At 32.9% G+C, this 64,025-nt stretch overlaps 1 protein-coding gene across 1 annotated transcript; it reads left to right on the plus strand.

Annotated features, from left to right (window-relative positions):
* Positions 1-26,255: 26,255 nt before the first annotated feature.
* Positions 26,256-50,361, plus strand: LOC111085221. The gene is made up of 6 exons (XM_022382818.1): positions 26,256-26,278; positions 27,284-27,322; positions 45,987-46,016; positions 47,334-47,372; positions 49,112-49,242; positions 49,756-50,361. Exons 2-6 carry the CDS (start codon positions 27,293-27,295, stop codon positions 50,090-50,092), a joined length of 567 nt encoding a protein of 188 aa, XP_022238526.1. The 5' UTR covers positions 26,256-26,278; positions 27,284-27,292; the 3' UTR covers positions 50,093-50,361.
* Positions 50,362-64,025: the final 13,664 nt, after the last annotated feature.

The following is a 64,025-nucleotide window of genomic DNA, read 5'->3' on the forward strand; positions in this document are numbered from 1 at the left end:
GATCAAATTATTATCTCGTTTACCACAATGAACATATTTTATTGAATATATTTTATTTTATTATTGTGTTTGTTAACAAAAATACAAACAAACTGAAGAAAAGGGAAGAACATTGATGTCAAAGAATATGCACCCTCATTCATCCTGATTTTGTTGTGTGTGAAATCTACGTCTTTTAGTCTCCAAACTACGTGTTGTAATCTTTCTTTTATGTATTGCTTTATGAAGTTTTGAGAAAAATCTGTACGTGATAGAGAAAAGGGGATATCATTTTCGGATTCAGCGTACAGGAATTACTATAGAACGTGTAAAACTTTCAAGACAATAAAACTATTGTAGGCCTATTTCACTCGCCCATTTCATAAGATGTGTGATTTTTTGCATTCAATTGTTTTTTACAGGACAACGTTATGGGATATTTTTAAATTCACATTTAACGACGTTAGTTATTTTTTGCGTTCCAGTTATTTGCAAATTGAAAGATTTTTAATTGACAAACGAAAAAAAAAAACGTTTCTTCAGATATACAGTTTATGAATGATCAGAGGTGAATCAAATATTTTGCCACAAGCAACGACTTCTGTACGAAACGTTTTGAAAAGTTACTTCGTTTCATAAATGATACAAATTATGGACGTAATATACTGTTAACTGATCATTTTGTCACCAAAATAAAAACTTCTTCGTAAATTTCTATGCTTTTATTGTAGTCTTAAGGAACTTAAATATATATACCAGTTTCATATTTAATCAATTCGGTCAATTTAACAAATCCAGAACTATTAGTCAGAAGAGATTTAGGAATAATAAGTGGATTTAGTATGATGTTTCTGTGCAAAAGCTGGATCCATTGGACGTCAACAAAATTCTGTAGTATTTCCCATGTCGTCACATGTGTTGTTGATGTGGTTGAAAATCTCAGGCGGTGGGCATTCCTTTAGCGCCCATTTCCCCTTATTACACACAAAATACAGGGAGCAATCCCCAGGGTGGGGGACTTTTTCACCTACAGAGCAAGTTCCTGGATATGACTCTTTAAAAGAAAAAGAAAAATATTCAACGTATTTACATAAAAGTACTCTGTCAGGTTCATTAGCAACAAAATTTTGAAATTACAAAGTTATCGCTATGTTTCGGTATTTGGATGCTTCAAAGAGAAAGCATTATAGTTAATTATACTTGCCATAAGACATTAATATTAGGTCTATTATATTCTTATTACTACATGTTTTATTCGATGCCTTAGGTTGTTTCACGAGAAGAAAATAAAAAGTGTATAATAGTATTTCAACCACACTATGTCCATTATATCCATTGCCAACGATGTGTTTTCATGAGTAAAGGGAGCTTGACTCTCTAGATGAGGCACAACAAACACATAAGCCATTATATTCATCTGGAATATTTCAATACACACCTACCTTTTAAAGCCTGGCATGAGACAGGATTCAATTCCATAAGAAATTAAATGAAGTTGAAGTCTGAGAATGATCTTTATAAGAGATATTTGAATTAATAGTAATCCTGAGTAAAAATAATAAATTTCTAAAAGATTTACCCATCATGGCTTCACTTATTACACAAGCTTCCCTCTCTCATAGGGCATGGTATGTATATTTATTAATAGGCATACTATCCTTATAAAAGTTTCTTAATTTATACTTTTGGCTGTTTAACGGTCTCTCACAATGCATGATCATAACAAAAATGTTCATTGTGATTGTTCTGTCATGTTAATTACCACAAAGATAAGATTTTGATATATTCTCTTCACATAAGATTATATTCACTAGTGGATACCTAAGTATTACTTATTATTAAATTAAACATATTAACCCAAAAATGTCTTAAGTCTCTTGCAGGCGACTTTTTAGAGGCTCGTTTATATATGAATTACAATGTAATGATATTTTTTACAGTTTGGTTTGGTTTGTTTGAAGTTAAGCACAAAGCTACACAATGGTCTGTCTGTGCTCTGCCCACCACGGGTATCGAAACCCGGTTCCTAGCGTTATAAGTCCGCAGACATAACACTGTGCTACCGTGGGGCAGTTATATAAGTCTAGACAAAATTTTAACTTTTACTCCTGAAGATGGTGGTGTAAGAACACCGAAACAAGTAGAATATTTTTAGGGCTGGTCCTTGTTTTTAATAAAGTATTTACTGTGTAATTATTTTAGTATTGTACTCCTTTTAATTGTGTATATATATATATATATTGCCCATGTGCCGTTTTAAATTTTTAACGTTTATTGTAAATGTGATTGTACTGTCGTGTTAATAAGAGAAGATTTCAATTTCTGGAGGTCATAATGCATTTTGTTCTACATGCTAAGACCGTAAGACGAAGAACATTGTTCCTTAATGGATGAGAACAGATACGCACTGTGTAATCCTTTAATACAGTATTTAAGTGATTTAATTATATTAAAAGAAGCCGATAAACTCAAGTATATATATTGATCCTAACACAATCGAACTAATCTTAAGAGCTCTGAAATATTAAAACATATTACGGCATCTTCTGGCAGCTTTGTATTTAAAAAAACACACATATATATATATGTACATATTTCAAACTTCGTTACGTAAGATGCGCAAAACAAATGTCAAAACAAAATAAAAAGCAGTAAAGTTTGGTTTCTCACCAGAAATAGTCAAAGCATAGAAAGCTAAGGTGCTAACCAGAAGAGTCAAGATCAGTCTACTCATGTTGACGCCCTGGTATTCAATTCAGACCTAGAATGCACAAACTAGGAAGGCGAGTGGGATGTACCACTCCAGCCACACACACATATATATTCCTGTACATGACGTATCCCTTAAGATAGATTAATACCTAAGTACAAATGTACAATGTCACAAGCCTCTTTTCTACGTGTCTTTATTGAGTTCCAAGTCAGGCTGGTGCTAACTTATGACGTATTTTAAGTTCTACATCCTGGAATTAACGATACAATATATTGAAATTTAATTCATTATCGATCATGAACGTGATATAACTGTTGCTATGTGCTATGTTATCAGAGAAATTCGTTAAAAATGATATACTGATAATCATGAGAATTACCAAATGTACATACAACTCTGCAGTAGTCAACTTACACTTGCTTATCTACAGCCAGTAAACAGTCTCAAAGAAACAAGGTTAGATTTCCAGGTGTGTATCTAAAAAATAATTTAATAGGAGATCGCAGATTATCGTAATGTCACTCAAATGTACACGTTTTTTAACAGGATTAATGGAGACTTATTACAAAGATTGTACGTACAGTTTCTAACATTTTAAAATACTGTTTTAGTTACTTTAGTTATTTTACTTCAAAGAAAACGATTAATACAAAACTCCACCTGCTGGATCTATTTCAAGTTATTTCAAACACTCAATTTTTACTTTATAAGCCACACAAGGATATAGGGCAAACGAGTAGGGACAGTCTGTCGTCCGACCTCATGTGAGCATAAATATCCATTAAAGACTAGATAAACACAAAAGCTATAAAGCGTGACACGAGGCTGCCTTCTTGGAGCGGTCAGAGTTTCAGCTACGACGCGTCTCTCTGTATATAGTATAGAGTGTATGTGACGTGTATGTCTATAAAAATAATTTTATGTCGCTCCTCAGATTTAAGGCCTTGATTGACCATATAACATCAACCTTTTCTTCTGTTTTGAGTCAGCCTGGCATGGCCTGGTTGTTAAGGCGGTCGACTCCCAATCTGCGGATCGCGGTTTCGAATTCCCGTCACCGAAGATGCTCGTCCTTTCAGCCGTGGAAGCGTTATAATGAGAGGGCCAATCCCACTATTCGTTGCTAAAAGAGTAGCCCAAGGGTTGGCGGGAGGTGATAGTGACTAGCTGCTTTCCTTGTCTATCACTATCACTATTAAATTAGGGACAGCTATTGCAAACAAATCTCGAATAGCGTTTCGCGAAAATAAAAAAAAACAAACTATTTTGAGTCATCTGAATTATTTTTTTTACTGTAAAATTTGATTTTATACTGAGAAGTAAGTGTTATTCACAAGCGAAAAAGCAAATAAGGCGGAGTAATCCTTCAGTTACAACATTTATTAATGAATTGGTGCTTTACATAAATTATTTGAAAATAATGAACAGAAGAAAAGCTAAAAAAACTTAGATATTAATGACTTCTCATATCCCCTCAGTAGCTTAGTGCTAGATTTCAAGGCTTATAACGTTAAAAACTGGGTTTCGATCCCGCGGTGGGAACATTACGAATAGCTCTTTGCCTAGCTTTGTTCTTAACAACAAACAAATAAACACCTATCTATTGTTTTATAATTCATATCTTTTAAGCTTTCCTACACTTCAGAGTTTTGTATGTTTAACACGTTTTTTGTTGTTGTTGTTGTTGTTTTGAATAATTACGAAATTGCACATGTAAAAATTAGCTCCCAATCAATTTCGAAGTGTTTAACTGAAGCAATTTACATTAACAATACGTAAGTTGTAAAGTTGGGCGCTGGTAAGTACGTTTTAGTTGAAAGTCTTAGTGCTTTTAACTATTTTAGATATATTAAAAATTTGTATGCATGATATAATTATTTTTTCGACACAACGGTGAAATATTTGATATAATGTAGATAAATAGCTCCATCTATTGGAAAGATTGGAAATTTTAGGAAAGATATTTGGAGAATATTTATTTTACTGAAGTTCCCATTTTTAAATTAAACCAGCCACAAGTTGTAAAAATTGTATGCCTATAACATAAGAACGCATTTGAAATGACTTATATTTTTGTAAATAACATTTTTGCTGTGGGTAATGAAATGTTTAGCAATTTAGAAGCACCGGAAAATGTTTTCCAGTAGTTGCTGTATTCGTTTCTAAGTGTTTCGTAGAACGACCCAAGCATGAATCTTGAAACTAAACGAATAATTTATTGTTGACTATAAAAAAAATAATAATAATCTGATGACAGACTTTGGCATTGGGACATTAGGAGCATCAGAAGCAAAACACAGTGGAAAAAAAGAGGAAACAAACGAATAAATATGAAATCAAGAAAATAAATTCGAGGTTTTCAACTTACTCCCACAAGATGGTGCTCTACCCCGTTTTTATCGGCGAGGACTTGTACATTGTGGAAATCTAAAAAGCAGGTCTAAGCTGGTCACTATGGTCTCTCATTAGTCAGGATAATATTAGATAATATTATGCTTATGAGTTTTATGCAGCTCTAAATAGACGGTCTCAGATTGTCACTATGGTCTCTCATTAGTCGAGCTAGGTCAGTAGTAGTTAACGTTATGTTTATGAGTTTTATACAGCTCTAAATAGACGGTCTCAGTTTATCCCTATGATCTGTCACTAATTGAGCTAGATAACTATCAGATAATATTATACTAATGAACTTATATAGTTCGAAATTGAAGCTCTCAGTTTTTTACTATGGTCTGTCATTAGTCGAGCTAGGTCAGTACTAGTTAATGCTAATGCGTTCTATATAGCTTTAATAGCAGGTCTCAGTTTGTGGCTATGGCCTTCATTAATTGAGCTAAATACGTATCAGATAATGTTATGTTAATGAGTTTTATATAGCTCGAAATTGTGAGTCTGAGTTTATCAGTATGGTCTGTCATTAGTCGAGCTAGATCAGTACCAGAAAATGTTATACTAACGAGCGTTATTCAGTTCGAAATAGCAAGTCTCAATTTGTCACCATTGAGAATCAAAACATGTCTCAATTTAAAACACATTGTTTCAAAAGTAACCACTTCTCATAAGATATGGCTAAAACTAAGACACTGAAGATGACTCATGTGCTTATTAGCTACAAGATGTTTACTTTGAAACTCATTGATTTCAAATACTTTAATATGAGTGACAAACTTACAACTCTAAAATCTGAGGCTCAATTCCCCGGAGTGAACACAGCGGATAGACTAATACGGTTTTGCACTAAAACAAATAAACAAGCATCTTAAAACTGAGGACAAAATTGTTTTTAATTTGAGACATCAATATTCGCGTTTTTTGTAAATATCATATTGAACTATTACACTCTACTAATATATGTATATATTGATTTATTTGATGTTTAGAAATAAAACTACATGTGATAATTATGATGTAGTACATAACTTTCTCAATATTAAACTTTCATCCGTTTACTAGTAGTTTTAGCTTTCTGAATTCTGCAATAACTTCTACCAGAAGAGCTGCTAGTTTTCTACAATAATAATAATAACAATTACTAGCATTCTCATTGAAACACAACAAAGTATACACAATAAAGATAATACGTTTGTCTTCATTGGAACACTGAACATTAACTAAAGTATGGATTCTCACTGAAGTGTGACAGTCAAATATTAAATATAGTATTGATCCTGATGAAGGCACAATAAAGATAATACGTTTGTCTTCATTGGAACACAGTGAACATTAACTAAAGTATGGATTCTCACTGAAGTATGACAGTCAAATATTAAATAAAGTATTGATCCTGATGAAGGCACAATAAAGATAATACGTTTGTCTTCATTGGAACACAGTGAACATTAACTAAAGTATGGATTCTCACTGAAGTATGACAGTCAAATACTAAATAAAGTATTGATCCTGATGAAGGCACAATAAAGATAATACGTTTGTCTTCATTGGAACACAGTGAACATTAACTAAAGTATGGATTCTCACTGAAGTGCAAAAGTCAAATATTAAATAAAGTATTGATCCTGATGAAGGCACAATAAAGATAAGCTTATTAACAGGACATTTGATCTGAGAATAAATAGGGTCATTGCATAAAAAAACGTGTTTTTGCAGCGTTTTCATGAATTAAAATAATATTTAACTAGAATCTCTGCAAGAATCAGTTTATTTGTTATACAGGTATAAAATATTTGTTTGCAGGCTTGAGAAAGTAAGAAGATATGTCATGGTTTCGATGTAAAATAAAACCTTTCATTTTACAATGTATTATTTGAAGAAGAAAAATGTCTTTATTTTTTATTTCTCTATATAATACAAATAATTGTATTTCCTTATGTTTGTTATATCGAAGCAATTGATTTATATTCTATATTCATCATAATTCTATATGTTTAATAACTTTAATACCAGATGTCAGTTATTGTTACGACTGTTGCCTAGATACCTATTTTAAAGCAGTGTTCACAGTTTAATGAATTTGTATCACTCAGTACATTGTTGCCCGATGAAGGCTCCGGTAGGAGGGCCGAAAGCTCGCAAAATAAAAGCATTTTAACGTAGAGAAAAGTCCGTGTGTAATTATACGTATTAATTTATGAGTCTTAAACAACAAAGTAAGTAAGTTAAACAGTTTTTAGAAGACATAAAGCAGTGGCACCGTTGTATAAAATCTATCTGTGAAGAAAACATGATGTCAAGTTACCTTTTTTTGAGCGTTATTCCCACAAGCACAATAAACAATTCCGTTGTGCAGAAATGAGGAAATACAAAAATTAGTTAACATCACAAAGCTCCTTACTAAAGTTTGGACTTGTCTCATAGTCATTTTATTGCCTCATATTATAACGATAATTTTGTTTAGTTTATCGTACTTTGAACTTTTATCTAGTATTTGAAGCTCTTCACAAAAAAAACGAGGACGCTTGAAAGAAAGTTTAATAATGTCTATTCGGTTAGACTTATTTATGATACAATTCATTGTTACTTAATAAGCTAAATACTCACCGGTTCAAGTGCACACTGTGTTCAGTTGTTGATGGTTTTAATACTACCGAATATAAGAAAACAGCATTTTTAAGTCAGAAGAAAATTGAACGAGATGTTAAAAAAACAACTTCCTACAGATACATCTAAGAACACGAACAGTTTAAGATCTAAAATTGATTCAATAAACGTTTAAAAAACATGAAACCAAACTGAATTGTGTCCAAAAAATGTGGAACCACAGGCACTTCAACGAATCTTACATAACGTGTTCCACATGCTGTCCTTCTAATAGGAAACGAGTTTAGATTAACAGCAGTATTAACTCGACTTTCTCATGCTTTGACAGCGCCATAATCAGTCACGTATCTGAAATTAAGATAAGCTACAAATCACATTTGGTTCCAGACTTTTCAGGCACTCTATACATCGGAGAAAACAACAACAACAAAAAAGAAAAAGACCTGCGCCAGCAAAAGTAGAATTCGTGAACATAAAGACATACAAGTCTTCGTAATATCAATCTATTTGCAATAGTATATCTGAGGCCCAGTAGGTATCTGAACTTGGAACAATGCTATCTCAAATTAAAACACTGATCTCTACTTGAAACATTAGTTAGATTCCAGTGTAAATGAGTTGAATGTCAATGTTGTAAAAACAAAGTTGTGTTTTAATTGGTCTCTGAGAATTTCATTTTAAAGTGTAGTCTCTAGTCAGCAGAGACAGGTCGATAATGAAGAACATTTTGCTTATAAGCTTTATATAGCTGGATATAGCAGTTCCCACACACACTATAAACTGTGTTGTTGTTGTTGTCATAGACACAAAAGTTTTATACAAATATAAAAAAAATGGTTGTTATGTACAAAGTATGTCAGTTTTCGCAAGCGATGGGAAGCACTTATGATAGTCTATTGGGGATTTCCACATCAGTTACTCATGATAAATTACTAGCATATGTCAACATAATTCCTTCTGTAGACACAATAAAACGTTTTTTGAATGGAATCTTGCATGATGTATTTGAAGCACTTCACCGAAAAATAAATATATACATATAATTATTTATTTTCTTAATAATACCAAACTGCACCAACAACTCATTTGTCTCCTTAACGACGCTCATTCTTTCAAAATTAACAGGTTTATGTATTGATTTCCACCATGGTATTATTGTATTTTCGTCTTTCAGAAGTTACGCTATTGACAAACATTGAGAGAACGCAAATAAAGCATTAACATAAAAACAGTAATAGTAAACTTTGTAGAAACCGGGTATTTCTAGTTTATAACCATACAGTTACTTCATTGAACTATTTTACTGAGATTTATTGCTATCAGGCATGCAATTAGAACAATATTAAACAACAGAAACAACTGATTCCATGCTTGGTAGCTCTACATCTGTAAATAAACAGTGTCAAACAATTGACTGAAATATAATGCTATCAAGAATGCTGTTATAACGGTATTAAACAATGGAAACAATTGATTCCATGCTTGGTAGCTCTACATCTCATTTACAACAGTGTCAAACAATTGACTGAAATATAATGCTATCAAGAATGCTGTTATAACGGTATTAAACAATAGAAACAACTGATTCAGATGTAGAGCTACCAAGCATGTATTTACAACAGTGTCAAACAATTGACTGAAATATAATGCTATCAAGAATGCTGTTACAACGGTATTAAACAATAGAAACAATTGTTTGTTTTCTTTCAAAGTTTGTAGTGCACACTGGAAGGATTTGCACATTGTGATAAAAATTCAGATAAACGACCTTTACACTCCAGATGCATATATATATATTTGTTTTATAAATCAATTTACACAATCATTTTTATAAATTAACCTACACTTCAATATCAAACAGTCTATATGTATTAACCCTGAAGAAGCCGCAAAAATGAAACGTTGGTAGTAATAAATATATATATACATCTGGAGTATAAAGGTCGTTTATCTAAACTTTTATCACAATAGAAACAATTGACAGAGAGTTCCATCAAACATGCAGTTACAGCAGAATTAAACAGTGTAGACAACTAACAAGATACATTTCTATTAGTCATGTAGTTGTTTATAGCAGTACTGAATTATAAATAATTGACTGAGAGTTCCATCAAACATGCAGTTACAGCAGAATTAAACAGTGTAGACAACTAACAAGATACATTTCTATTAGTCATGTAGTTGTTTATAGCAGTACTGAATTATAAACAATTGACTGAGATTCATCACTATTAATCATGCAGTTACATCAGTATTCCATAATACAAATGACTGACTGAGATACATTACTATTAATCATGCAGTTACATCAGTATTCCATAATACAAATGACTGACTGAGATACATTACTATTAATCATGCAGTTACAACAAAATTTAACAGTAAAGATAACTGATGAATTAATTGCATTGCTGCTAATCATGCAGTTATAACAATCACCCTTGTCAAATCAGAACGAGTACAACAATTGGAACAACAACGGTAACGTTTTACAAACAGTGTTTGTATTTTGTTTTTCATGGCAATATCCACTGTGGTTACCTGCCACCATCCTCAATTTTGAACTACTGACCAGAAGAAAAACAGACAATCAGCATCACCCTGTCACCCACCATCAATGCTAAGGGATTGTCTGTCACTCCTATAATGCACCCACAGTTGAAAATAAGTTAGGAAGAATGTGCTATGTAATCTTAGAAAAATCTATTTACAGTAGTACATAACATTCAGCCAGTTAAGTTGTTCAATTAAAAATATACATTAAAGTAGATACATTCAACTTTATGATAAAACAACAAATGATTACGTAACATGCACAAAATGAAACATAGCATGCGAAAACCAATGTCATACTTGATAGGATTCAAGTCTGTAGAATGAAATAACCAATTCATAACCGTAATATTTTTCTTTTCATTTTATCAGCAAGTCATTTGTCGATTTCGCAGAGTGCTTAGGATCGTTATTCTGCTGGAATACAAAAATTCCGTTCAAAAAGTCTTCTAACACTGGATGGCGAATTAGATGGATAATTTTCTGGATATTTTGCAGCATTCATTACTCCTTCTATAATACAAAGATCCTCAGTGCCTGATGAAGAAAAATAAGCCCAAACCTTCACAAAATCATCCTTAAAAACTGGACATTATGAACTTTTCTCTAAAATATTCCACTCTCTTCCTCCAAACATATTGTTGCTTTCCTTGGTGAGGTTCTATTTTGATTTCGTCTGACCATAAAATTCGGTTGAAAAAAGTCATCAGGCTTCTTCGTGTATTCAATGACAATCTCCGATCACTTTCTTTTATGTATTGTTTTTAATGAAGGTTGGCATCTTTATTTTCGCTCGTGAATTTCTTGGCCATCTTCTTTCATCTCTCGTGTCAATTTTTTTATTTTTTTTGCAGCAATCCAATGATTTTTCTGAGCTTCTCGAATAATTCTGTTTCCAAATTTTGGAGAAACCTTGCTTAGTTTCCCAAATGTTGCAGTATTTTCAGTTATTTTTACCGGTAACCCACACAGTCTTTTCGGTAAACCATCGTTTCCTGCTATGTTTATAGTAGTTTGTTTAGTTATATCTGCCATTTTGATAGTTTATTCAACAGTTACTGCCAGTTGTTTGTTTTCAATCATAATAATTGCCATCAATTAGCAACGAATGGGTTTCATATGTTGATTCTCCAAGTACTTTTTTCAAAGTATGAAATTAGTTGTCCACATTATTTTTCATTTTATATATACGTTATTAGTAGGTTATTGTTTTATTATAAAGCTGAATTTCTGCTCTATCACCTCCCAGTGGCTTAGCGGTAAGTCTGTAGCTTCACGACGCTAAAAGTTAGTTTTAGTTACCCGTGGTGGGCAGAATATGGATAACCCCTCATTGTAGCTTTGCATTTAACAACAATCAACCAATTGTAATGTAATTTATAATTTTCAAGAGAATAATTAGAAATGATAAAACTCACAATATTTGTGGATTTTCTCTTTGTTCTGCTCAAATACTTTTCTTTGCGACTGTATGCCAGTAAAAGTTGTTATATTCTTAATGCAAAGTCTGCTATCTGCGCTTTGTCTCCGTGGGAAATGAATCCCTGATTTTAGCTTTCAAAGTTTGTGAACTTTACGCTGATCCACTGGGGAACGTCACCAATTGAATAACTCCATTTTTAAGGCTTTCTTTTTTTCATATATTTAATTAAATAATTTATTGAAGATATAACTATTTTTATCAGAAACGATCTCTATTATATTAGTATTTAGAAGCAGATGAACTAGTGGATATGATTATTGTTATATGTCATCGAAAGATTTGTTTGTTTGTGATAGAGGAAAGCCACATTGGGCAGGCTGGTATATCTACCGCGAGGAATCGAACCCAGGATTATAGCGTTGTAAGTTAGTAGACTTACTGCTGTCCCATCGGCGGATATAATCGAAACTATCGGGCGCTTCTATAAAATACAGTAATACTTGTATGGATGAAATGATTATCTATCATTCAAAGAATCGGACGCTTCTGTAAAATACAATGATAATTACATAAGTCACGTGATTCAGATATTCAGAGTTAAAGTAGTAAACACATATTTTTGAAATAAATTTAATTTTGTACGCATCTCTCTTCACATTCGAATGATTTAAAATAAATGCTAAAATGACAGAAGGTTGCTTTCCTATTTACCTTCTTCTCTATGACGGTATATTTCTACTGGCTTCTTTGTCGTTTACTAGTAAGACTGCCACACACGAAAATAAACATTAATCGTACATGCAAAGATGACTTCGGCTTTCAGAAGTTAAGTTTCTTTGACCATACGTCTTACAAAAACAGCCGTTTCTTACCAGGTGTGGCGAGAAACTTGTGAGGCTTTGCCAGCTTCAAGTATATCTTCAGTATATCTGTGACTGTGCCAAAAGGAATTACCAGCTTTATAGATTACAAGGTTCACTTTTATAGTATATAGCCTTTACTTTGTGGATAAGAGCATTACTCCGGATTGATTTAAAATATAGCTTTGGAGCTTATTGTTATTCTAAATGCTCTGCAGTTCAAGTTTGTTTCGCTATGATCGCTTACTTTTCCACGCTCAGTTCTTCGAAATGTCGTGTCTTTAGTTTCTATATCATTTTAACATTCTCTTCATATGCGTATCTTAGCTCGGAATGGACTATGATATATTCGTCTAGCCATGAGACTATCCATGGCGGGATCGTACTTAGAATCATCGTAATCCAAGTATAAAGATGTTAAATATGTCACTGTGGCGTCAAGACTCGAATATACGAAATATTTTTGTTTAGTTTTCTTTTATATTAGCGCAAACCAATATAATGGCATTTTTGCACTTTGTCCACTGCGAGGAATCAAACCATTAATATTAACGTTGTAATTCCTTAAAGTAATCGCTAACCCACCAAAGGACGTAGCCAAAGGCACTGAACTAATAAATAAGTCCTGTTAAGAACGTACGATTAATATTCTGTTGCACATTATTTTGAGATGAATATATAAATATCAAAATTATACATCCTTCTAAACATTCTTTATGATTAGAAATCCTTCAATGTTGATTGTGATTTCTTGGCCTATGTTCGCAAAATTTCGGATATTATTAGAATCATGCTTCCTTTTTCAGAGCCCAATTTTTGGGAAGAAAATTATAATTTTCTAAATGCTACTAATAAAAGTAGGTTAATGATATTTTAAATATACATGTAGTAAATTATAATGAATTAAAGTCTTTATCAGGGATGCTAGAAACAATACTACACACTTTACTCAGCTTTTCGGATCTACTTAATCTCTCTAGATTAACACTGAAACCAATTACATTAAACTTTATCGGCTTTAAATAATACTGTTATATGTGTATATTTGTCATAATTTGATAAAATACATGAAGAGCAAAACACTGCAATTCTGAAAAACGCATTGTCGACTTTTCATATATAGGTGCATAGAATGAACAATCTACAGAAAATGAAAAACTATTTTGGAAACATTATTTGTTACAAACTAAGTTTTTTCACAAATCTCCTCCCTAACAAGTACATTTCATGGGATAAAGCCGAAAATCAAACATACCTAACAAATACAACATTTATATCGTCCAGCCAAAGTATAGACTTATGGTATTGAAAAAAAAGATCTCTTGGGCAATGACTTGCAGGAGTTAAGATATAGATCTAAAATATTATTTTTACACTCCTCTGATTTTGAATCATAAATGGAAAAATTCAGAGCAATGCGCAAAATAAACATCTACAATTGATAATTTTATCACACATTTTAGACATTTGTAGATCTCTTCAATACGTTATTTGATAAAGTGTATACAAAGGAAACTCAGCTCTAAATGAAGCAGAGTAACACAATATTTTTGAAAAGATACAATCAAAGAACAATACAAATATAGAGAAAATACACATCCTAAAAATATATTCTCCAAGATTTACATAACTCTTAACATGAGACATAAATGAGGAATGATTCAGATGAGATATAATAATACCGAATGAATGCACTCACAATTGTCTCCAAGATTTACATAACTCTTAACATGAGACATAGTTGAGAAATGATTCAGATGAGATATAATAATACCGAATAAATGCACTCATAATTGTCTCCCAGATTTACATAACTCTTAACATGAGACATAGTTGAGAAATGATTCAGATGAGATATAATAATACCGAATAAATGCACTCACAATTGTCTCCAAGATTTACATAACTTATAACATGAGACATAGTTGAGGAATTATTCAGATGAGATATAATAATACCGAATAAATGCACTCAGAATTGTCTCCAAGATTTACATAACTCTTAACATGAGACATAGTTGAGGAATGATTCAGATGAGATATAATAATACCGAATAAATGCACTCACAATTGTCTCCAAGATTTACATAACTCTTAACATGAGACATAGTTGAGTAATGGTCCAGGTGAGATATAATAATACCCAATAAATGCACTCACTAAGCTATTTTACACATGTCAACACACTTTTTTATGTACCTGAAAGCTAGGTATATTTTACTAGAGCTTTAATGTATTAACTAATAATTTTCTCGTCGACAAGACCACAAGCTGCTAAAAATTACAAACACGGCTAAAACCCACACTAAGATAGGAAATCCAAAGAAAGCATGTTTAATTTAGTACACATCTTGTCAATTCCCTTTTTCCTAATAGCAACACTACTGCCATCCCAAGCACTAATTGTCTTACCTTCTTTCAGACCAACTCGGATTGGTAAGTCTGTATCGAGTTCCACTCCAACTGAAGACCTACAGGTCACTTCACTCAAGACCTGTACAAACGAGTGCCTTAAAGTAAATTGTAAAGCGTTTGGCTTTCAGGCAAAGGCTCCATCTTCAAATACCAACCGAATTTGTCAGATCGTCAAAGAATTCCATTCCTGGAACACCACTGACGACTTTTTAGAAGATAATGAAACTTTCGTGTTCTATGAAGTAAGTGCCAGTTAATGTTTTGATAATAATTTTATCGTAAGTGAAAATAAAGGATTGTTTGTTTGTTTTTTTTTGTTGTTGTTGTTTCATGAAATATTTCTTATAGTTGACACTTTAACAGTAATAGTATATAATATAGTATATTGTATATATAATACTCATTCAAATGAGTAAAGTAGCCGAGAAAAATTAAACTGGTTTTCTTTTTTTTTTTCGTATATAGTCAGTTGATAAAACAAAGCTAACGTCATATCATGTAATTTATTCAGAATTCAAAGTATCATAATTCTTTGCCTGAGCTTCATGACCCCATTTTAACGATTATGAGGCGCTGTTCACAGTATTTGACAACCATTATGAATGTATTTTAGTAAAACCCTCTTTTTTTTCTGTATTGTAAGCCTAATTTTTCATATGCTTCACTGTGGATGAAAGGAAGCTGTGTTGTACAGCTTTTCAAGTTCTAAATAGTGTTTTAACAGCTTTCCAAGTTTCTTCCCGGTGCTACATACTGACTTAACAGCTTTCCAGGATTATTCCCAGTGTCTACATGATGATTCTAGAGTTCTCAATACTAGAGTGTTTTACATACGTCAGTACTTTGATGTCGTGTATTAGCTCATCAGTATCATTCCACTACATAACGGTATCACGAAGATTAGTCTGAAAACAACGACACGTCGAACTTAGCTTTTTGTTTTAATTCCCAACACTATCACATAATACCGTCTATCAAATATTGATCTTTATAAAATAACACATGTGAAACTGTGCTGAAGATAAAAGTTACTTATAATATAACTTTAAATTTATACTCGTTATTTCTTTTATTACCAAACAGCTTTTATAGTTTAATTTATTAATGACAACGAGAACAAAACACACTATCAACATGTGGCTATTTTTAACTTCTTCTTTAGAGCAAGAGCTATACATATGATATATTACACTTTCTTGTGATGTTCTTGAGCCTTAAGCAGTGCTTTATTAAGTGCATAATTTGTCTTTCATAAAAATTATACAAGCTTTAATAATTATCTCTACCGTGAAAAAATTATATACATTTTTCTTTTTGTAGTATAAAGAGTAATCACCAAGTATGAGCAAATATCTTTTTCCGTTCAATCTGAAACTTTCTTCAGATTGTTTTTTTTTTTTTAAGAAACCATACATAGAAAAGAAACCAGATGCAGCTGAAATAGTAAGTAAATCAACTATTATTCCATAATATAGATATAAAATTCTGATAGTTTGAAGTATTTGATCCAAGATGAGATATTTTATTCAGGCACCTTCTTTGAATTGTTTTTAATCCGAAAGTATTACTCGTTATTCAGTTTACTTATCTGATTAATCTTTCATGATCTATACCAGCTGTGAAATTATATCTTTCCACATACCAGAAGGTTTATGTTAAACATATTTCCTGTGTTTAAGAATTATTAATCATTATCAGAATACCAACAGTTTTATGTATTTTTAGATACGCAGACCAACAGGCAAGTGGTCCTACACGTTCCAACGATCTTACGAGATTCCGATAATGCTCAAAGACAATGACATTGTGGTGACAGATTTCTGTCTGTACAATGAACTATTTATTGATATAAATTCGTAAGTTCCTTTCAAAAAAATAGTTTCATTATTTTTAATCTTTCAATTTAAACTAATTAATTTCTTAAATGTGAATATCATGAAGGATGTATCTCTATTTTACTAGTCCTCGTGATAATTAACAAACAATAATCAATCTCGGGTATATATATCCGGAAATGTTCCTTTTTTTTTAGTATTTCAAGCAACATTTGTACTATATAAGATTCTTCAATTTCATTATATCATACTCGCTATTTAACCGATTTTACATTTCTAAAAACTGTAAATAAGCTTCTGATACCAAATAGATTAAATTAATAAGTTCTTTTACGATTACAGCTTCATCTAGGTACTTTAAATATTTATTTTATCTTATGAATTTCAAATCTGCTCTTAAGTTAATAATACATTAAACAGTAGATATACGACATCTAGTATAAAGTGATTTTGTTTACTGTGAAATTAGCTCTTTATTTACAGTATAAACACTGTTGTTGTTGTTGTTTTTTCTGTATATTTAGGGCCTATTTCATTGGAATGCTCCAAGATAAAGTCTTGTTTAGATTGAAAGTGTATCCAGCTTCCCATAGCATTGAGTTGGTTGCTAGACCAAGACTGAAGTCTGATTCTATCAAAGTACACTACAACTCGTCCACTTCTCAAGGAAATATGATTCAACCTGGATTTTGCTTCCATGCTACAATACTTCTGGCACCTAAAGAAACTACTGTTACACTGAATGGCGTAATGTTAGCGCAGTTTCCAAGATATTATCGTCTAAGCGAAATTATTTATTTCAAACTAGACAACAGAAAGTATATGCTTCCACCTTCCACAACATTTTATGTTATTTGATTGTTTTCCCTGATAAAGTTTGCTAACATTTGTGGTAGAAACAATTGGGAAATTACATATTTTCTTACATGCACATAAAAAGGCAGAGAGACGTCACTTTAAGAATTTAAACTAATCTAGTTATTGTATTTTGTCACACATCTCTTGATCACTCTATTTAGCCTTCTTCGCATACACAATTTTATAACACCGGAATCTACAAAAATAACTTACTGGATCCTTTAATGTAGGAAGATAGCAGGAAACGCACTCAAATAATTCAGGCTTAAAAACAATTAATAATATGTACCAATATTACATGCATGTAGATTTTACATTTTAAATGTTTAGTTTCTATAGCTGATTTATTGATTTGTGGCTAGAACTTTCTTATATAGAAAGGAGTATTTCACGATCTTTAGGAGATACGTCCTTATTCTTGTATTTCTCCAACGATTACAGATTTTTCCGTCATCACATTAATTTTGCTATATCGGTCAATAAAATCGTATTGCAATTGTTTGTATCTAAGTCAACGTTCTTGTATTCAAATATTATGGGTCTAAAATCCTTACTGACCAGGAGAGTAGCCAGACATTTAAAAACTATACACACGAGGTCGGTCAATGATATCAACAAAAAACAATGATTTGGATAAAAATATATTATTATAAGTACTATACACTTACCTATAAATATATTATAGATATACACTTACATATAAATATATTATAGATATACACTTACATATAAATATATTATAGATATACACTTACATATAAATATATCATAAATATACACTCACATATAAATATATCATAAATATACACTTACATATAAATATATTATAAATATACACTCACATATAAATATATCATAAATATACACTTACATATAAATATATCATAAATATACACTTACATACAAATATGTTATGAATATACACTTACATACAAATATGTTATGAATATACACTTAAGTATATAGACTCATATTATATTATTCAAAGACGAGGGCAAGACACGGAGTTTTGTGGCGTCAAAGTCCTTGATGACCGCGTTGACGTCTACATCAATATCTTGGCTGCAAGAACTTCAGAAGAATGCTGCTAATGTAAAGGCAGATGATGAAGTCAAATGCGAGGATAGAGTGGAAAAATGATGAAGCGTCGTGACTGGATTTTTGTCTCGCTGAGATGGTGAAGGGTGTCTATGATGACAGGAAAACATGAGATGATCTGGTCGACGCTCTCATTTCGATGGGTTCGTTTTGTTTCACAGAACTTCTGTAGCAATGGGAGATCTGTGGCAGCGGCAAGAATGGTGTAGATCTGGAGACGTTGTGATGAAGAAGTACAACAGCTGGTCGACTATCTTCTACATCTTCTGGATGAGGACAACCTTTCATCTATGGGGCATGGCCAGGTTCAGGTTGTGACTGCGGCACTGGAAGTAGCTGACTGAAGGATGTAGCTCCTGATGCTGGTTTGAACACCATGAATATGACCAGACACATAACCGGCGCCGTCGTATTCCTGGTCGACCATTTTGTTGAGATCAATGTCAAAGCTCTGCGGCTGATTAAGGATTCTGTGTGTCAGAGCTTCACAGGTTGTTTGTCGTGTACTGACAAAAGGTATAAAATATTCTATGCACTGAAAATTGGGTGGAGGTGCAAAGTGCAGACATATAACCACTTGCTCTGTGTTGCTGACGTCAGAACGTTCATCGGCAATCACTTATAAAAGCCAGTTTGACGACAGGATTCATTGATAACATTCTGAACTTGCTACACAAATCCAACAACTCATTCTGCACAAGGGGGCTGAGGTAGGACACACTCTTCTGTGATACTTTTAAGCATTGCTGAAGTGCAAAGTCTGTCTCAGCTCGATACGTGAGAAGAGCCATGAAGTTGCTTCGGTCATCGTCTGATGATGGCAGATATAATGCTGAGGTTTATTTCAACTTGTCTCTGCACGCTTTGGACAGTGATACCATGGCGTTCTTCTGCTTGCCACAACAGACATCCAGATAGGCGCTGGCACGCTGTACTGCTGTCTGATGGCCCCGGGACGCTACGTGACTGGCCGCAACCTTCTTAGAGTTGCTCCAGTCTGTCAGTGGATGTCAGATCAGGTACCAGTCACAATCAGCTTTTCTGAAAAGGGCACAAGGAGAGCAGAAAAAACAATCTACATGACAACCATATCGCAGTGTCGAGATTGTTTCAGAATTGAAGAAATATTGTGGAACCCGACGCTTGGCCTTGCCTTTCTCACGAAATGGGACGGTTCAGGACTTATCTGAAACAAATCTGTGCTCCGAAATCTGTTCTCGTTGTACATCAGATAATTGCTCCAAAGGTGATGAATCTAGTTTGCCAATATCGATTAAGTGAGGCCCTGCGATTGCAGGAAGGAGTAGAACCAGATTCAGTTCGTCTTTGCTTCGATGGTGGTTATTCACCATCTTCACGCATGAATGTTATTTAAGGACGTTCAGCCTCTAAGAAGTCCAAAACATTGCAGCCCTCCACACTAGGTCCTTTGGAAATAGACTTGAAACACGAGACTCATTGTGGACACTCTGTATGAAGCGCAGTATGCGTAATAAACAAACAATATGAGCACCAATTTGATTTAACTGTGTACGTTATATTTCACTTATCACATATGAAACTGTTAATAGCTGGTAAACGTGTAAGCGTATCCAATTCACATTAGCAGACTAAGATAATTGGTTAGAAGGTTCGTAGACGTGATGGCCAATGAATGCGCGCTACTAGGTATGAATAGAACTTATTGCTGTGATAAGGACAAGTGACACAGTCTTTGTCATGAGATAAGCCAAGCTCCAGGAGTTAGTATAATGGGCGAGATTTACGGGTGTATCGCTGGAATGATTGTTAATCTCATTACATAACACTTTAGAGAAAAGTCATCGGAATTACGATGAGCACAAAGGAAACTACGCACGTGGATATAATTCATATGCTAACTACACCGTTGGTGTAAGACAAATATTTGTTTAATTCCACAATAATGTTTATAATTCATCCAAGTGTGTAAAATATATCCATGAGTGTTGTTTACATATATAGTCTATAATAAACATTTGACATGTCTTTGTCTTGATTTCTTTATGAATATTTTAACACTTTCTGTTTAAAACATTTTAAAATACAGTTTGCACTCTTAAAGTTTTTGCATTATCATTGATTTATAACTGAAGATCCTTTTCAATCTAATCAATCTTGAGAAAGTGAATATCATGGCTGCACCTTTATCGTTTTGTATCCGTTTTAGGTCTGCGTAATTTTAAAGTTAAATGTGTTTCTTCGTCCTAGTGTTTTTTACTTCAATGTGAATGTTCTGCATAAAACCGTAGAAGTTGTGACAAAATGGTAAGAGTTGACATTTCATTTAATTAAGTCAGTAAATCATGAAGTACGCTATATATTTATTCTATTTCTAATAAAATATTGATTTTAAGTATTCAAACGCTTTCTTTGTTATTGAAGTAATAAATTGACAATTGTGTCTAACATTTTAGCAATCGCGGAATAAACTAGTACATGCATAGTCATGTATTTAAACAATAAAATCAATCTGTACCGTGTTTTTACTGGTTATACATATGTTTAGTTTGAACGTGTTACTTACAAGGCGACATTCATTTTCAGGACTACATAGATTATTAGTTTGCATATGAAGAGTGAATGTTTTTATCAAAAGCATGCCTCTCCACGGAGTTATGAAGTATAATATACAAATAATCCATATATAAAACATCGAAATGGAGGGGGGATCCCAGTGGAGGGTATAGTTTGAAATGTTAATGATCGTGGGATAAACTACTATATGTATAGTCATATGTGGAACCATAAAATTAAACTGTACTGCGTTACAATTAGTGATAAATGTATAGAGTTTGAACATTATACTTATAAAAAATCCACACGAAACTGATTGTAGGTTAAATTAGTGTATGAATACGACGCATAGGATACATATCCTGAGCTTAAATGTTTTGGTGTAAAATGGAAAATGGGTTTCTGCGTAGATTGTAAGTTAAAGAGTATATGAATATTCATGAAGTAAACTATACAAATTATCCAATCTATAATATATATAACATAATTACACATATTAAAAGCCTTTATTTATTATTGAAGTAAAACTATAAAGTTGACTTTAATATAGTGTTAAGAACTATAGCAACATAAAATGACACAACTTGACAATTAATAACACCCTCTGGTGATTCGCGAATGAGACACATAACAAACATTTGCCCGCGCAAAATAAATGATCTAATCGCCACCTAATGGCGTATTTTGGAACTTTCTGCTCTCTCCTAGCAACACACCCTAAAACACCGCCTTATGGTGTCACTCTGAAAAACAATGACGTCACGTGACCTCATAGTCTCAAACAATACTTCTCCCTATTTCCCCCATCAAGGCGCCGGCATCCTTAGCTAAAATACAATTTTTCAGTCACTGGGTAATATACAGAAACAACAAAAATACATAAACTTGTTTCTACACATATGTTCCTCCTGGAGAAGTTATAGAAGGATTTTCTCCATGGCGCTTTACACAACTATTAATAAAGTGGCTCTGACGTGTTGCAACAAGAAACTATGAAACACAACGTTAGTAACCATGACCACCAGTATTTGATACTTATAGCAGAGCATAAACTATTTTACGCATGTCAACACACATTCTTATATATTTAGAAACTTGGTATACTTAAACCGGTGCTTTAAAGCATTAGCTCATAATCTTCTCGTCAATAGCACAAGCTGCTGAAAATTACAAACACGGCACGAAGAAAACATGTTTAATTTAGTACACATCTTGTCTATTCCCTTTTTCCTAATAACAACACTACTGCCATCCCAAGCACTAATTGTCTTACCTTCTTTCAGATCAACTCGAATTGGTAAGTCTGTATCGAGTTCCACTCCAACTGAAGACCTGCAGGTCACTTCACTCAAGACCTGTACAAACGAGTGTCTTAAAGTAAATTGTAAAGCGTTTGGCTTTCAGGCAAAGGCTCCATCTTCAAACACCGACCGAATTTGTCAGATCGTCAAAGAATTCCATTCCTGGAACACCACTGACGACTTTTTAGAAGATAATGAAACTTTCGTGTTCTATGAAGTAAGTGCCAGTTAATGTTTTGATAATAATTTTATTGTAAGTGAAAATAAAAGATTGTTTCATGAAATATTTCTTATAGTTGACACTTTAAGAGTAACATGCCTTTATTTGATTTATAGTACCACAAATCTTACAGCTAATTGTTACATAAAGTTATTTTACTGCAACTATTTTTAACATTAGAAATATTGCAAAATTTCACATAAGCACTTCACCTGATATTTTCCCATTCGAACGAGCATATCAAAACAAGAAGAATTAACAGTTTTATTTGGTTGGTTGTTTGAATTTATGCACAAAGCTACACAATGGGCTATCTGTGTTCTGCCCACTACGGGTATGGAAACCAGGTTTCTAGCGTTGTAAGTCCGTGGAAATACCGCTGTGCCACTGGGGGGTTAACAGCTTTAACCACAACAGCTTGTAAAAATGTGTTATCAAACAGCATTTACTTTCCACATTAATCAAAGATTACAAACTGTCAGTTATAACCAGTACACCTTATAACTATGTAAAATGTAATTACTTACTTGGTCCTACCAAACGGAATTTGTATACAACGTGTCCATCATCAAGATACGAAAACGTTAATAGCAATGAAATATAAGCCATCTACTATCAAAATTCATACTTATAACTAAATCTTACAAATGTTTGTTGCTAGTTAAGTACAAAGTTACACAAAGAGTTATCCGTACTGAGCCCACCACGGGTATCGAAACCCGGTTTCTAACAATTTTACAAATAGTAATTAAAAGCTTGTGTGTTTAACCATCTTGTAATCTTCAAACTACATGATATGATTAGACCAAAAGAAACACAGGAAAATCGTTTGTTACGATAACTATAAAAGAGCCTGCTCCTTATAAAAACATGATCAGCATTGGTTTTTTTTTTGTAAACGTTCATTGCTTTAACATTATCAACATGTGATTTTCTAACAGAAAGATGGACATAACAGGCAGCATGGTTGAAATTAACTAGCAGAGACCCTCAAAAGATTCGCGGTCAGATTAGTATCTTTATTGTAATAAATACTTCTTTAACTGTTAAGTCCAGGATTTCTAAAATAATACAGAAGAATTCTAATCGCAGTCATCGAATTTTTTCTTAGGCCTAACATTAGTTAAACATTTATTAAGTACGACCTGTATTCGATCAAGAGATAAATTAACACTCTAACTTGTATTAGCACAATTCTTTCGGTTAATTATTACGATAGCTATAAAAGAGCCTGCTCCTTATAAAAACATGATCAGCATTAGTTTCTTTTCTAAATGCTTATTTCTTTAATATTATCAACATTATTTTATTATTTATATGTAATTTTCTAACGTTGAAATTAAATACCATCATGGCCATGATTGGAAAGTTTTATTTATAACTAGCAGAGACCCGCATCTTTATTGTAATAGTTCTAAACTTTTAAGTACATGAATTTTATAATAATACAGAAGAATTCTAATCGCAGGAACTAAAACTCATTTTTTCTTAGTCTTTATTAACTACGACCTATATTCGATAAAGAGATAAATTAACACTGTAACTTGTTTACGTTTTTTTTTTCTTTGTACTTTAGTTTAGTTCAGGCTAAACTTTACCTTACTTAATACCATCAATAAATAATCGTATTCTGTTATTCTATTATTATATTATTCTACGACCTAGCTTTGGACATTTTAATAAATTTGATAAGCTTTCATATGTTGTTGTTTAGTAAAGTATATTTACATTGTTTAAATCCGTTGAAATGAAGTGAACACACATTTTTCAGGACAGGCGAAAACTGAGTATTATTGTAAGAGATAAGCAATTAGTTTCATCATCCTTACAAACAGTTTAGTAAAAATTAGCGGAAATTATACGTAGTGCACTATTAAGTTACAATGTGGTTGTTATGTTTTGATCTCACAGCCAAAAATACGTTAAACTTTATACTCGGTTCGTAATGTACTTCAAGATCATTAAGTACATAAGTATGTAAGCGAAAGTAAATAAGAATGTAATGATATATCGTTCACACTATATCTGCTATATCCAGAGATGACGGGGCCTTTCGCACATTAAGAGTATTCGTCCATCCAAATATAGTTTTAGGTGTTATAGCGTCCGAAAGTGTCCACTAAAATATTTTAACATTTTTTGTAAACAGAAAAAAAGAAGTTTTTGCACGATATTAATATTTGAGTGTAATGTGTCATATAAATTGAGCTTTATATGAATTAAATAATAAATTCAAACCACTTGTACTGATTACCACAAATAATAAGGAGCCCTTTGCTACATAGTTAATTCAGCTCAATTGTTGACCAATATTTGTTTCCCGTAAACCGCGTTTATAACACCTAGAATCTCAGGTAAATGACTGTTCCGAACCGAAGGTTGACCCTATGATGGAGCTCTGGATTTTGTAACTGACAAGCCAAGTTCAAATTCCTGCGACACCACAAAATATTCTCCACATTTTAAGCTGTGGGTGTGTTATAAGAGTAAAAGTCAATCACTTAATGTCGATAGTGGGTGGTGTAGTTAGGGTGACAATTACCAAGTAGGCTTACTAACTTACAATATAACTCATCTGATCGGTACTATAGAATAACCCTAATATTTACTTTCTGATCGACACTATACCAATAAATCAAACAAACGTAAGCCTAATGTAGTATAAATTGAATAGTTTTAAATAAATTGGCCCAATTTAACTTCAGTTTGCTCAAAATAACTCGCAATTATTTAAAATATTTGTAAGAAACCAACAGTATCCTAGAGGTTGAATTTTCCAGAAAAGAAAAGTCACGCTCCACACTTTGGAGCCGTGAGTGCATTATAAGATTGACTGCCAAATCCCACTATTAGGTTAAAGTAGCCCACGAGTTGGCGGTGAGTAATGTTTACTTAGTTGCCTTTCTGTTAGTCTATCACTTCAAAATTAGGGAAGCTCGAGTAGCTTTGAGTGAAATTCAACAACAAACAATTTAACTTTCAGTCGTGTTTCGGTGCAAGTTAGCTCAGTGGTTGAGCTCTGAATTTTGGAGTTCGCGATACAGGCTAGTCCCATAAAATATTACCCTGCATTTTAAGCTGTGAGAACTATAAGGGTGACAGTCAGTTAATTAGCATAGATAGTGGGTTATCTGTTGACTGGTTGTCTTCCATCTGGTCAGGAGGTAGATAGCCTTAGTAGCTTTGCCATAAATACAAAGGGAATAACCATTTCGACTACATACACGTTTTCTAAGTTAATTTCTTACATTTTTATATCGTCTGAGAAAATTAATGATACATTATCTATCTTGTATCATAACTACACCAAGTGGATTTGTGTCCTTTCACGTTTAGTGACCTGCGCTCTAACATATGCTTGTATCATTAGCACAAACACGCCCATTGTTCATAACTTTAGTACATATATCTCATACAATGAAAGTAATCGTAAAAGCTTTTATTTATTTCTTTACATTCAGATTTCACCGAAGTGGAACATTTTCGAGACGGTCAGTATTTATTTCTTTGTGTGTTATAGGTACCTGGAATTATACAAGTAATGTAAATTATATTATGTGTAGATCTAACTAGCAAACACGTTTTAACTTTTATAATTGAAAACATTAGACTCAATGATTATTTTCTCAAGCCTGAAATAACTGTAAACTTTTATACTCGTATTCTAAATATCTTATACGTATTCAGTTGGTAATAATATAACGTTGTGTATTTTTCGTTAAAATACTGTAACGTAATACCGTTTAGCAAGTATTGACCTTTATGAAATAACACATATGAAGATGTGCTGAAGATAAAAGTTACTTATAATGTTACTTCAAATTTACACTCGTTATCGGTCTTATTACGAAAGAGAGTTTTGTAGATCAATTTGTTATTGGGCATAAAACAAAACATGTTATTAAAATGAGGCATTTTTAACTTCTTCTCAAGGAATTGTTTATGGTTTATATTACAATTTTCCTTATCCTTTAGCAGTGATATTAACATTTTCCTAGTGACATTCCTAGCCTTTAGCAGTGCTTTATTAAGTGCATGACTTGTGTTCCATAATAATTTTACAAGCTTTAATAATCGTCGCCATAAGTACCGTAAAAAAATATTAGAAATGTTTTCCTTCTTGTAGAAAATATCAATTTATTTAGCATTATTAGTTCCAATAAATTTAAAAGGCAACACTTGAAATAAATGTTTTGTAACTTCTCCTAATGAGCTTCAATGCGAAGGTATCACTATATATGACCAAGCCCCGAAAAGCTTCAAATATTTTATTACATCAACATAATGTAAAATAAAGGCAGGTGTAAAAAGTTATCACCAAACACAAGTAACGCATTATATTTTCTTCCAATGAACATCTAACAACAACTTTCTTCAGATTCTCGTTTTGTTTGAATGCACTTGTGGTACCTTTACTGTGATTTCACTAAAGAGTTTAAATTTTCTCTGTATGTAAGATCATCATTTCTGCTTGTTCTATTTGTATTGTTTTACAGACACCAGCTATGGTAAAGAAACCCGATGGAGCTCGAATAGTAAGTAACTGACACTTCCATTAAACTTTAACAAATTGTCATGCTTTCTAGTCCTTTACAGTACGAGTGTAAAGTTCAATTTGAAGTTTTTGATAAAGGATGTGATCTGTTTTCGAGTACTTTTTTATGGAATTATTTTTTTCAAATCTGTAATATATTAAATAAGTAGTTTAGTATTACTCGTTGTTTGAGTGTAGTCGCCTATTATACAGGTAATTGTATCTTTAAGATCACACATACATTTCTACACATGGTTGTTTTAAAGTTTATGTGGTGTGTTCGTTGAAGGTTGTTTTTGTTGTACTTCTCTCACCGTAAAAGTGATCCTAAAGGCTTTGAAAGATTGATACTGCTATATGTACACATGAGCCAAAAGGTCGGGACAGATATCACTAGCATTTAGGTGTTTTTTTTTTATTCCTGTAAACTCCCGGTGGAGCATAGGGCCGCAACAACACCTCGCCAACGGAAGTTGTTGTTGCAGTTATTTGTAGGAGGTTGTTTTTTACGGGGTGGAGTTGCTAGCCCCGCGCCCAACCCTCCTCCTTTCTCATCCTGGACTTGGGACCAGGCAATGGCGGAGGTGAGCATGTTTGGTGTGACGGGGATTCGAACCCGCGACCCTCAGATTACGAGTCGAGCGCCCTAACCACCTGGCCATGCCGGGCCAGCATTCAGGTGTAACCGGTCCAAATTTGGAACTATTGATGAAAGACAGCCAACTAGAAACAACTACTGCTGCAATGGCTTTGCCTGGCTTTGAGCCAAATAAATGGGATTAACTGCCACTCTTAATATTGGGCAACAGTTGCGAAACGTGTTCATCGTCTTCAATCTTGGACCTTTCAATCCGCAGTCTGGCACGTTAATCAATAAGCCACGCCTTGCGCTATTTGAAAAATAAACTAACTGCTTCAACACAATTTAGTTAAAGGAAGAAGTAGAGAAAGGGTTATTGATTTTTGCTCCGCAAGTACAAATGATTTATATGCCAGAACTTTTCCCTTTTATAATCGTACAAATGAAACATTACATTATTCTATGACTTATGTGTCAATGGAAGTTCCAATTCTGAAACAGCTTCAAAAAAGCCGTCTTCTTATTAAATTATCCTGACGCATTTAAAATTCCTGGTATAAGGAAATGAAGTATTATAAGTTTCTTTAATGCTCCATTATCTACTGGTTTATAATTTTACGGCCCAGCATGGCCAGGTGGTTAGAGCACTTGACTCGCAATCTGAGGGTCGCGGGTTCGAATCCCCGTCCCACCAAACATGCTCGCCCTTTCAGCCGTGGGGGCGTTATAATGTGACGGTTAATCCCACTATTCGTTAGTAAAAGAGTAGCCCAAGAATTGGCGGTGGGTGGTGATGACTAGTTGCCTTCCCTCTAGTCCTACACTGCTAAATTAGGGACGGCTAGCGCACATAGCCCTCATGTAGCTTTGCATGAAATTCAAAAAACAAACAAACATTATAATTTTAAAATATTGTCTTGGGCAGAAACCCGAAAGCTTATCAAATACTGGGCTTAACTATTATTAATAATTATCAGAATGCCAACAATTTTATATATTTCTAGATACTCAATCCAACAGGCTGGTGGTCTTACGCGTTCGAGCTGTTTTACGAAATACCTATAAGGCTAGAAGAGAATGACATTATGGTGGCAGACTTCTGTCTGTACGATGAACATTTTACTGATCGATATTCGTAAGTTCCTTTCAAAAAGAAAATCAGTTTATTTAAACAAAATATTTCAATTGTCTTTATTATTTCTTTTTAAACACATTTATTTCTTAAATGTGCTCATCTAAATGAAAGAAGCTGCTGTATTGTCAGGAAGTCCTCATAATAATGGAAAACGTAATATACCAAAACAATAATCAGTCCTAATTATGTTTAGCCGGATATGGATTTTTTAGTATTTTAAATGACATATGTACCAGACTGAATTCTTGAATTTCGTTAAATTATACACAATATTACATTCATAAAAAAACTGTAAATAACCTTTTAATACTAAATAAGTTACATTAGTCAGTTCTTTTGTAATTATAGCTTCTTCGACGTACTTCTAACGTTGATCTTATCTTATGAATTTTAAATCTATTTTTAACTTCTTATTACATTAAACAATAAATATGCGACATCTAGTATAAAATAATTTTGTATGTTATGAAAACAGCTTTATTTTTATAGTAGAGACACTGTTTTTTCTCTTTATATTTAGATCCTATTTCGTTGGAATATTCTATGGTAAAAAACTATTTCTTAGGCTAAAAGTTCATCCAACTCTCCGTAAAATTGATGTGGCTTATAGAACAAGCAGGAGCTCTGCAGTTAAAAAAGTGCAATACGGCTCCTCTACTTCTCAAGGAAATATGCTTCAACCTGGATTTTGCTACCACGCTACAATATTTCTGGCACCTTACGAGACTATTGTTACGCTGAATGGCGTAATGTTAGCGCGACCACCAAGATATTATCACCTAAGCGAAATTATTAACGTAAGAATAGACAACAGAGCGTTTCTAATTCCGCCTTCCGCAACGTGTTATATTCTGTGATTCTTTCGCACGATAAAATATCTTAGCTTCTGTGGTAGCAGCATTTTGGAACAGTATTTTTTGAATGCACGGAGAAAATGGCAGAGTGATAAAACATTAAGAAATTAACTAAACAAATTATTGCACATTCTAACACATCACTTGATCATTGATAACACTGTTTAGAATATGTTCTCACACATAGTTTTTTTAACTTTAATTAAATAATAACAGAATCTAGAGAAACAATTAACTTATTAAATATTTAATGGAAGAAGAAGGCAACAAATGTACTGTAATAATCATATTTAAAAATACATTTTTTTTACATTTATACTTACACATCATTACTAAGATACACCGATATCATATGCATGTGTATGTTACTTTCAGTATTTATAATCTTTCATTTTCTATGAATGATATAGCGATTTATGGAATGGAGTAAGTAATGCTGTTAAAACATACCATAATGCAATTACTTGTAGCTAAACCAACAATCTAATTTTAAAATGTTGCGGGAATAAATTCCTTGCTATCAAAAACCTTTCTTTAATTCCACAATAATATATCTAATATATATATATATATATATGTATGTATGTATGTGTGTATGTGTTTAAAATATATCTATTGTTTTACTCAACTTTGCCTTCAATTTATTTTATTATTATTGGTACACCTTAGATCGCAGTTTATAACCGTAAAAACATTTCTGTAATCGAAGGTTTGAAAAATACGTACATATTTAAAATCGACATTTTGTGTGAAACATTACCATTCGCTGTCTAATATATATGAATATATTCAAGGAAAATTGTGTTTGAAGACAGTTATAATTAATTTTATAAATTCATTATTATTAACACCAACGACGTAAAACCGAATATCAATCAAACTAATGAATACATTAGTAGAACTAAGATTCAAGAAAATTCCTACTTAAATTCAGTAGAAATTCATTGGGAACAAATTAACTGAGTTATTCCAGTACAGATCTTTATCCATTCCAAAAAAAAAGTCGAATTATTGTAATTTCATAATTAATAGAAATAATTATTTTGGTCTTTATTAATATAGTAATATACGTTTGTATATCAAAAATAAGAAACTCAAAAACTTGAGCATTTACGAACGTAGGAATTTCCTCATCAGGAACAAAATGCTACATCAATCATTTCTCATCACTCTTAAATACGGTTATAAATAAATAATTGGAAATAGAGTTTTAAAACTACATGTGGAAAGTTTTGGAACATTTGTCTGTTTGTGTTGACTTTTGAGGCAAAGCTACGCAAAAGTTATATTCAAATAGCCTTCCGTAAATTTGAACAGAAAGGGCTAGAGGGAAGAAAACTAGACTACATAACCTACACGAACTCTTAGACTACTCGTGTCTCAGAGAATAGTGGGTTTGACCATCAATTTTGTAAAGTCTCTGTTGCCCTAAAATGCATCAGATATGCATTGAAAACGAACTATTAGAAACAAATGAACTGAATTTTCGGTTTTAGATTTCATGAAGGGATATCGGTGACTGGTATATTGGAGAACATATTGTGTAAGTGTTTTCTGGCTAAAATGTCGTTGGTTTCTGTACAGTTCTTATTTCTTGTACTCATGTTTCAGTGTTTGATACCATACTGCTTAATTCTACTCTGAAACGATTGGTACCATAAATATTCTGTATTAAGTTTTGTAATCTCTCACCATAGTTGGACGAATATAATACTACGGTGACGTTGTCTTTGTCGGTCGGTACTGAAGATGGTGTTGTCGTTTTTCAAACTTCTTAAGTATCCCGTTTCTTTTGATGTTAAGTTCATTGTTGATTTTAATGAACAACGAAGGGTTCGAAATGCTTCAAGAAGAAGAATATTTACTTCAACGGCGAGACGTTTTTGTCTCGTTTTTTTCGATTTTTGTTAGATAATCAGAGATTGGAAGAGTATTTGAAGTTGTAGCGAACGTTAAGACAAAATTGATCCCAAAATGTCGTTTTATCGTAATATTCAACGAAAGATGTCAGATAACAAAAAAACTCTCTATTTATTTCAGTGATGTTTAAAATAAATTTGACTTTGTCGCTTACATGGTACGTGGCCAGGCATGGCCCGGCATGGTTAGGGCATTCGGCTTGCAATCTACGGGTCGCGGGTTCGAATCCCCGTCACACCAAACATGCTCGACCTTTCAGCCGTGGGGGCGTTATAATGTGACGGTCAATCCCACTATTCGTTGGTAAAAGAGTAGCCCAAGAGTTGGCGGTGGGTGGTGCTGACTAGCTGCCTTCCCTCTAGGCTTACACTGCTAAATTAGGGACGGCTAGCGCAGATAGCCCTCGTGTAGCTTTGCGCGAAATTCAAAATCAAACAAACAAACAATACATGGTACGTAATTCCTGAGTGTTTAAAGAAAGGTAGGAAAGATCAATGACCGAAAATCTCTATCAGAGTTCGATTTTTTTACTTATTTTTTTTCTCTAAACATTATATTCTAATACTCTGAAAAAGTAAAAATCAAAACAACAATGGAATTTCCCCATAATTTAAGTACCATAACAACAATGGAATTTCCTCATAATTTAAGTACCATAACAACAATGGAATTTCTCCATAATTTAAGTACCATAACAACAATGTAATTTCCCCATAATTTAAGTACCATAACAACAATGGAATTTCCCCATAATTTAAGTACCATAACAACAATGGAATTTCCCCATAATTTAAGTACCATATCCACATCTTTAAATGTTCGAACTTGTTTTAAATAAATAAAAATCTCCATACAGTACTTCATCACATATAAAACATACAAAGTGAGGAAGGGTTGAAATATGGGAATAAGGAACCGATTAAAGCATAATAAAGAGAAACGATTTAATACTGGGAATATAATATAGAAGATGAGTATGTTATTCATTATTAAGCACAATACTACACATAGGTTTATCTGTGCTTTTCACACCATGGATATCGAAACCCAATTTCCAGCAGTGCAAGTCCGCAGACATTCTGCTGTGCCATTGAGGGTCGAGTGACTATGGACTAAAAATGTTTTCACGTTTATATTTTTGTTTATTTGTTTTTAATATTTTTATTATTATAAATAATGTAAAAATATGTATATCTATTAACTAGTTTATGCCAGATATGTGAAAAAGAACTTATTATTATCCCTAAAAAAACACTAAATAATAGATTAACAAATGAATAAATTAAGAAAATGACCAATACAAGCGCAATAATACAGTGGTTGTTCAGTGTGATCTCTACGATCCAAGTGATATCTCCAGATGAAATAGAACTCATTTAATGCACCATAGAACATATATATATGTTTTGAAGTACAGTATGAATATCTTTTTATGTTACAAACTACTCCATCTGTTGTTTTTTTTTTAGCAATAGATTCCACTTTATGACTTTTTGTTCTTTTTTTTTCAGCCATAATTCTCTAAATAGCCACACCGTTCAAACGGAATTATTATCTACATGAGATTCTCTTATAGACAGAGTTGTGAAAATGCCATTTTTAATGTTTCTATTTTGTACACAACAACAGTACCCACTCCAGACAAAATGTAAATTTCTGCCATTTTCTTTCTGTTGAACCTCTTGATTTGAAACTCATAAAAAATAGACATTTTTCGTCTCTGTATTTCAAGAGTTAATATTTGAATATAAACTATAATACCACCTTTTGATCACTAATTTTACCATCCTTCCTTTCATGTTAACCTAACATTATGGTTATGAAGTCGATTACATCAAGTTTCTGTTATGGTTCAATAAAGTTAAATTATTTAGTTCCAGACGTTTACAAATTACTTAGAGTTGAAATACTTTACTTTTGTTCCTCCAACCCGTAATTTAAACCACAGATTTCATAGGTATCAGCGATATTATGTTAGTTTACTTCAGTAAATGATTGTATTTATATATTAATTCATATATGCAAATGTTGGTCCATATTTTGTGCTTAAACGAAGTTCATACAGTGTAATCTATCAATATTTTGATATTTAGCGGCAGATGAACTGGTGGCTATGATCACTGTTAGGTGTCATCGAAAAACTTGGGCCGTTCTGTAAGATATAATAAGATTTGTATAAGTGACGTGATTCAGAACCCAGATTGGAACCCCCTTGTAATTTAATTATTTGCTGTGCCATTTTTTTTTTTACTACCATAGAGAATTTTCAGAATTGGATGTCACGTATTCATTTAGCTTTTTTTTTCTATCCATGCGGAAGAATCACGTGTCGAATCGTTTGGAAATCATCGTGAATCAAATGTATGGATGCTAAATACGTCTCTGGGATGTCACTACTCGCATATGCCAAAGCTTTTGATTTAGTACTGTTTCATATTTAACGCAACAATCTATCTGCGCTCCATCCACCACGGGGAATCGAACCCTGGATTTTAGTGTTGTAAGTCCCTAAACTTACCATTGACCTACCAGTAGATATATACAAGATCACGCCATTACCTGAATGTGCATGAATAAGATTCATTGAACCTACGCCATATTGGAGTATTGACTATAATTCCGAATTTGTTACGTGATACACATAATATGACAAACGTTTAGTAAACTGTACAAAAAAAACAGATGAGTTACAGAAGTATTTGTACTCAATATATATGTCTGTGAATTGACGGCATCTGTCTGATTCAGACTCTGACAAGTCACAATATAAGGTAATGTTCATATGAAGAATAACAAAACTTTCTCCCATTGAACTTATTGCATATCTTCAGTTTTATCAGCATCTCTGAACATTGTATCTTGTATTTACTTTCCTCTACCGTGAACTGACACTAACCGAACAATGTAGGGTAAAATATGTTTAAAAGGTCAAAGTTTTCGCACTTTGATCCCCACACGTGCACATTGGTTAACTAATAAGTAAATCATACTTATGAAGTGCGATTAACTTTCTGTTTCACATTCTCTTGAGATTCAATAAATATCAAATTATTCATCTTTGTAAACAGTTAATAATTTCATCCATCAAGTTTAGAAATATTTTAGTGTTGATTGTGATTTCTATGAGGCTACTAATAAAATCAGGTCAATCAGATTTTAAATCTACAAGTAGTGTCTTATAGTGTCTCATCAGTGACTCCAGAAACAATAACATACACTTTATTCAGCTTTTCAAGTATACTTAATCGCTCTGTATTAACACGGAAATCGATGACACTTAAGCCTAAACAGTGCTGGAATTAAGGGGTGATAGTGTTTGTCATAAGTTGGTATAGAGCATCTAGAACAAAACACAGAAATTTTGAAAAACGCAGATCTGGTTTCTAAAGCACTGACGTATAAGATGAAAGTTGAAAAGAGAAAAAAAAAAGTCTTTTGGAAATATTATTCGTTTCAAATAGAGTTTTTCCTCAAATTTCCTTCCTACTACGTACATTTCATAGGATAAGCCCCAAATTCATACACACATACACTAACAAATACAATGTTTATATCTAATCTTACAGCCAAAGGGAAGAGTTATGGTATTGAATGAAAAGTCTCTTGGTCAGTGACTTGCGGAAGTTAAAAGATTGATCTGGAATACTGTATTTTACACTCATCTTATTTTGAATCCTAAATTAACAAATTAAGAAGAATGTGGAAAATAAATATTTGAAATTTATATGACTTTAGCACATATTTAAGACAATAGCAGTTCTCTTTAACATGCTATTTCAGAAAATTTACGGAAGAAACTCTCCCCCAAACTACACGAAGAGTAACATGGTACTACTGAAAAGACACAGACAAAGTACAACACGAACATAGAAAAAAAAAGACACATTCTATGAATCTCTCCTAGCCTTACATAACTCTTAAAACGAGACACAATTGAAGAATGATCCAAGTGAGATGTAACTCCACAGATGAAACACGCCCACATATATCTCCAAAACTAATATAATTCTAATAAAAAGACAGAACAGGAACAAATACTTCAAAAGCTGGATATATAAAACAGTGCTGGCTTTAACAAATCCATGACCCAACAATGGACACTAATACAAAAAGCTCAAACTTCACATAGTTTTAAATAAAAATATATTAAATACTAAAAAGTAATTTAATTTTACAGAAGGAACCGGTTTGAAAAGTCCTCTAATGTTAATATAATTTGAACAATAAAAACGCTTTCTCGGGGTACTCCAAGACTAATCTAATTTTAAAGAATGAATCTTACCCAGACTACTATGTGACTAACATAATTCTACTCCAAACGATATACATTTTAAAACAACACGCACTAACTCATTAAACTTAGGGTTAGCGTAATTCTACAAAAAAAATAAATAGTGTAACTTAAAAGAAAAACACTCACAAGTCTGCGTTTTAGTAATTCTATGGAAACACACGTCCTAAGAAATTTTATGACCTGTGAATTACATTCCAAAGTTTGTTGTTGTTGTTTTTCTGTGCATAAATAATTAGAAAAATTCATGGATAAAAATAGGGTTCAATTCAGTTCTGAAGCGCCCCCCAATGGCACAGCGGTATGTCTGTGCACTTACAACGCTAGAAACCGGGTATCGATACCCGTGGTGGGCAGAGCACAGATAGCCCTTGTGTAGCTTTGTGCATAATTAAAAACAAACAAACAAACAGTTCTGAAGCTCCTTTCTATACATACGAATGTTTGATCAAGGAGGGCGTTTAAAGTGCGAAGCATGCCCTGTCTCAACATTTTTTTTTGTGAGTTCCTCCGAATTTAAACTGTTTATTTTGCCACGCTTCTAGTTAGTAGTAAAGTTTGTTTATTTAGTAATATATTTTTAATGATATGTGGCTTGTTAGTTGCAATCACTAGGCATTTTGCGGAATCAAAAAATAAATAAACTCGTTTTTATTCCAACGAGCATATTGGGTAAGTTATTAAATGATTTTCTTCGTCTCATATACATAACTATTGATAATGTGGCTCTGTCTCCTAGCAACGAGACACTATGACTACAAATATTTCATACTTATGCCAAAAAAAAAAAAAGCTATTTTACGCATGTCAACAAACTTTCTTATATGTTTCAAAACTTGGTATATTTGAACCGGCGTTTTAAAGCATTACCTTATAATCTTCTCGTCGTCAAGACCACAAGCTGCTGAAAATTACCAACACGGCTAAAACCAACACTAAATAAGTAGGTATCGATATATACGTAACCTAGCTATGTATAGTAATATGGAAAGTTTTAATGCTATAAAAAGTATTGAACCAAGAAAGTTACTTAAAATATTAAAAATGTTATCCCTACTTTCGTAAATCACAGTAATTATGTTAGTCTGAACCAAAATAGGAATAATTTTAAGTAACTCAGTTTTTCTAGTTTTGACTATTATTATTATTTTATACATTATGTTTTAACTTAAACGTGGACATACAGGTGGCGTGATTTAAAACCAAGTACCATGATGCTCATGAATTGAAAGTTTTTTTTTTAAAAAATAAGCAATTATTTTATTAAAGTGTTATATTAGTCTTACAAGCAGTTTAGTATAAATTAAAGGAAATTAAACGTGATGTACTATGGTGTTGTTATATATTGGTCCTCCGGCCAAAAATACGTCATAATTTAAAGTCAATTTATAAATTACTTTAAGATCAATAACTATATAAGTTTATAAGTGTTAGTAAAGAGGAGTGTAATTATAAGTTGGTCCGGTAACTTATCTGGGCCGAGCACATCCCGGTGGTCACAGTATCTTACTGTGTATCCAAGATTTCGTATTAAACGCGTCTTCTTTTTTTTTTTTTTTTTTCGTATGTAGTCAGTTGATAAAACAAAGCAAACGTAATATCATGTAATTTATTTAGAATTCGAAATATCATAATTCTTTACCTGAGCTTCATGACCCCATTTTAACGATTATGAGGCGCTGTTCACAGTATTTGACAACCATTATGAATGTATTTTAGTAAAAACCCTCTTTTTTTCTGTATTGTAAGCCTAATTTTTCATATACTTTACTGTGGATGAAAGGAAGCTGTGTTGTACAGCTTTTCAAGTTCTAAATAGTGTTTTAACAGCTTTCCAAGTTTCTTCCCGGTGCTACATACTGACTTAACAGCTTTCCAGGATTATTCCCAGTGTCTACATGATGATTCTAGAGTTCTTAATACTAGAGTGTTTTACATACATCAGTACTTTGATGTCGTGTATTAGCTCATCAGTATCATTCCACTACATAATGGTATCACGAAGATAAGTCTGAAAACAACGACACGTCGAACTTAGCTTTTTGTTTTAATTCCCAACACTATCACATAATACCGTCTATCAAATATTGATCTTTATAAAATAACACATGTGAAATTGTGCTTAAGATAAAAGTTACTTATAATATAACTTTAAATTTATACTCGTTATTTCTCTTGTTACCAAAGAGCCTTTATAGTTTAATTTGTCTTGAATTTGTTATGAGTATTTTAATACTTGCTCTTTAAAACACTTTAAAATATACAGTTTGCACTCTTAGAGTTGTAGTATTTTCAAATCAAACTGATTTCCCAAAAAAAAGTTTCTTGCAGAAACACCTGCGAATAACTGGAGGTTCAGTCCAGTGATTTAAGTGAACTTTATTAGAGAGAAAGAGTATATGACTATGTTTTTGGAGTTAGTGTAGAAATATTCGAAATTAGATAGTCTGGACACTTTTAAATTAGACAGATTCACCTAGTGACTTCTGTTCCCTGACAGCATTGGTCAGTTATCAGATTCATTTGACGTCATACTCTTACCAGCAAAAGATATTCCACTTGGTTTAATCGAGGCTCAAAATATGCTGAAATATTAATTGCGGACAGAAGATAATAAAATAAAATAATAAATAATAATAAATAATAAAATAAAAGATAACAAAAGAACAAAGAGCTGAGGTGGCTAGAATAAGATAGTATTCGGTACCTTAGACCACGTGGTGTTGCTATGACAGTATGAAAACTAAATAATCAATAATTTAAGAAAATTATATGACTGCAGATGTTAGAGTACCAAAGACGCCTTCGTTGTACACCGCCCCGCCCCAATGGCACAGCGATATGTCTAGGACTTACGACGCTATACTATGTTTCTATACCCGTGGTGGGAAGAGCACAAACACCCCATTGCATAGCTTTGTGCTTAACTACAAACAAACATACTACAACACACCCATCCCTCTCACTCAGGTTGATAGTTAAAGGTAACTTTAATTAATTAGCTTTAAATTCGCGACGTAATCGAGAAGTACGTTAAGCTTAGCTTCTCCTAAAATACTTACACGACAATAAAACACCATAAAAACCTTTAACTATGAAACTTTCAGTCATTACTATGATGAATCTTCAATGCAGGGAAATACACAAAACATATTTTCTTAACACTAAACCATAAATGGGAAGTGTGAATAATAAACATCAAACTACACGTCCTACACGTACCCATTTTTGTTTAACAATTATAACGAAGGACAAATATTATAAAAAATTATACGGCAAAAACAAAGTTAACAAATCAATAAAGTTACAAAAAATAGAAAAAAAAATGTGTAAAAGAAAGAATTATACCCAGAACGCGGTGATAACCTGTTCACTTTAAGAGCGGACAGTCTAACAGAGTAATAAAACTAAAATTAAACAAAACTAAAGCCTTTAACAGACATTACAAATGGATCGAAATAATAAACTACATTCAAATTACATTTCGAAAAGAGAAAATTAACAAATAAGTAAGATATTTTCAATTGGCAAATTAAGAGAAAAAAAATAGAGAGAAGACATCACAACATCAAAATCAAATTGTTTGTTTGTAGTTAAGCACAAAGCTACACAATGGGCTATCTGTGCTCTGCCCAACACGGGTGTCAAAACCCGGATTCTAGCATTGTAAGTCCGCAGACATCCCGCTGTGCCACTGGTGGGCCAAAATCAAGTTAAACTAAAATTCATTACAAGGAAATTAACATCAAACCATTCACAAACTAAATAGTAATTGAACAAACACAGGAATAAAAATATCTACATTTTACCAGGTCCTAAAAAATAGGGCCCGGCATGGCCAGGTGGTTAGGGCGCTCGATTCGCAATCTGAGGGTCGTGGGTTCGAATCCCTGTTACACCAAACATGCTCGCCCTTTCAGCCGTGGAGGCGTTATAAAGTGACGGTCAATCCCACTATTCGTTGGTAAAAGAGTAGCCCAAGAGTTGGCGGCGGGTGGTGTTGACTAGCTGCCTTCCCTCTAGTCTTACACTACTAAATTAGGGACGGCTAACGCAGATAGCCCTCGTGTAGCTTTGCGCGAAATCCATAACAAACAAACCTAAAAAATAGAATAAAACTGCAAAATAATTTTAGAAGACAAGCAGTATAATCAACTTTTTCAGAATATTTGTCTGTATTTTTTTCATGCATTTCAAAATTAGAAAATGAGATAATTTTTCCTGCAATTCTTATTTCTCTAGTTTGTTTGTTTTTAATTATGCACAAAGCTACACAAGGGCTATCTGTGCTCTGCCCACCACGGGTATCGAAACCCGGTTTCTAGCGTTTTAAGTCCCCAGACATACCGCTGTGCCACTGGGGGCCTTATTTCTCTAGTTTGTTTGTTTTTAATTATGCACAAAGCTACACAAGGGCTATCTGTGCTCTGCCCACCACGGGTATCGAAACCCGGTTTCTAGCGTTTTAAGTCCCCAGACATACCGCTGTGCCACTGGGGGCCTTATTTCTCTAATCATGGGCGTCCGCAGGATATATTACAGAGGGAGGGGGGAGATGACAAAATGATATCAAAGCTATAACTAGGGAAACGCAAAATTGATAATTCGGAACGCCCATGCCTTTCTTGATGACAACGTTTAATCTTTCAGACCTGCATTGCTTTTTCTTGTAAGTCCTCACAATAAATTTTTGCATCTCAAAAGATCTTGTAATAAATATCCTATAAAAAATTAGGTATTCACTTAAAAATTGTGTACTATCAATAATCAAACTGTGGTCTATATTGCTGTCGTTTGGATTTATAATTATGCATAAAGACTGTAATGTAACCCAAACTTTATATTGTCACTATTTCCTAAATCATATATATACCCTTTAAGCAATAGTTAGGCCTCTCGTGGTCTGACGAATCCCTGTCATACCAAACATGCTCGCCCTTTAAGTGATGGGGGCATTATAATATGATGGTCAATCGCACTATTCGTAAGTAAAAAAGTTGGCAGTGGGTGGTGTTGACTTCCTTCTAATCCATCACTGTTAAATTATGGACGGATAGCGCAGATAGCAGACGTTTAGCTTTGGGCGAATCAAAACAAACGTAAAAACGGATAAAAACATCTTGGAACTTTAAAATCTGTGAGTAATGATGTAAGAACCACTCTACATTCATGCAGGTATGTTAAGTCATTGGCAATAACTATACATTGGGAAACTCATGTATACATTCTTTATTTGTCCAATTCTAATGAACGCGTACGATTTTTTTTGTCTTAAAACAAAGAAGCATTTGATGAACATCTTAGGTCCAATCACTTTGGTCAGTGTCCAATGTTTCTTGTATATAAGAATCTGTTTCAACTGACCACGCATATGATTGAGCCCATCGATATTCTGCAAATGTTTTCAAAATGGGCAAGTGGAGCTCTAAAGAAATGACATCAAGTTTTTCAAATGAGGATTTGTGAAGAAGATGTGGAAGAAGAAAACGATTTTGCATTATCATTGATTTATAACTGAAGATAATTTTCAATCTAATCAAATCTTGAGAAAGTGAATATCATGGTTGCACCTTTATCGTTTTGTATCCGTTTTAGGTCTGCGTAATTTTAAAGTTAAATGTGTTTCTTCGTCCTAGTGTTTTTTACTTCAATGTGAATGTTCTGCATAAAACCGTAGAAGTTGTGACAAAATGGTAAGAGTTGACATTTCATTTAATTAAATCAGTAAATCATGAAGTACGCTATACATTTATTCTATTTCTAATAAAATATTGATTTTAAGTATTCAAACACTTTCTTTGTTATTGAAGTAATAAATTGACAATTGTGTCTAACATTTTAGCAATCGCGGAATAAACTAGTACATGCATAGTCATATATTTAAACAATAAAATCAATCTGTACCGTGTTTTTACTGGTTATACATATGTTTAGTTTGAACGTGTTACTTACAAGGCGACATTCATTTTCAGGACTACATAGATTATTAGTTTGCATATGAAGAGTGAATGTTTTTTATCAAAAGCATGCCTCTATACGGAGTTATGAAGTATAATATACAAATAATCCATATGTAAAACATCGAAATGGAGGGGGGGGGATCCCAGTGGAGGGTATAGTTTGAAATGTTAATGATCGTGGGATAAACTACTATATGTATAGTCATATGTGGAACCATAAAATTAAACTGTACTGATTGTAGGTTAAATTAGTGTATGAATACGACGCATAGGATACATATCCTGAGCTTAAATGTTTTGCGTAGATTGTAAATTAAAGAGTATATGAATATTCATGAAGTAAACTATACAAATTAGCCAATCTATAATATATATAACATAATTACACATATTCAAAGCCTTTATTTATTATTGAAGTGAAACTATAAAGTTGACTTTAATATAGTGTTAAGAACTATAGCAACATAAAATGACACAACTTGACAATTAATAACACCCTCTGGTGATTCGTGAATGAGACACATAAGAAACATCTGCCCGCGCAACATACATTATCTCATCGCCGCCTAGTGACTTATTTTGGAACTTTCTGCTCTCTCCTAGCAACACACCCTAATAACACCGCCTTATGGTATCACTCTGAGGAACTATGACGTCATGTGACCTCAGTGTCTCAAACAATACTTCTCCCTTTTTCCCTATCAAGGCGCCGGCATCCTTTGATCGCAGGTCAGGCTCCGTAACTACTGCTCTTTTCAGTCAAGCATTAGCTCATAATCTTCTCGTCATCAAGACCACTACCAGCTGCTGAGAATTACAAACACGGCTAAAACCCACACTAAGATAGGAAATCTAAAAAAAATGTTTAATTTAGTACACGTCTTGTCAATTCCCTTTCTCCTAATAACAACACTACTGCCATCCCAAGCACTGATACCCTTACCTTGTTTCAGAGCAACTCGGATTGGTAAGTCTGTATCGAGTTCCACTCCAACTGATAACCTGCAGGTCACTTCACTCAAGACCTGTACAAACGAGTGTCTTAAAGCAAGCTGTAAAGCGTTTAGCTTTCAGGCAAAAGCTCCATCTTCAAACTCCAACAGAATCTGTCAGATCGTCAAAGAATTCCATTCCTGGAATACCACTGACGACTTCTTAGACGCCAATGAAACTTTTGTGTTCTATGAAGTAAGTGCCAGTTAATGTTTTGATAACAATGTTATATTGTAAGTGAAAATAAAATGATGTTTCTGTGTTTTATGAACTATTTTTTGTAGTTAGTACTTTAACAGTTATATGCCCTAATTTGGCTTATATTTACACAAATTTTATGGTCAAGTGTTACGTACAGTTATTCTACTGTTACTGTTATTAACTTTAAAAATATTCCAAATTTTTCCCTTGTATATTTCAACCGACTTTTAAGCTTTAAATGACGTTATGTAATTAAACTAGAACAAGTATTGAAAAAAACATTTGTTACGATTTCTAGAAAAGTCTGCTTCTTATAAATATTAAACACTTATTTCTTTATTATCGTTATTATTATATATGATATTTTCCTACGTAAAGACAGACATAACAGGTAACATGATTAAGATCGTGTACTATCATTTTCATGACTCGAAGGTTTTATTTATAACAAATAATTAGTTTTACTCTCCATACAAGCAGTTTGGTATAATTTAGAGAAAGTTAGTGCACTATTAAGTCATAGGGTGGTTGTCATGTATTGGTTCCACAGACAATCATAAATGAGAGTAAAGACAAGTCGTAATGTACTTTAAGATCACTAATTATATAAAATTATAACTAAAGGAGAAGAATAATGTAATACTATATAAATCACACTATATCAGTTACATCCAGTGATGACGTGGCATACCAGTGCTCATCAGATAGTGTATGTTTCCACAAATGTTGTTCTAGATGTTCTTCTAGGATAAGTTCTCTAAATGTCTTCTAAAATAGTGTAACATTCTTTGTAAAAAAACAAAAACAAAACGTTTTGGTGAGACAAACACTAAATTCTATCCATTTTTACTGTTTCCCACAAATAATAAAATAGCTCTTTGTTATATTCTTAATTCCGCACATTTTTTTAAAGATGTTATCAATATTTATTTTTCATAAAATTAATATGTTAACTCCTTTTATCTCTGGTAGATTACTATTCAGGCCGCAGGTTGTCCCTGTGGTAGATATCTGGAGTTTGGAACTGGCGATCTGTGTTCAAATATGTGCACTAATACAGAATATTACTCACACTTAAAGATGTGTGTACGTTAGAAGAGCGACGGTCACTCTCTTATAACAGTGATGTTTGGTGGCATGGGTAGGGTGCGGTTGACTGGCTGCCTTCCCTGTGGTCAGTATTTAGAATTAGGGGCAGAGGCAGATTGCATTAGTACCTTTGCTATAAGTAGAAATAACAAATACCATTTTATTTTCGTTTTTCACAAAAACATTAATGACTTAACAGTTAATGTGTAGACCTACTAATTTATTACAGAACTCAGCTGATCGATATTATAAAACATTCTTACTTGTTACCGTCTCATCGGCACTATACCTACAAGGAAAACAAACTTAAGCCTAATGCAGTATAGAATTGAACAATTTAAGTAAATTGACTCAAATTAACTTCTGTTTCCTCAAAATAACTCGAAATAAATTATAATATTTGTAAAAAGTTAGGAAGATTATTAACCTGACATTAATTTAGTAAAATACGAAATTTCGAGAGCTTAGCTCTCGGGCTAAGCGCGTCACAGTGGTTAGGGTGCCAATCTACGTATCCAAGGTTCCGAGGTACGCACCCCGTTACCGCCAAATAAAATCACGCTCCCTTGTTTGGGGCCGTAAATGCTTTAGAAGATTAACGGTTAAATCAAGTTTCTCGATTAGAATAACCCACGAGTTGGCGGTGAGTGGTGTTTACTAGCTGTCTTTCTTCTAGTATGTCACTTCAAAATTATGGACGGCTAGTGCGACTCAAGTAGCTTTACGTGAAATTCAAGAAACAACATCTTAACTTTCAATCGTGTTAGACTTACTGGATGAGCTCTTGATTTTGGAACTGGTGAGACGGGCTACAATCTGTGTGGTAAAACAAACTTTTCCCCTGCACTTTTAGCTCTGCGTGCGTTATAGGAGTGATAGTCAATTCTTTAGCATGGGTTGTAGGATGCTGCTGACTATCTGTCTTCCCTCTAGTCAGTACTTCAAAATACGGTAAATAGCCGTACAAACTTTGTCATTTCAAGTATATACGTTTTCTAAGATTGTTTATATTTTGTATCGTCTGAGAAAATTAATGATACACAATCTAGCTCATATCATAAACAACACCAGGTGGATTTATGTTCTATCATGTTACGTGTTTGTTTATTTTTTATGGTTAAGCACAAAGTTACACAATGGGCTATGTGTGCTCTGCCCACGACGAGTATCTAAACCCGGTTTACAGCGGTATAATTCCGCAGACAAACCGCTTTGTCAGTGGGGGGTGGACTGGAGGGCACGTTACGTGAGTTGCTTGTTTGTTTTGTTTTTGAATTTCCCGCAAAGCTACACGAGGGCTATCTGCGCTAGCCATCCCTAATTTAGCAGTGTAAGACTAGAGGGAAGGCAGCTAGTCATCCCCACTCACCTCCAACTCTTGGGCTACTCTTGTACCAACGAATAGTGGGATTGACCGTCACATTATAACGCCCCCACGGCTGAAAGGGCGAGCATGTTTGGTGGGAAGGGGATTCGAACCCGCGACTCTCAGATTGCGAGTCGAGTACCCTAACCACCTGGCCATGCCGGGCCCCGTGAGTTGCACTGTAACATGTACTTTTCTCACTAACACAAACACGCCCATTGCTCATAACTGATACAATGAAAGTAATTGTTAAACCTTTATTTTCCTTATATTCAGGTTTCATCGAAGTGGAACTTTTTCGAGAAGGTCAGTATTTGTTTCTTTATGTGTGTGTTTTAAGTATCTGAACTTATACAAATAATGTAAACTATATTATATCCAGCATACAAGTTTTCAGTTGTAATACTAAAAAGAATACCATACAAGATACTTATTTTCTCGAGAGTAAAATAGCTGAGAACGTTTAAATTCTATTGTAAAATATTTCGTAAATTGTCAGTTCTTAAAAACGAAGCTAACATAATATGATATTAGGTATTTTGCATAAGAAACATCGCACGTCTTACTCTAGCCTTATGATCAAATATCCAGGATTATTGCCAGTTCTACAATTTCACTTAACAATTTTCCAGGATTATTCCTATTGTCTACATTTTGACATAACAGCTTTCCAGGATTATTCCTAGTGTCTACATTTTTACTTAACATCTATCCAGGATTATTCCTAGTGTCTATATTTTGAATAACAATTTTCCAGGATTATTCCTAGTGTTTACATTTTGACTAACAGCTTTCCAGGATTATTCCTAGTGTCTACATTTTGATTTAATAGCTTTCCAGGATTATTTATAGAGTCTACATTTTTACTACCAGCTTTCCAGGATTATTCCTAGTGTCTACATTTATACTAACAGCTTTCCAGGATTATGACTAGTGTCTACATGATGACTTTCTAGTGTTCGTTTTACTAGTGTCTTATGAACATCAATACTTTGATGTCGTGTATAAGCTCACCACTATCATTCCACTATATAATGGTATCCTGATGCTAAGCTTGAAAATATACTTAAAACTTAACTTTTTATTTTAATTCCCAACACTATCAAATAACACCGTCTTTCAAATATTGATCTTTATAAAATAACACATGTGAAGTTATGCTGACGACAAATGTTAATTATACTGTGACTTCAAATTTACACTCGTTATCAGTTTTATTACGAAAGAGACTTTTGTACTTCAATTTGTTATTGGACATAAAAACAAAACTCGTTATTAATATGATGCATAATTTTAGAAGCTAACACTTGAAAAAAAAAAGTTTGGTAACATTCTCTTAACGAACCTAATTTCAAAGCTATGGATGGGTATACGATGTGACCCTGTAAATGTTCATCTGGTTATTCCATCAACATTGGATTACTATGAAATAAAGACAAGATAAAAACAAGAATGAAAAGTTATAGCCAATGATAAGTGACCCATCTTTTTTTCAATCTACATCTATCAGCAACTTTCTTCAAAATTAAATTGCGTTGCAATGCACTACGATGTCGTTTATATGTTTATTTTTTTACATGAGAAATCATGATTTATGCTTACTAGGTGTGTATTTTTTTTCAGACACCAATTAAGGTAAAGAAACCCTACGGAGCTCGAATAGTAAGTAAACCATACTTTGATTTGTTTTCGAGTTCCTTCTTTGGAATGTTTTTAACAGGCCCCTCACGAGCCAGTGGGGGACATTTTTGTTGAAAAACCAACAACTACCCAATCCAGTTTTTCTTAATTTGAACTGAAATTTTATGGACATTTTTATTGGCTAAAAAGAAGGCATTTCCCACACTCTTTTAGCATTGGGGATGAGAAAAGTGATTTGAAGTGGTAAGGTGACACATCCGTTAGCGTATCACGAGTTTTACGGCCAAGCACAAAAAGCGTGGAAGTCTCTATATGACACGCAGAGGTATTCAGCAACCGTTCAGAACCACCTTGGTAGATATTGTGCAGCAAGCTGAGGACAATATTATGCTTGTAGCTACTTTCAAAATGTTCCTGTCTGCTCATCCTACTCCTGACCATCGTGATGCTTCGACCTTTCCGACCGAATCACAGGTGAAATTGTTCGTATTTCAATTGAAAGCTAAATATAAGAAGGTGATAGCAGGAGCATAAAAGGTTGACAATTGCTCCATTGATGATGCTGAGAATGGGGCTTTATTAATGTATACTAAATTTACTTCCAGCAAGTAGACATTAGTACTAGCTAGTATGGAGACTTGAGGATACTGTATTTCACTTTAAAATCTATCAATTAACAAACGAAAACTTGCTTCGAAGTTATCTCGAAAAGATACGTCCAAAACCACTCTCTTTTGGAGTTTCAGGATTGAACTTACTTTTGATATTCGCTCCTGGAGGACATGTTAAAAATCTGAAATATAAAAAATTGCTTCCTTTTACTTACCTGATTAAAGGTTTAGTTGTAAATTTAAGAGCATATAAAACGTTTTTGACTGAAAGTTTAGATAGTATGCTTGTTTACAAGTATTCTTGTTTTTACTATACCAATTCAAAAAGTAATCCATGAATCTTTGAAAGCTTGATATTGGTGTATTTGAACATGGGCCAAAAGACCTGGTAAAACCATTAATATTCAGGTATATCCGCTCTTAATTTTGAATAATGAGAGAAGGTAGCCGATGAGAAACAACCACAAAGGCCTTCTTTGGCTTGATCTAAATAAATGGGAATAACTGTTCCTTTTAATACTGGTCAATAGTTGCATGTACACTAACCATGAAACCATGCTTGGCTTCCTCTGAAAGATAAACTAAAGATAAAGTAACTCCTGTAACACAGTTTAGATAAAAGAAGAGGCAATGAAAAGATAGCTTGATTCTTGCCCCTCAATTACAAACAATTGATACACCAGAACTTTTCCAGTTAGCAATCATACAAAAGCCTTGTTAAGACTGTTCTTTTCATTGATACAGTGAAATTTGCAAATTTGAAACAGATTCGAAAGGACACTTTCTGAGTAGTTTATCCTTATACCTTTAACACTCTCTGTATTATTGTAAAGTCTATTTAATGATCCAATAATTAATAGTTTATAACTTGAAATCAGCGAGCTTTTCATGAAATACTAAAAGATATTTTTTCAATTTATGCTTAATTTCAACCTTACAGAAGAGTAGCCTGCTAAAAGCAACTGATTTGGAAAGTTATATCTTATGAAAGAGAAATGTGGGAATTACGGGGTGGGGGGAGTTTGTGAGCTTTCATGACCAATACCATGATGTCTTGGCAACATACCAGAAAGTTTATGATAAACATCTTTGCTATGTTTAAGCATTATTAATAATTATTGGAATGCCGACAGTTTTATATATTTTTAGATACTCCGACCAACTGACTGGTGGTCTTACGTGTTCCAAAGATTTTACGAGAATCCCAGAATCCTCCAAGAGAATGATATTGTGGTGTCTGATTTTTGTCTGAACAATGAAGATTTTTTAGATAAAAATTCGTAAGTTTCTTTCAAAAATAAAATCAATTTATTTAATTCAGCTGTTGTAATTGTTTGTAATTTTTCATTTTAAACTAATTTATTTCTTAAAACCTGCAAATTCTGATGAAAGTGGTTGCTGTATATTCGGGAAGTCCTTATTATGATGGACAATGTAATATACCAAAAAATTAATTAATAAATATAATTATGTTGACATTTCTTTTAATATTTCCAATGACGTAACAGACTGAATTCTTGAATTTCCTTTTATCATAAACGCGACTAACCCTAGTTTTGCACTCATAAAAGGTGTAAATCAGATTTTACTTTTAAATGAATGGCATGTTCAATTATAGCTTCATCGATGTACTTCAAACATTTACTTCATTTTATGAATTTCACATCTCCTGTTACGTTCCTAATACATTAAGCATTGGGTTTACGACATCTAGTATAAAGCGATTTTCTATATTATGAAATCAGCGTTTTACTTACAGCATAAACACTGATTTTTTTTCTCTGTATATTTAGGGCCTACTTCGTTGGAATGCTCCATGAGAATATATTATTGCTTAGATTAAAAATACATCCAACTCTCCATGGCATTGATGTAGCTTATAGAACAAGCATGAGCTCTGTAGTGCAAAAAGTGTATTACGACTCCTCCAGTTCTCAAGGGAAAATGATTCAACCTGGATTTTGCTACCATGCTACAATACTTCTTGCACCTAATGAAACTATTGTTACTCTGAACGGCGTAATGTTAGCGCAATTTTCAAGATATTATCACCCAAACGAAATTATTAATCTCAAACTAGATAACAGGGCGCTTCTACTTTCGTCTTCTACAACATTTTATATTATTTGATTATTTTTCTTGACAAAATTTCCTGTCTTCTGTTGCAGCAGCATTTCGGAACTCTCACACAGGCACAGAGAAAATGATAGAGTGACATGACTTTAAGAAATTATACTAAGCAAATTATTTTATTTCGCCAGACATCTCTTGGTTACAGAAATATTGTTCGTATAAACTTTTATCTGATTCCACAATAATATATTTAATATATATATATATAATATATCTATGGGTGTTTGTTTTACCCAATTACAGATCATAACTTTATCAGAATAAATCTCTCCCATGTTTCTGCACAATAAATGTTTTTGCCTTGCATTTTATTTCAATATTTTCTCATTACACTTTAAAATTCAGTTTAAAACTGAAATTGTCTATGAATATATTCAAGGAAATCTATACTTGAAGATAATTATACTTAGTTTTGTAAATTCGTTTGTTATCAACACCAACCAAACTAATTAATTTTTAATATAACTAAGATCCAAGAACAGTTCTACTTAAATTCATTAACATTTTCATTGGGAACAAATTAACTGAGTTATACTAATACAGACCTTTTTCCATTCCAAAATCATCACAGAGTCGAATTACCCTAATTTCATAATCAAATATTAATAATTATTTTCGTCTCAATTTGAAAAACTATTCGCTTATATATCCCAGTGTTATATCAAAATTGTAAACTCTATAAACTGAACGTTTACGAAAGGTAGGCCGTTCTTCATCAGAAAACAAATTGCTACATCAATCACTCCTCATCACTCTTAAATATGGTTATAGATAAATAATTGGAAATGAAGTTTTAAAACTACAAGTGGAAGATTATACAGAGTTTGTCTGTTTGTTTAGAATTTTGCGCAAAGCTACACAAAACTTATTTTCGTATAGCCTTCCCTAAATTTGAATAGAAAGGCTAAATGAAAAAAAAATTAGACCGCATAACCTACATCTACTCTTGGGCTACCGTGTACTATAGAATTCAACTGTCACTTTTGCAAAGCCTCCGTTGCCATAAAATACATCAGGTTTTGACTAGAAACTAGTTTGTGCTGCTAAATATTTATTGAAAAATAAACTATTAGAAACTACTCAACCGAATTTATAATTTCATGACGGAACGCTTGGCTAGTTCTTTTTGCTTAGTCAAAGAAAGTTCAGCATTTGTTTTTATCATGATCGTAGTCAGAAAATAAAATATACAACTAAGCTAATAACTAGTTTTGACCAGGTAACTTATTTTGATGTTTGTAAATAGTTTAAGTGAGTTTTTAATTCAGTAATTTTTGTGCAATGGTTGAAATGTTTGTGGTACTCTCAATCACTTACCAATTCTAACAAGTAAGAATATGTGTGATTTGAGCAAAATATCAGATTTAATACAAGGATAGTAGGTAACGACGTTGTGGCTCTTTTCCTTTTGTAGATCCTTTCTCTCAATTAATAGCTCTATATTTTTTCCAGTTCATGGTACATTCCATTTCTGTTTTGTGTTCTGCAACGGTGGATATATATTTCTCCATTAGTCTGATGGCGTTATTATGTTCTTTCCAACGTTGTTCCAAATGCTTGCCCCCCTAGTGGTTCAGATATAAATCTGCATGCTTACGATGCTAAAATCGGGTTTCGTAACTCGTAGTAGTCAGAGCACAGATAACCCATTTTGTGCCTTTGAGCTTAAGAACAACTAAACCAAATGTTTACTTGTCTCCCCTATGTATTTTGCTCCATAATTTCATGGTATTTACATAATAATTTGTGTTTTGGTTGTTTGCCTTTGGTTAATATGCTGCGAATGGTTCTGGCTGATTTGAAGCGGATTTCAATTCTGTGTTTCTTGCAGATCTTCTGAATACAGTAGTTCTGAGTTTTAGTATAAATGAGAGAGTCATGCTGCAGAGCGGTTTTATTAGCGTTTATTGGCTGTTCTTTTGTTGTGAATAGCTTGTTTAATGGTGTTTGTTGAGTATCCGTTGATTCCAACGATGGTGCTATATTTATGCTTGTAGTGTAGGTTTATTTTTTTATTCTCCTGAAGAGGCGGTATATTATGAATTATTTCACTAATTGAGGATCGATTGATCTGTAGATGAGATATTTGTCAGTGTGAGTTGGGTTTTTGAAGATACTGATTAACAAGTGATCGTCATGACGATGGACTGTCTTTGTTAGAGAAGGAAGTGTTCTTTTTTCTTTTTCAAATTCCATTTTGAATTCTATATCCAGGTCTCTAAAAATTGGTGAGGGTTAAACATTCTTCAACTGTTTGAGTAACACGAGTCCAGATGACTAAAGAATCGTCAATGTATTTTACTATAAATTGAGCTGTTTCTTAGCAGTGTTAAACGATTCCTTTTCAAAGATGTTCATAAATATATTGCCTAGAATAGGAGAGAGAGGTGACCCCATCATCAAGCCTATACTTTGTTCACAAAATTAGCATTTTATCAAGAAGTAAATGCTGTTCGTGCAGAGATTAGTAAGCTTTCATAATTATTTCAGGGGAGAGTGTTAAGTCAGGTTTGTTTTGTTTTATAATTCCTAGTTTAGAATCCAGTGTGGTTCGATGACTGGTATCTTGGAGAACATATTGTATATTTGTATTCAGGCTAATATGTCGTTGATTTCTGTATATATTTTTCTTTCTTGTATTCATATTTTAGTGTTTGATACCATACTGCTTAATTCTGCTCTGAAAAGATTGGTACCATGAACATAACTATGTAATTACATGGAGATTGTGTGACATTAACGATGGGTCGTTGTGGTACTTATGGGTTTGGGTTTTATTACTGTAAAATCAAAATTAGAACTGCTTGAGGTTGTAGTGAAGTGAGGACCAAAAGTATCCCGAAATGTCGTCATAACATAATATTCAATGTAATGTGTCAGATGGCAAAAACTCTCCAGATTATGCCATCTTGCAATTGGTGCCTCACAAGCAGCATTTCTTGTTTAGTTCCATCACAACTTTGCTACCAAATTTGGTAACCTCTAAAAATTTCAATGAAGCTGTGTTTCGTAGTAAAACACAATGCTCAAGTAGTGCTTGATCTTAAACTGTTCTCATTTGGTTACCAATCGTTTCTTCAGCTGCTGTTCTGAAGTCCATATTGAGCTTATAGACTGTAAAATAATGATTCCTGGAGACTACGTTGTTCAAAGAGCAGTAATTATGTGACATAATTGAAGTGTAATCAGCAGACAAGTTTTCTACCACAGAAAAGCATACACAGAAATGAACTACAACTTTATCTCCGTGACTGCTTTATTTCAAGCATCCTAATAGTTCTAACAGTTACCACGTTTATCAACTTAAAGATGAATTGGTTCGCCAAAACAACTGTGTATTATTTTATCATGGCATGCGAAACATGCACATGACTAAAGTGAAACAGCACTCAGGTGTAATTGTCCAGTATGTTAAACGTTTTTCCTTAATTTCTTGTAAATAGAAAAGAAAAGAAACAAAGAACTTTTGAAATCTGTAAGAAGTTTGTTTCAGGCTTTTAAGAAACAAGGTTCTAGAGACCCAAAGCTAGATTAGAAATGAGTTTCTATTCAACGCTCTATTTTAAATGTAACATAAATTAATCATAAATTGAATACAGTACTTTTAACAAAACAACCTAATGTTTTTAATTATAAAAACCAAAAGCTAATTTCAAGAATATGTAATGTAAAGAATTCCAAGCATCAATAATTTCACGACAGATATAAATAGAATGGCGCTTCTTGTTATAGAGAAGAATAAAAATTATGATTCGAGTAAGATTCTTCTTTAGCCTATTTCAAATTATGTTTTTAGTACGGCTGTGAGAAGTATCTTGAGCGATAATCATAAAAGACCGATTTTCTTTTAATTAGTGATAAAATTTGTTCTCTGTTTGTTTGTTTTTTAATAAAAAGATGAAACTTAAAGTTTGAAGAAATGTAATCGCTTGAAAAATATCTAGTGCTTATTAATTGATATCTTTTTGAAGTCAGCTTTTTTCACTTTACGATTCAGGTGGGTAATTATGGTTAATTATTTTCAGCGATTTTTACATATTTCTCAAAATAATATGTGTTTGTGATATAAGTCATCTCTTATCGGGACAACATATTGGATATTTAATTAATATCTTAGCCATTTCGAACCATTTTCCTGTACTTTCTTCTGTGATAATCATGAATCAACTATGACCTGAAACACGTCAACCATATTCCATGTGCTAGTAGTTTCTACAGAGAATGTTGTTATATGCATCTTTTTCAATCAATTTCCAACCATTTTCAAAATATTTAATAAAGTAATAATTATCAGGCAGTATAAGATTATTTATCAGGAATTATGAATATGTTTAGATACTTTAACCTTCACCTTTCATTAACAACTAATCAGTACGTTAATATGAATTACTACTAGCGATGGAAAACATTAGTCATGTTTACCAATCGTATACTTACTAGTTACATAAGAAAAAAAAACATCATTTAACAACAATTCACTACATAAACAATAAGAAACAACACACAGGTTTTATTCGCCGTTTTTACATCAGCTTCATAACCATCTAATAAAATGGCTTAAATACATTATAACATTTATTAATAAAACACCAACAAACAACAATTAGTCATGACACATTCTTATAATGAATTACAATCCTTAACAGTGATGCTACAAACAATAACATAAACTTTATTCAGCTTTCCGAATCTATTTAATCGTTCTAGGTTAACACGGAAATCGATAACATTTAAGCCTAATCTATATTGGTTTTAAACAGTGTTGTTATCCGTGTTTATCTATCATTACTTGGTATAAAGCTTATAGGGCAAAAAGGCAGTGTTGATTTCTCAAGCAGTGATGCATAGAACCAACAACGTACAGATTTGTAAAAAAGAAAAATTGTTTTGCAAATAATGAACGAACGAATCATTCCGAAAAATACGTTATTCTTTTCATAAAATGTTTTCTTTAAACCTCCTTCCTAACATTGCATATGGCCGATATTCATAAACACCTAATAAGTTCAATTTTTGTTTATCATCGGACATCCCAACCGTGCGGGAGTTAAAAGGTTGATCTGATATACTATTTTCACATGTGTTTGAGTTTGAATTTGAAATGCACAAATTGAGAGGAATGTAGAAATAAAATCTACAACTTACAATCTTTTTTATTCATGTTTTAAACAATAGAAGATCTGTCTAATATGCTAATTGATAAAATCTATATAGAAAATTCACCCCTAAACCTAGACACAGACAAAAAACAACACGAACATAGAGAAAAAACACATTCTAGGAATGTCTCCAAGCCTTACACAACTCTGAAACGAGACACAGTTGAGGAATGATCCAAGTGAGATGTAACTCTACCGATGAAACACGCCCACATATATCTCCAATGCTAATATAACTCTAAAAATGAGAAAAAGCAGAAAAAATACTTCAGAAATTGGATATTTTAAAAGAGTGACTAACATAGCACCTACAGATACAAGTAACTCCAAATGAAGTATATTTTAAAACAATGGGGACTAACTCATAAAACTTAGGATTAGCACGATTCTTGAAAAGAATAGCATAACTTAAAAGAAGAAAAACACTCTGAAAAGTCTTGAATTTTAGTAAGTCTACAAATTTTATGAACAAGGATAAATACCCATGAGACATTAGACCTATATTTATATTACAAAGTTATTTCTGTGTGTAAATAGTTAGAAGTATTAGCTGGTCAAAATCAAACCCTATTTACTTCTGGATTTCCTATCTACAAACACGAATTTTTATTAGGAACAACGTTGAAAGTGTGTAGAATGTTCAGGGTCATATCGTGTCTCGAACCTACGTTAAGCAGCCGGGAAAATTAACCCCAATACTATTCCCATCGTCGACAAAAAAAAAATATCTTGTGCGTTATTCAGAATTTAAAGGCAACATTCCTCCCTCTCAAATCGAAGCCAAGTTATTTTCCCTTGTATAGTTCGTTTTAGTCATAATACATTTTTAATGATATGAAAAATAATGTTCGAAATCACCGAGCAATTTGTGGAATCACACAAATCAATAAATTTGTTTCTATACACGCCTGTGTAACAGAAAAATTTAAGAAGAACATTTTTTTCGTGGCAATTTACAGAATTATTGATTATGTGGCTCTAACGTGGAGCTATGAAAAACAACTTTAGTAACCATGACCACCAGTATTTGATACTTATAGCAGAACACAACTATTTTCCGCATGTCAAAACTTGGTATATTTGAACCGGTGCTTTAAAGTATTAGTTCATAATCTTTTCGTCGTCAAGACCACAAGCTGCTGAAAATTATAAACTCGTCTAAAACACACACCAAACAAAGCAATCCGAAAAAAACATGTTTAATCTAGTATACATCCTTTCTATTCCGTTTTTCCTAATAACAATACTCCTGCCATCTCAAGCACTGATACCCTTACCTTCTTTCAAAGCAACTCGGATTGGTAAGTCTGTATCGAGTTCCACTCCAACTGATAACCTACAGGTCACTTCACTCAAGACCTGTACAAACGAGTGTCTTAAAGTAAATTGTAAAGCGTTTAGCTTTCAGGCAAAGTCTCCATCTTCAAACACCAACCGAATTTGTCAGATCGTCAAAGAATTCCATTCCTGGAACACCACTGACGACTTTTTAGAGGATGATGAAACTTTCGTGTTCTATGAAGTAAGTGCCAGTTATGTTTTGATAATAATTTTATTCTGTAAGTGAAAATAAAATGGTATTTCTGTGTTTCATGAAATATGTTTGTAGTTAGTTCTTTAAGAGTAACATGCCTTTATTTGGCTTTTATTAACATAAATTTTACAGTTAATTGTGAAATAACTTCATTCTGTTGTAACCATGTTTAATTTTAGAAATATTTCAAATCTTCTCAATGGAACATGCATAACAAAAGAGAAAGAATTATCAGTTAAAACCACGTTACCTTGTAAAATTCAACTGCGTAATAACATTTACTTTTCACATTCGAACTTACATAATTAGTGAGTAACGGGTACCAATTATAACCAATGACAAATTCAATCAAGAAAAATATTAATCAGGCCTTAAGTAAAAAATTCCAAGAGCCTAGCTTTCTGGCTAAGCGTGTCCCAGAGAGTATGGTGCCGAACCGCCTGGTTACCACTAAAAAAAAAATCACGCTCCGAACATTTGAACCATGAAGGTCAAACCCAACTGTTTCATGGAGTAGCCCACGACTTGGCGGGTGTGATGTTTACTAGCGGAATTCCCTCTAATCTATCACTTCAAAATCATGGACGGCTAACACAGATAGCCCTCGAAGAGCTTTAGGCCTACGTGAAATTTAAAAACAAACAACTGCTTATCTTTAATCGTGTTTAGGCGTTGGTGGACCCGCTTTTGGTGCGTTATAAAAGTGACAGTCAGCGCCTTAACGTCGATGGTGGGCTGTAAGATACTGTTGATTTGCTGTCACTATTTCGACATTAGGGACTACAATAGATAGCATTAATAGCTTCGCCATAAGCAAAAAGTGCAAACACTATATCAAGTTTATACGCTTTTTGTAGATTATTTTTTTATTTTTTCATATCGTCGGGGTAAAATAATGATCCACAATCTAGTTTGTATCATAAACTACAGAATGTTTATATGTGACTTACGCTGTAACTTATACTTGTATCATTAACCCAAACACGTCCATGTTTTACACTTTGGTATATATATAAACGAAAAATATGAAAGTAATTGTAAAAACCTTTATTTTCTTTATATTCAGATCTCACCGAAGTGGAACATTTTCGAGACGGTCAGTGATTGTTTCTTTGTGTGTTTTATTTATCTGGAATTATACAAATAATGTAAATTATATTATGTGTAGATCTAATTAACACGCACGTTTTAACTTTTATAACTGAAAACAACATTAGACACAATACTTATTTTCTCAAGCTTAAATAACTGCAGACGTTTAAACTCGTTTATTAAATATTTTATATATAGTCAGTTGGTAATTGTTTGTTTGTTTGGAATAAAACATAAAGCTACACAATGAGCTATCTGTGCTCTTCCCACCACGGGTATCGAATCCCGGTTTCTAGCGTTATAAGTCCGCAGACATACCGCTGTGCTACTGGGGGGTGTCAGTTTGTAAAAACATAATATCATGTTATGCATTTTGCGTTAAAATGTTACAGTTCTTGCCTGAACCTTATGACTTAACTTCGACTTTTATCAGCTGTAATTCACAATGTTTGGCAATCAGTATGAAAGTATTTTAGAAAAACCAGCGAATAGCTTCTTTCTATATTGCGAGCGTCATTTCCATATGCTTTATTGTAAACAAAAGGACACTGTGTAGAACAAATTTCCAGGATTATTCACATTGTCTACACGTTGAGTTAACAACTTTCCAGGATTATTCACATTGTCTACACGTTGAGCTAACAAATTTCCAGGATTATTCACATTGTCTACACGTTGAGTTAACAACTATCCAGGAGTATTCCCAGTGTCTTCATGTGACTTTCTAGTTACTTTTACTAGTGTCTTATGAACAACACTACTTTGATGTCGTGTATAAGCTCGTCCTTATTATTCCTGATTCCACTATATAATGGTGTCATGACGCTAAGCATGGAAGCATAGCACGCCAAACTTAACTTATAATACGAATTCAAATTTACGTTTGATATATTTTTTATTATTAAAGACGCTTTGTAGTTTAATTTCATCATGGGCTCAGAAATGAAAAACGTTATTAAGATGAAACATTTTTAGCTTTTTCTCTAGGGCAAGAACCGTACACATATTACAAGTAATATTCCTAGGCCTTAAGCAATGCTTTATAAAGTGCATGATCTGCCTTCCATAACAGCTTTAAGAAGTTTAGTAATTGTCACTACAAGTACCGTAAAGATTTTTTATCTTTTGTAAGAAACATTAGATTATGTAGCTTTAATGGTCCTGATAAATGTAGAAGCTAACTCTTTAAGGAAATGTTTCGTAATGTTCTCATAATGAACCTCAATTTCGAAGGTATTGCTGAAAATGCTCAAATGCTTTATTCCATCAACAAAGGGTTATTATAAAATAAGGATAAAATAGAAGAATAAGAATAAGTTATCATTTTATTTTTCCAGTCTACATCTTCAGATTCCGTGTTTTCTATCAATGCACTAAAATATTACATTCACTGTGATTTTGTTTTACAGATTTATTTTTTTTCTACATGAGAAATCGTGATTTATGCTTACTGGGTGTGTGTTTTTTCAGACACCATTCGAAGTAGACAAACCTTATGGAGCTCGAATAGTAAGTGAACCATACTTTGGGTGAGCTTTAGCAGTTTGTCATGCTCTATAGTCCTTTATAGTATGAGTGTATGGTTCAAATAGTGTGAAATCGTTCATCAAAGGTATGATTTATTTTCAAATACCTTCCTTGGAATGTTTTTAAAAAAATCTTAAATATATTACATCGATGATTAAATGTTACTCACTGCTTAGGTCTACTTACCTGATTTTAGTAGTAATGATAAATTAAGAGAAGATAATCATTTTTACATGTGTATGGCTAAACGTTTTAGTGATATGTTTGTTAAAGATTATTATTAAGTTACTATATATTTTTAGATACGCAAACCAACAAGCTGGTGGTCTTATTCCTTCACAAGTAGTTATGAGAGCCCGATAATCCTCGAAGACAATGACATTGTGGTATCTGATTTTTGTCTGAACAATGAACATTTCAATAAAGAAAATTCGTAAGTTTCTTTGAAAAAGAACACAATTTTATTTAAGTTAGCAATTGTAATTGTCTGTAATATTTTATTTTAAAATAATTCATTTATTAAAAGTACATATGTTTTTCCATCAGGAACATCTCGTAAAGATGACAAATGTAATACAAAAAATGTAATCAATCCTAAATATATTTATCCGGATATGATTTTTAGTAATTACAGTTATATTTATAATATACTCTTGAATTTCGTTAAATCATACACACTTCTATGCCATTTTTACTATCATAAACACTGTAAATAAGATTTTCATTAAAAAATTATTTACAGTTCGTTTTCAATTACAGTTTCATTGAAGTACTTCAAACTTTCATTTCATTTTTTGACTTTCAAATCTCCTCTTATGTTCCTATTACATTAAACAGTGAGTATACCACGTCTAATATAAAACGGTTCTTTGTATAATGAAAAATATCTTTACTTGCATCATAGACACTTCTTTTTCTCATTATATTTAGGGCATATTACGTTGAAATATTCCGTAATATTTTCTTTCCTGCAATATGTGCAACTGACATTAGAAATGCATTTGTTTAAGTTTAAGAATATAATGTCTCTTTTTCCCAATGGCTCCAGACTTCTGGGACACCTTGTATATTATGAAAAATATTTTTACTTGCATCATAGACACTTCTTTTTCTCATTGTATTTAGGGCATATTACGTTGGAATATTCCGTAATATAAAAGTACTGCTCAGATTTAAAATATTTCCTACTCTCCATGTCATTGACGTGCTTTATGAAACAAGCTTGAACTCTGAACTTCAAAAAGTACATTATGGCTCCTCCTCGTCTCAAGGAAAAATGATTCAACCTGGCTTTTGCTACCATGCTACAATACTTTTGGCACCTAACGAGACTATTGTTACTCTGAACGGCGCGGTGTTAGCGAAGTTACCAAGATATTATCACCCAAGTGAAATCAGCGGTTTTAAAATACACAACAGGGATTTTCTACTTCTGCCTTCTACAACAATTTATATTCTGTGATTGTTTTCCCCGATAAATTTTGCTGTCTTCTATGATAGCGGCATTTGGAAATTCACATATTTGCATACATACACAGAGAAAATGGCAGGCCGATGTCACTCTAAGAAATTATACTAAGCAAATTTTTGTACTCTGTAGCACATCTTTTGATTATAAATATTGGTATCATACATCATTCTCTTAATTCTTCAATACTTTATCAAATATATATATATATGTGTGTGTGTGCAAAATATATCTTTAACTGTTTTAACTTATTTTATCCAATTAGAGTTCAAGAATTTAACAGAATAAATCTTCAAGAAGTTTATGAACAATAAAAGTTTTGTCTTGAATGCCTATTATTCAGTATTTTTACACCTTTTAATTACACTTTAACATGCAGTTTATACCCGTAAAGATCGTTAAAGATCTTCGTGATCGTTCACGCTAGAGATGTATTCATTTAAATTGAAGTTTTGGGTGAATCGTTCCAATTCGCTGTCCCCCCTCAGTGGCACAGTAATATGTCTGCGGATTTACGATGCCAAAATCCGGGTTTCGATACCTGTGATGGGCTGCCCATTGTGTAGCTTTGTGGTTAACTACAGAGAAAGAAACAAACAAACCAATTCGATATCTACAAACATATTCCAGAAAATCTATACTTGAAGACAATCATAAATAAATCCATTATTATCAACGCCAACTACATTTAATCCACAACTGAATAACAATCAAACTAATCAAAGCTTCAGTTGAACTAAGATTCAAAACTATCCTACTCAAAATTATTAAAATTTCATTGTCAAAAAATTGACCGAGTTATACTAATACAGACAATTTTTTTAATCACATAACGCTTATTTTTCCATTTCTGAAACTGAATTACTGTGATTTCATAATTAGTCGTAATAATTATTTTACGTTCTTTTAAAAAGTAATATTTTTGTACAAAAAGAATATTATATCAAAAATATGAAACCCTACAACCTAAGGGCTATCGAAAGATAGATTATTCTTCATCAGGGGCTAAATATCATGTTAATCAATTATTATCGCCCTGAATATCGATTAGAAGAAAATAATTAGAAATATATTATAGTTTTCAAAACACACGTGGAAGATTCTAGAACGTGTTGTTTGTTTAATTAGAATTTTTGCGCAAATCTACATAAGGGTTATCTGCGCATAGTCGTTCCTAAATTTGAACTGATAGACTACAGGGAATGCAACTTGTCAATATTACCTACACCAACTTTTGGACTATTCTAGTCTAACCAGTTAGCGGAATTTGACCGTCTCTTTTATAAAGCCTTAATGACTATAAAATGCCAAGGACGTTTTTGCGGAACCAGACTAAGAACCACGAACCTCCTGATTGAAAGTCAGAGCATACCGCTGGGCCACGCCCGTACCAATTCTACAATGAATTTATGATCTTGAAATAGATATTAACTAGAAACTAACCAATGTCGCAAAATATTTATTGAAGAACAAACTATTAAAAATTCTCATATTCTTTACATTTGGTTTAATGTGCTGCGAAGGACTCAGATTGAGTTGAAGCGTACTTGAACTGCATATTTCCTGCAGACTTTTTAAACACAATAGCTCTGAGTTTTTGGTATGAATGAAAGAGTTATGCTGCAGCAGTTTTCTGGTTGTTTTTCATTTCCAAGTAACTTGTTTAATGATATCCCTTGTGTGTCCATTGTTTTAAATGGTGGTTTTCAGGTTTTGTTTTCATTAATCACCTAATATAATTTCCAAATACCAGCAATTATTAACCATACAGCAACACTCACCACCCATATACTGAATCTTACTAACTGTATAAGAAAAATTACTAATCATGCACCAATAATTTGCAGGCTTACGACGTTAAAAATTGGGTTTCGATACTCTCAATGGACAGAGAACAGATACTATATTATGTATCTTTGTGCATAACAACAACAACCAACCAAGCTACCTATTTATATTTTATATAATTAACAATAGCGATAATTAGCTGAAACACATTAACCATAGCCCGTGTACTATAAAATAGCAAATAGCAGAGAGTTCTATTAGCTGATATGGTGCATATTTTCAATCATTTAGCAACCATTTGCAAAATATTTAACCCGTATGAAAAAAAAGGGCAAACACCCAGTAATAATTATTAAACATATTAATTTTAATTACCAGGAATTACATATATATTAAGAAAGTTAACATTCCACTTTCATTAGCTGTTAATCAGCAAACTAATGGAACTTAATACCAACGATGGAAAACGTTTCAATGATTAATAACAATATACTTACTAGTATATCAGTTCTCAATAATTATTTAACAACAGAATTTGGCCATTGTACTCAAACTAGCATTGACATCGTACCCACAGACCACGGGTGGGCACGCCCTCACCCCACCCCACATACACTGACTTAATACTCCCAAACATTTGATTAAATATGATCAAAATATTTATCTAAATTAGAAACTAATAAGATAATCAAAGAAACAGTGGAAATTTAATTATATGAAAAGTAAAGGGCACTCCACGTATCATTATTTGTATGAATATTATTATTTTTTCTAATTGTGCCCCTAAACAACAATTTAGCTGCATGAAGTTACTATAAACTAGTAAGACCGTAATATTCATTCTCAACCACAAGTTAAAAATTAGCTCTTATTCTTTCATTCTTGCCGTAGTTTACAAAACTTAATATAATTCAACATAATCTTAATATATACTTATTCTGTTATATTTGTATATGACAATTGCGTCGTAAATATAAGTAGTGACTGCAAAAAAGATGGCGCTTGACAACACACATCAGCCAATAGAAATAGAACGCGAACGTAGTATCTATTCTATTATGGAATATCTATGACCTTAGATATACCATTTTTGCGGGTTATAAGCAATGAGGGTAGAATTAATCATGGTAGAGCCTTCATTCAAATAGACCTTACTCCCAGTTCACATCGCTTTAAAAGCTGTAGCTTTGCCACAACTTTTTCGAGTGTGATTTTAATCTAATATTTGCATTCATGAGTGATCCCACAATACATCTGAAAATATTTCCTTCTGTGATCCTACGTTTTTATTATTATAGGCGAAGTTAAAAACAAGCAGCTGCCTTTCAACAACTAGCCCGGCATGGCCAGGTGGATAAGGCG

The sequence above is a fragment of the Limulus polyphemus genome, unplaced genomic scaffold (genome assembly GCF_000517525.1).
Source record: "Limulus polyphemus unplaced genomic scaffold, Limulus_polyphemus-2.1.2 Scaffold12, whole genome shotgun sequence".
NCBI classification, from domain to species: domain Eukaryota; kingdom Metazoa; phylum Arthropoda; class Merostomata; order Xiphosura; family Limulidae; genus Limulus; species Limulus polyphemus.

Bases quoted from the DNA above. Each gene is read 5' to 3' on its own strand.
- LOC111085221 (XM_022382818.1), top strand. From the start codon at position 27,293: ATGGTAAAGAAACCCGATGGAGCTCGAATA. The intron at 27,323-45,986 runs GTAAGTAACTGA...CCTTATATTCAG, and splicing joins AACCCGATGGAGCTCGAATA to GTTTCATCGAAGTGGAACTT. The intron at 49,243-49,755 runs GTAAGTTTCTTT...CTGTATATTTAG, and splicing joins GATTTTTTAGATAAAAATTC to GGCCTACTTCGTTGGAATGC.